The 72,089-nt window shown below is 40.9% G+C and overlaps 1 protein-coding gene across 2 annotated transcripts; it reads left to right on the plus strand.

Moving 5' to 3' along the window:
• Positions 1-30,027: 30,027 nt before the first annotated feature.
• SF1 (splicing factor 1) lies at positions 30,028-44,486 on the plus strand. Of its 2 annotated transcripts, XM_075188770.1 has the most exons (12): positions 30,028-30,136; positions 31,759-31,884; positions 35,137-35,212; positions 39,397-39,549; positions 40,178-40,267; positions 40,349-40,532; positions 40,719-40,834; positions 40,918-41,025; positions 41,328-41,520; positions 42,939-43,122; positions 43,208-43,345; positions 43,526-44,486. In XM_075188770.1, exons 1-12 carry the CDS (start codon positions 30,133-30,135, stop codon positions 43,852-43,854), a joined length of 1,701 nt encoding a protein of 566 aa, XP_075044871.1. In that variant the 5' UTR covers positions 30,028-30,132; the 3' UTR covers positions 43,855-44,486. The 2 variants fall into 2 exon arrangements, with proteins under 2 accessions (XP_075044871.1, XP_075044872.1); XM_075188771.1 differs by lacking the exons at positions 30,028-30,136; positions 35,137-35,212 and having other exon boundaries at positions 31,758-31,884.
• Positions 44,487-72,089: the final 27,603 nt, after the last annotated feature.

The raw sequence follows: 72,089 nt of genomic DNA on the forward strand, positions 1-72,089 counted from the left end.
ACCGGCAGCACTCTGGACCTTCCTGATACCTGGACCAAAAGAAGCAAGCCACACCATCTGCATTGTTTTCACTGTAACACTGAGTGTATATAATACAGCTCTAACTGGCACTGGCCTCAGTCTTCTCTGACCACAGTATACTGGAGTGAAGTACTTTTCGCTGGTACCAGTGGGAGCGCAGCTTAGCAAGCGCATGCGGGTGCGGTATGTATATTTCTTTTTGGTATTGGCTGTACTGTATTATAATTAGTATTGTACTGCTAAATTTTACATCTGCTAAAATAAATTACTTTGTGCTTTGGAAACACAATACAATGTGCTTGGGCAATGCTTATTTGAAAACGATAGAATTACTTTAACAACACTGAGCTCCCTGGGATCAGCTAAGACAGTCATCACTGACCAAAGTCTTCTGCGCTGAAGGACTGTTCTAGCTGGATCCAGCAGAGAGCGCAGCATATGTATGTATTTATTTGGTATTGGCTGTACTGTATTATAATTGTGTATTGAACTGCTAAAACTTTTACTTTTGCTAAATAAATTGTGCGTTGGAACCACAAGAAATCTCTTAGACAATGCTTATTGGAAAACGATGAAACTACTTTAATAATTTGGGGGCTCGCAGCTGGAAGTTAAGCTACCGGATGATACGCAAAGCATATGGATTTTGGTTCCTCAACAAAGGGTGGATTGACGCGTCATATACGGGTAAGAACGCAATGTGTTTAAAACCTGTTCATCATTCTGTGTTGTGAAACCGAATGTCCGTTTTTGCATAATCTAAAGGAGTGCTAACTTGAATGTAGGGACAAGAAAGAAAACTGTTTCTTTGTATTGTCGTTTTGCATTTTAAATGTATTGCATTGCATAGCATATGTGTACTTCCTGGCCGGTTGTTGCGGCAAGGTATATTATGCATAATAAATATGGTGCGTACGCAGCGGCGTACTGTGACAAATGGGTCAGGATGACCCGGGAGTGTGTGAAACCTTTCCCAAACATCAGTAGTTTAGAGTCAGAGGTGTTAAATAATGTTAGAGATAAAGTGCGGTTGATTAAATCAACAAAAACGAGAATTGAACATGATGACTGCTTAAAATTGTGGTAACAAGAAGGGTACACGTGGCAAGGGAATGCATGCTCAGCGGAAGTAGGCGTGGCGCAAAGCGTGCACACAACGAAAGTGAGCGTTGCAAAGCGTGGAGAACTGAGCGCACGCATGCCCTCACTGAAAAATGCGGTTGGGGTGTTAAGTACAGCCGATACCAAAAATATTAAAAATGTAATGAGTAATTTGTATGATGTATTAAGCTATGATAAGAGTAATGTTTTAGAGGAAGAAAATGTACCCACCGTCATTTCAGCCATTGCCCATGCCAGTAACATGTAAGAAGCATCAAGGAAAGCAACAAGGAACGGTTCCACCAGCAGGGGCAGCGGCTGAAATTGGTGAGAATAATGTAGAGATTAATAGAAGGGGGGACATTCATTATACTGCAAAAGCAATTCCAGCAACTAGTTCAAAATATAGTGATTTGGTAGGTTTGCATCCTGTCCGCACAATAGCAGTTCCCAATGGGAAGGCAGACAGAGATGGTGTAGTTCCCATAAAACATGTAGCAATGCATTTTCCATGGACTAGGACGGAACTGTTTTCAATTATGTCTGATTTCCCTGATCCTAGAAAAGATTTGGCCAAGTGTCAGAAATTTATTGATATTTAGGTAATGCACATGAGCCTACTAATAAAGATTGGCGAGTGGTGTTTAGGGCCTGTCTTCCTCTCTATACTGATATACAAAAGTTCATTAAGGATTGTATCTTGGAGGAGGATATATCCTTAACTGAGGATGATAATCAGGAAAATATTAGACGTATAATCTCAGTTGGCCATATATTTTCCAGTGATAGTGGCCTGGAGAAAAATTTTCACTATCAAACAAAAAGGTAGCGAGATTACAGCTGACTATTTTGCTAGGGCTCTGGCAGCCATGACTAAGTACACAGGGATACCAGATATAAAGGAAAATGTGGAAGACAGGGAAGTAGCTGTTGCAGTACTAATGGATGGTATCAGGGAGGATCTAAAGACCAGGGCACAAACCTCTTTTCCTAATTGGAGAGGTCTCACGGTAAATTAAATTAGAGATTCTGCCGTGGAACATGATAAAAACATATGTAAAAGGGAAAAGGCGCAGAGTGATAGGCTAATGATGGTGAGTATCCAGGCTTTATAAAGATTACATTCACAATCTCAGATTTATAAAAACCACTATAAGGGACGAAAGAAACAGAAATCTTTGAAGTGTTTTAACTGCCATAAGAAGGGACACATGAGGAAAGATTGTAAAGAAAATAATAGAACGAAAGCTAGAAAATTAGGACCAGGCAAGGCAAATGCTAATCAATGGTAAGTATCAGTGTGCGGGTTTAGAAAGAAATTGATTTAAAAGTATACTTTGTTGTTATTGCTTGTTTGTTTTATGTTGTCTTGTGTTTACTTTCCTGATCGCTGGCCGATGGTAAGGAATGAAAATGTTTGTTTCCTTTGTTGTTTAAGAATAACTATCTTGTTTTGTTCTTTTCTTATAGATAAGGACTAAACAAAAGAAATATAGGCTTAGTGATTAAGGAGTTGGATAGAGGAGTGGAAAACTAACAATGGGTCATTGTAACACTCCTCGTTTTGGGTAGCAGTGGCTCATGATAATTTAAATGGCTGAGAGTCAGTATTCAAAATAAAGTATGAGTTAATTTTGCATTTCTCTATTATAAGTCAGGAAGTCTGTTGCAAAGGTAAATAGTGATGGTGATACTGAGTTCCATATGAGCTAGCGACGGACGACACTAGGTTGGACGGGTGCCACGTAAGACCCCCCAGTTAAGTATGGGGAGGGGTCATAGTTTAGCGAATAGCTAAGGGGAATAGTGGAATAAATAGAGCCATTTTCGCATAGTGTCCAATCCAGCTGTCATGTTTGCTGTAAAATCTCCTTTTCTGCTTTTCTGTTTCTTTTCAAATCCTTGTACTCTTATTATTTCTTTGCTTTCCTATTTCATAATATTTACTTCCCTTATCAGTATCTCACTCTTTTCTTGTAAAGAAGATACGAAAACACGTAGACATGGTCTCATTCATGAGGCTAAGACGTTTGTGACATCAGACGGAGTCAGGGATACACACACTAGATTGACATAAATCACAGAAGCAGCTAGGGGTTTGTTTTTATGTGTATAGAAGCTGCTGATTTTAAGCAGAGAGGTTTTGTTGTGGAAATATGATTCATGTTTTATAGATTGTATGTGGTATCTGCCTTTTTGTCTCCTGTGTAAAATGTGCCTCTATATGCACAAAGGAAGGAAGGAAGGAGACAAGAGACTCGCTGGAGGTTAAACATACAGATTTGCATCTCTGGGTAGAATATTGGAGTAGGATTTTTGCCACAAGACCTGACATAATTGAAACCCTAGAAAATTTAAAATGTTCATGTTTTTATATTTTTCACTGTTAGACAGACATGTACTGGATACTGTTATATTTGAAAAAAGTGTTATAGAGATAGACCCCTTTGCCCTTCTCACTCAGCCAAGTAGCTGAACATGTGGGATTGAAAATGGCATGTGAGTTGGCAGAGGGAAAATCAATTGATATACATTGGTCTTCAGCATTTTTGTAGTCTAGGGGATGACGTTGAGGCGACTGAAGAACTTTTTATAGCAATGCCAGCACATGAGTATGACATTTTACATAGAGGACTTAAGACAGCGACACAGTTACCAACTGAAGTATCTGTGTCACTCACCGGACCGTGAGTGGCTCTGCGCTGGTGCGTGGCTCCCTAGCCTTCCTGCCGGCACCTATCCTGAACCGCGGCCGTCCGCCATCCTGATGGACTGCGCATGTGCAGCTCCCAAGAACTCTTGTGACTGTTGCTTTTAATCCAAATTGGTTGATCAGGCAACTCCCTATTTAAGGCACCTGTGTGCATTACCTCATTGCCTGATCTTGGAGTCTCATTCCCTGTGAGTCTCTGAAGGTGTTCCCTGTGTTCTACTAGTGTCTTCAGTTTCCTGCTGATTCCTGATCTACTCCTCGCTGGTTTCCATACCCGCTACTATCTCCTGTGTACTACTAGTGTCTTCAGTTCCTGTGGATTCCCTGTGCTACTCATCGCTGGTTTCCATACCTGCTACAGTCTCCTGTTTCCTGCCTGTGTCCTCAGCTGGACTCTGATTACCGGATCTACTCACCTGTGGTTCCTACACTCGTCTCTGCCGTCCAGCGTCTCTGCAGTTCCTGCATCTCCCTGTGAACAGACTGTTCTATTGAATAGCGGTATGCCTATCTGTTATTGACTTTCTACGTTTACTCTGCATATCCGCTAGGACAAGTTTCCACGCTCAGCAGCAGTATCCATACCCGCTATAGACTGTTATTGTTACGCTGCATACCTGTTTGGAATTAACCGTACTACTCAGTCGTTATATGCATAACTGTGATTGACTATCCATTATTGGCCTGCATATCTGTGCTGAGCAAGTCTCTACCAAGCAGCGCCACACATACCATTATATAGACTTTGTTGGATACGCTGCATACCTATTGGGATCAAGTTCCTCTGTGCTCTCAGTGTCTGCATCCTATTATCTTTGTATGCTTCCACTCATCAACACTTGTACACATCCTCACCTATTAAGCAGTGGTACAACTTGCTATACGCAGACCACTGACTTCCCTGCTACCTACCTACCTGCACCTGGACAAGTCTTCTCACCATAAGCAGTGGTACAACTTGCTATACGCAGACCACTGACTTCCCCGCTACCTACCTGCACAAGTCTCTTCACCATAAGCAGTGGTACAACTTGCTGTACGCAGACCACTGACTTCCCTGCTACCTCCCTGCATCTACTCACGTCCATCCTGATCTCCATGTTCAAATCTACCTTTCCACTATATCAGCTAGTCGCTGATTCATTGACCAAAGATTGCTGCAAGTCACTGACTTTCCTATTATTTATTGGCATTCTCTCTCCATCTGCTGTGATATTTGTTCCGCTAGTCACACCGCTACCAGAGGACCGTTGTGTGAACTTCACGACTCTGGTAAGCCCAGTCATCTAGTGAAATCCTGGGCAAGACTCCTAGTGCCCGTGACAATCTGTTAGTAAAGTCCACACTTACACACAAGACTGTACATGACTGTCACACCAGGGCAGACATGGCTGTCAAATAGACAGCAGGGTTTATGTAACAGCTGACAAATCTATGTTTTGTTTTTCGTTGTATTATTATAAACTGTGTACACACACGCACCCACACACAAATAATACATGAGATTTGTGTTACCTGAAGAATAAACAGTCTGGAAGGTGAAGGGATGTGGTCAGGAGTCTTCTGGTCCCTGGAAAGATGGACAAGGTAGACCAGTAGCTTCCAGAGTGTATCTTCCAGACCTAGTGGAGGTAGCACATGGTCTGGCTCAGCTGGGTACAGAAGGTATGTGTTAGGTGGTAAGAGTATATTGGGGTGCACCAGACGTTTCTCCTCAAGCTAGCAGGAAGGCAATGTCCTGTCTTGATTGAGAGAGTGTCAAGAAGAGGATACCAATAGAGCCATCCCATACCCCTCCTACAGGTGAACTTTCTCCAGGTAAAACTAATCCACGTCATCCAATTACCACCTTGGAGGATCCTCAAGTATGCACTGGTGTACCAATGAAATATATCTGGCTAAAGGTGTATTGAAATGTTTCTAATGTATTGCTGTGTCATAATCAGGGCTTTTGTTATTCAATGTGATAGCCCTAGAGTTATAAAAGGTGATAGGGTATTCATGTTATTGGTAATAAATGTATAATGTATGAGCAGTGATAACAAATTACATACTTTTGATTAGCCACAAACCAGTGTGAAAATAAAGTAACAGTACTAGCTAGAACTAATTGAATAGAATGAGGGTTGAAACTTGATTAAAGTGGCTGGTAGCTTTGGCCACTAGTCCTTCCCACTATCAAAATCACTCCTAGACTGCCTCTTAACCTGTTGTCCTTTGAAATGTTTTTGACTTTTTCTTGTGATGAGTTTGTAACGGAGAGACTGTTCTAGATCTTGAGAGCAAAAGCAAATAGTGAGATATCAACTGAGAACGTTCAAAACACTGTCTCCTGAGGTGTTACACTAACTGTCAGGATATTGGACTGGGAGAGTAAGTTGTGGAACTGTAATTTCCTATGCTCAGGTTGTTTGACAGACGGGTACCAAGTGTTGACGACCAGGATCACGTCCATAGGGGTAACAGAGAGACGCTGGTACCCATTCCATCCACTGCAGAGGAGCCAACACCCGGAGAAGGTTCCAATTATACTTGTGAATCTGTTCTGGGAGGCCCTGATTGCATTTAGCAACACCTGAGCCAAGGACCTTGCAAAGACAGTTGTCCAGCAAGAAGAAGTAGTTTTTCCTGTATTTCCTGTTCTGTGTTTCTCTCATTCTCTTTTCAGGACAGTCAATTCTTTCAATTGTGGACTGGTGACACAGGCTGGTTCAGGTAGTGATATTGAGGAGTTGGGGATGAAGGAGAAGTTGGTAGCACAATTGGTCCAGCCAATTACTCTATTCAATTCAGGGGTCAAAAGAAAATTTGTAAACCTTGGAGCTTGGACAAAGTGCGAGGGGCTATTGTCTGAGGAGTATTACGTCCGTAAGTTCATAGACCCCATAGTTGAAGAAAGGTACATCCAGTGATGCCAGTCCAGTAATATTTAGACTTGAGCACGCATCCTTGAGAATGATTATCATTCTTGGGTGGGTAAGGTTGTAGACCAAACAGTGCTGGGTGTGCTCTCAAGTGCCTTTAGAGACTATATCAAGTAGAACTAGTTCTCTTACCACTAAATATTCCTGAGGTACCCGAATTATGGGGTGGGAGGTCACTAGGGGAAAGGTAAGACAGCTAGGTCCCTTAGTTTGTAGTCTCACAATATTTGGCAAGCCGATCACTGTTTCACGTACAAAGAAACTTGAGTATTGGAAGACTGGGAAGAACGAACAGACAATAGCCCGCCTCACAAGTGTTGAAGAAAGGAAATGTTGATATTATTGGAATGTATATTTTAACTTAAGCTGATGATGTTATTGGTGAACATGCAGTGTTTAAATGTTGTCTGAGCTTAAAGACATGCGTAGTACAGATGACCCTGTTAGAAAAAAAATAACTGTTGTAGGATATTCTATATTGTTGATACTTGTTCTATTGCACCCTTGAAGGGTATACAAAAGGTTATCTCCAAGCTCCAGAGGTATATGTTCTATAGTAAAGGTAAAATTGTTTCTAGGATTACGAATCTCTTATGGTAACCTGTCTGACAGACTACCACACTGTCTACAGACAGCATGGTCATACACCAAGGGGGACTTACATTACAGGGCATATGTGGTACTGAGATCATGCATATAAAATCTTTAAGGTGATAGTTTATTGTAATATCAAAGGGTGGAACTGTCGAAGTCGAATAATTGGATGAACGAAAGTATATTGGTTAATATTGTTTTACCGTGCAATTGCGATCAGTATGCCACTTAACACGTGGCATGGCGCGATCGCACGATAAAATACGCACACATACACTCGCACTCTCACATTCATTTATTTATATATTTCATATTTATAATGGTCCCATTCCACAGTCGTTTATGAGCAGATGATATTTGGTTTATAGTTATATATATTATAAGGTTATATGTACACTTTGGTTATATTTAAGGTTCAGGTTACAGGAAATATGTCATGTTTAGTATCATTTTAATCCCCTATTTATCTGCAGTTGTCCGTTTCATTCGCCGAAGGGATCGCACATTGCAAACTCTAGTTAGCAATGTTAGGGAATAAATGTTTAAAATGATACTGACTGTGTATTGTAAATAGACTAGCTTAAACTGGTTTCTGGGCGGGAGAATCACAGTCATCATCTGAAGAGCAGACCCCCACCCTTGGAATGTTGACCCACACCCTTGGAGGGGGTTGTTTGAACTGGCCTATGATCTGCATTACACTGGACCCTCCTGAAGCCTGGACCTATAGAAGCAAGCCACATCATCTGTATTGTTTTCTCTGTAACACTGAGTGTATATATACAAACTCCCTGGGACCAGCTAAGGCAGTCATCACTGACCACAGTCTTCTGCACTGAAGGACTGTTCTAGCTGGATCCAGCAGAGAGCGCAGTGTATGTATGTATTTATTTGGTATCGGCTGTACTGTATTATAATTATGTATTGAACTGCTGAAACTTTTACTTTTGCTAAATAAATTATGCGTTGGAACCACAAGAAATCATAGAGCAATGACTCAAACACACGGCAGTTCCTACCACATCTAGGACACATTGGCACACAGCAGTGACAGAAAAGAAAAGTGGGGCAAGATGGAATTTTCCATAGATGATGAAACCAGTTATGGTTCATTTGATCACTCCACCTGTTTCTTGGATAAGTGGGGTAATTCTACAGCTAATACATGGGAACGAGCGCTGACCCCGCCGGGATGCGTGCTTTTATCAGGCACACACATCAATCCAGGGTGGCAGACAATGCACTAAAAAGAGCCATTGTAATTCCCAGCAAAAAGCCAGTTCATCAGTGAGCTTCGAATCAGCCCCAATTCCCACAAAATAATAATCTAGTTAGGTACCTTTCATGTAAAGTGCAGATTACAAACACTTGATGAACAGCTGCAAAGTGGAAGGTAATATATATACACGTCTATTTAGACATCCATGCTTACACTACTTCTGCAAGCAACGTTGCATTTTGCTAATAAATGTGTTATCTTAATACCGTTCAAAACAAATTAAAATAATCCTCCACCATTCTTCGGATGTTGATAGTTGATAGTAGGATCAGGTGGAGTTACAGCAGAGGTGTCACTAATTCTGGTCAATACTTTTATAGTAGACAAGACCATATGTCAAAATGTTGTGCTGAGTCATCTGCATCATGAATGGCTGTCTAAGATTTTTGCTAAGCACACAACAATATATACCACATGTGGGTAACACTGGCACACAGCGGTAGCTGAAAGTAAAAATGGTGCAAGATGGAATTGTCCTTGGTCCCCCCCTCCCACCCTTATGTTGGATCTTAAAAAGGACATGCACACTTTAACAAACCAAGCACTTCAGCCACAAAAGTGCCACTCCTTGTGGCTGAAGTGCTTGGTTTGTTTGGGCCCCAACATAACAAGGCAATAATGGCCTTAAGCCAGCTAAGGTAACAGTGGTGTTAATGAACTCTACTGTGGCAAGATGTTGTCATCATCCTCAGCCTAATCCTCAGCCTCATCCTCACACTCATCAGTGTGTACATCATCCTCACACATTATTAATTAATCACCGCTGGAATACACTGTTACAGAAGTCTCAGTATTTTGAACTAATTGGCGTGAAAGGCCTTCCTCGTGGAACTTGAAGTACTTTTTTATGAACATCATGTTTTCCACATTTTGAGGAAGTAGCCTTCTACGCCGATCGCTGACAAGGCTGTGCTGAAAACTCTTTCCGAGTACACACTTGAGGGTGGGCAGCTTAGGTAGTGCAAAACGAGTTGGTACATGGGTCTCCAAATTCCCTTTTTTTCCTCCCATGAAAAAGGACTGTCTGATGTGTCTATTTCTATACCGTCGTGAAAATAATCTTCCACCATCCTTTGGATTTTGATAGTAGGATGTGGTGCAGTTACGGCAGAGGTTTCATGTTTTTTGGTCAATTCTTTTAGACCAGACCAGGGGGTAAATGTATTAATGTCCAGATTAAATTTAAAGCGGCGCTGCATTGTAAAGGGAAGTTTCTCTTTACAATGCAGTGCCGCTTTAAATTTAATCGCCGAAGACGCTGAACACGCCAGAGTTGAAGAATCCGGACATTAATACATTTACCCCCATATGTCAAAATTTGTTGCAGAGTCATCTACATCATCTCTGGGTCTCTTTTTTCCTAGCAGCAGTTGAGTGAGATACTGAAGGAGGAGACGTTGTCCTGTCACGTAAAACTTGAGCTGTCATCTTGCGCACCCGGAGCTCCTTGCATCTCTTCAGATCTGGGTCACATGGAAACAAAGAGAACACTTAGCTGTTAAACCGAGGATCAAGCACAGTCGCCAAAATGTAGTCATCCGATTTCAAGATTTTGATAACTCTTCGATCCTGGAGAAGCAAATAAAGTACTTGATCTACAAGTCCAACATACTTAGCGGAATTGCTGTTAGTGGTCGTGGCGGCCGAGGGCACTGCCGTTACTCTCTGGGCTCCCCTGCTTGCGTCCCGGCCGTCGCTATGACAACCGGGACGTCACTTCTGGTTTCTGCGCCCCTATTGCCTGGGCAACAACCGGGAAGCTCTAGGCTCCCTGTCGCCGCGCCCGGCCATCTGGTTAACAGGCGGGCACACGCGCACAGGGCTAGTTAGGATAAGAGTCAATCATGGCTTTCAGGTGATTGTAGGGGGCAGTCTATGTTGGGCTAGTTATTATGCAGCTGAGCTCCGCATTACTATTGGCCACCAGCACTATTATCAATTAGGCTACTGCTGTGGATACTTGTAAGACTCTATTCTGATTGGCTCCTTGTACTATGTAAGGCAGTGAGGACTGAGACTCACTGCCGGTTATAGCGTTCTGTTCCAGTACTGCTGCCTGCTCCTGTTCCTATCTTTGGTGTTGTAACCAGTGACTGATTACCTGTGTATGACCTTTGCCTGTTCCTGGATTCTGAACCTGTACTTCTGACCCTGATCTATTGCTTGTACCCGGATTCTGAACCTCTGCTAGTGACCCTGACCTATTGCCTGTCCCTGGGTCCTGAACCTGTGACCTTGACCCTTCTGCCTGTACTTGATATACCCTCTGCTGCCCTGTCCAGTCCACTGATCTCTGGCCTGCCGCTAATCTGTGTGCAACCTCCTGTATCTGTGCGCTGCCGTGTTAACATAAACTCATACTACTCTGAGCATAAGACCTGGGGGCATTTGAGTACCTGTGAGCATAACTAGTCTCTACGGGAAAGGCGGCTTCTAAAGGTAAAGACCTCTTCTACCTGTTCTATGAGTTTATGTCGCACTGGTGGCCATAACAATTGCTTTGTTTAATCTCCTCCTTCAGTTTCTCAAGCTGCTTTTCCAAAAGTCTAATTAAGGGAATAACTTGATTCAAGCTCACAGTGTCTGAACTCACTTCACAGGTGACTACCAGCACCTTGCACAACACGGAAAGTATTCTCCACTGCGCTTGACTAAAATACATCCCCATCCTTTCCCAATGTCATGGCTTGTGGAGTATGTGTGGATGGCTTTTCGCTGCTCCTCCATCCTCAGAAGCATATACAGGGTGGACTTCCACCTTGTCACCACCTCTTGCTTCAGTTGGTGGCAAGGAAAATTAAATTGCTCTAGCAGGTGCTGCAATCTCCTATACGCTGTTGCCGAATGCCGGAAATGTTTAGATATTGTACGGGCTACAGACAGCATTTACTGCACGTCCCTGTTATTTTTTAAAAAAGCTCTGCACCACCAAGTTTATTGTGTGAGCAAAACAGGTAATGTGATGGAATTCACCCAGCTGTAATGCTCTGACAATATTGGTGGCATTATTAGAAATTACATATCCTGAGGAGAGTCCAAGCGGGATAAGCCATGTTGCAATGACATTCCTTAGTTTTTTTAACAGATTGTCAGCTCTATGCCTCTTAGTAAAGCTGGTGATACACAAAGTAGCCTGCCTCTGACAAATGTGACGTACTTGGGTACATGCTGCTGCTGTTCCTGCTGGTGAAGGCAAATCACCAACCCAGTGGTCTGTCACAGTCATATAATCTTTAGTTTGCCCAGTTCCACTTGTCCACATATCTGTGGTTAAGTGTATACTGGGTAGAATGGCATTTTGCAGCCAAATAATAGCATTTTTACGAACCTTCTGGTAGAGGTGAGCAATAGCTTTTCTACTGAAATGGTGTCGTGATGGAATTTGGTAACGGGGACACAGGACCTCAAGTAACTGTCTAAAACCAGCTGCATTAATAGTGGATATTGGACGCAGATCTAATACGAGCATAGTCGCCATGGCGTCTGTGATCCGCTTTGCAACTGGGTAACAGCTTTCATACTTGCTTCCTCATGCAAAGGATTGTTTAACAGTTAATTCTTGTAAACTACTAGTAGTCTTCTTCTTGGTCTGCTTCTGGGATGAAGATTCACCCCCAGTAGCAGCAACAGCAGCAGCAGTGAGACTAACGCTCGAGAATTCTTCAGAGGAATCAATGATAGTGCAGGAGTCATCTAGCCTTAGCATCTTTGATGCAGGACTAAATCCGATCGCTACTGAGGATATTGATGAGGACGGTGTTGTGGGTGTAGATTGCAAGCGTCGGGATGTAGGTGAGAGAAGGGTTTTAGCTGCTGATGGACTGCTTGTTGTTATTTTTTTTACCATAACTTTCTGATTTTTCCAACACCTTGTCATGAACTCGCGTCAAATGGCTTAACATGGATGAGGTTCCTAGGTGGTTAAGGTCCCTCCCTCGACTGACTGTGGCTTTACATACACTACAAATGGCTAGACAACTGTTGTCAGGATTTGGGTAGAAATAATCCAACACATAAGAAGTGGATTTTTTGGTCTTATATCCAGGCATGACAATGGCCTTCTACTTATCACGTGCCAGAACTGCTTCCACTGGTGCAGGACTTACACAAACAAAATCATTCTCATCAACATCCTTTTAGCGCCCTTTTCGGCTACACAAATATCCCCCACATCCTGTTCCAATTCTAAAGTGGCATCCGCAATTGGTGTATCACCGGCTACACTCGGGCTGTTTAGGCACAGATCAGCAAAAATGCTAAAAAGGGCCCTTCTTTATGGATACACTATCTGAATAGTCACGATTACACATAGCACTAGTGCATGGACTCTCCTCAGAGATTGGTGTAATTTCTGAATCTGAGCATACATTATCCTCTAATGCCTTACTGTTTTCTTCCAGCTCGGCTTTTACACGTAACAGTATTTGTGCACCACTTTTGGAGTCCGAATTACTTGGTCTTGCTTGGTCACGAGTGACCTTACAAGAAGATGCCTCAGTAACAATTTTAGATCTCGCACTCATAGAGAAAGGTGAAGGCCTCATTCTTTCTTTGCCACTGCGTGTGTAGAATGGCATGTTGGCAATTTTTTTTTTTCCGGCAGATAACTTTTCATGGATAACAGCTCTTTTTTTCTTCATCACGGTAAAAGGTGTTTTTTTTTATGTTTTTTTCCCTGACTTAAAAAGACTATGTACTTTTACATAGGCTTTACCAGATGACGTACAGGGATTACTATGATCAGGACTGGTGGCAGCAGCTGCTTGCTGCTCCTGCTCTTCTGTGTAGTGCTTTCATTCCATTTGGATAACTCCCTACACTTTTTGGTGCAAATTCAGAAAAAAAGCCTGCAAGGACTAGTATATCAACATCATCATCTCTATTTATTTATATAGCGCCACTAATTCCGCAGCGCTGTACAGAGAACTCATTCACATCATCATCATCATCATTTATTTATATAGTGCCAACATATTCCATAGCGCTTTACAATTGGGGACAAACATAGTAAACTAATAAACAAACTGAGTAAAACAGACAAAGAGGTGAAAAGGCCCTGCTCGCAAGCTTACAATCTATGGGACAATGGGAGTTTGACACATGAGGCTAAGGCTAAGTCTACATTTTGCATTTCGGCCCAGCCAGGCTGCAAAGGTAAAAGTGACCCATAGGCTAAATGATCCTGTCACACAACAATGTTGGTCACGGGGTAGTTGTCTTGTGTGAAATTGTGTAACGGATGGTAATAGGGTAAGGTAGTGAGGTTAAGAGAGTGGTTGAGGAATATTATAAGCATGTCTGAAGAGGTAGGTTTTCAGAGAACGCTTGAAAATTTGTAGACCAGAGGAGAGTCTTATTGTGCGAGGGAGAGAATTCCATAGATTGGGTGCATCCCGAAAAAAATCCTGTAACCGGGAATGGGAGGATGTAATGAGGGTGGATGAGAGACTCAGATCTTGTGCAGAACGGAGTTGCAGAGTTGGGAGATATTTTGAGACAAGAGAGGAGATGTATGTTGGTGCAGTTTTGTTGATGGCCTTTTAGGTTAGTAAAAGTATTTTATATTGGATTCGGTAGAAAACAGGCAGACAGTGTAGAGACATACAGAGTGATTCAACAGAGGAATAACGATTTGCACATCAGCAATTATTGTATTTCAGCAATGACAAATTGAGCAATGGAGCTCTTGTCTTTGGGTGTATATAACACCCTACAGTTTTTGGTGCAAATTCAGAAAAAAAGCCTGCAAGGAATAGCATATAATCATCATAATTTATTTATATAGCGCCACTAATTCCGCAGCGCTGTACAGAGAACTCATTCACATCAGCAATATTTGTATTTCAGCAATGACAAATTGAGCAATGGAGCTCTTGTCTTTGGGTGTATATAACACCCTACACTTTTTGGTGAAAATTCAGAAAAAAGCCTGCAAGGACTTGTATATTTGTATTTCAGCAATGACAATTAGCAATGGAGCTTTCTTTAACACTGCCACCACCATCCTTTCACTTCTGTAAGTTTGCCTGCCCAACTGCTCTACACTCTATCCTACCCCTTCTGTATTCCTCTCTCAAATGGCGCTAGATCGCCGTGGAGGGCGGTATTTATAGATTACAAAACTTGCGAGATCCGACGATGTCACAATGACATTTTGCCTCGTTTTGGATTCCTAAAAAGCGTGAAAGTACCAAGCCGAATCAGCTCGGTACTCGGATCCCCTAAGTTCGTGTGTTTGGTCTCCGAGGAACAGAGCCTGAACATCTCTAATATATATATATATATATATATATATATATATATATATATATATATATGCCCTTTTTTCCACATTGTCTTATTTGCTGGAAAATTTGGAGGAACAGCCCGTGAGGAGGATCCTCCATCTTTGAATTGACGACCTATTATTATTCCACGGTACGCAGCATATTACATTTGTTTATATTATACATCTGATAATACACATTGAGGCGCCCTGCCTGTCTCTTGTTGCAGTGCATATATATATATATATATATATATATATATATATATATATATATATATATATATATATGGAACATGATATACTTTTATACAAAGAAAAAAAGGAGATTGAGGGGAGGAGGGGCCTGGTCTCTAATTTCATCTTATATACAATTATTAGGTTTATTTGTTGTGCTCAATTACTTATTTTCTATACCCCACATTAATGACCATTTTGTTCCTTCATTTTTAATAGTTATTTGATAAATAAAGATTCTATATACAACTCCCATTTAGTAAAAAAAAACACTTTACACACTTTTCTATATCTAAAAGAGTTGCTCTTCTGTCGAAATAAAGTATATCCAATACCTCTGAGTTAACTGCATTAAGTAAAGAAGAGGAGACCGAAATCCAATTTCTCAATATAATTTTTTGCTATGGTCACTATAATTGTTAGTTCTGGTTTGATGTCTGTTTCCTGAAGATCTATTAAAATCTGCAAAAAGGAGAGCTTTTTAGTCTTTTCGTACATTGAAACTAGAATTTATAAACATCATTACCTTATCCCAAAATCTAGTTATCTTTCGACATGACCACAGATTATTTTTTAAAGTGGCATCATCATGTTTACACTTAGGACAAAGGCCCGTCTCTGTGGATACCATATATTTCCATTTCTGTTGTGTAATAGACGCTCTACTAAGAATCCTATAATGTACCTCCTGCAAATACGTTGCAATCAATATTTTCATTGTTCGATCTAAAATAATTATGGAGACGTTCCTAATCGGAAAGTTCAGGTAAATTTTTTTGCCAAGCTGATAAGGTCTTCGGCCATAGACTATTTAGATCTCTTGTTATTAAGTTCCCATAGATATATCGTATCCTGTATTTCTTACTAGCTAACGCTTATAACAGAGCTTTAAAGGATTCAGATACTAAAAAAAATTGATATTCTGTCCACGGACTCGACCTTACTAAATTGGATGAGGGTATAGCTAAGAATGCTAGTAATATATTTCATGTGATAGACTTGCTATATATGTTTAATGATGGATGGAAGAGGAGGCGGATTTGGATTTTTCCAAAAAAGGGCGAATTGGCATCTAATGGCACTGAGTATGTATAATGAGTTTCTGGGTAAGTTGTTTCGATATCTTATAAATTGAGTGAGGAAGAAGTGAATAGGAGAGAGATGGAGGGAGAGAAATTTGAGTGATGTTGAAAATTAAATGGTGAATGGTTTCCCAGAAGAGAGGTAGTTTTGGGCAGTGCCACCAGATGTGGGACAGGGTACCCTCGTGTCCAGACAGGCGCAATTTTATACATTTTTGAATATACTCCTTGTACCATGTCGACCGTAAACAGGGAATTGTAGCTGTGATGCTAACTGCCAGAACTAGAAATTCGTAAGAGCAACTCATACAATTACTTTGACCGGGTTCTACATCGCCCAAGTATTACATGTCAAATAGCCCACCAGTATGTGTAAATCGCTAAATAAATACCAATCTATCATCTGTTTCACTATACTGGATTATCAATCTAAACAAACCATTCTTTCTCACAGTCATCTAAACATACAGACACAAGGTACAAAATAGTTTACTTCGAGATAATATACACGAGTACATACATGCTTACATACAATACAGATAATACATTATAGTTTTAACAGACATAGTGTTATTATATATGTAACCCCCTGTCCCAGTGGGTAATGTGAGGTGCACAGTTTAGGCAGTGCCCCTCCTTCTCTAGCCCTGGCTAGCTCATGGGCATGGGTGCAATTTACCAGGGGGTATTTTATTACAAGTCTTATTGTAGTTGGTGAGACACAGATGATGTAACTTGGTGCAGTGCAATTAGATGTCTCAATAATTTGGGTGTCAGACCATCTCTATATTGCAAAATATAACATCTTTATTTATACTCCTTCACTCCAGCACATTCTTTAACTGTTGCAGTGATAAGTAAATATATTCAGTTCCTATATACACCTGCTGTCTCCTCCTGCAGAGTGCTTAATCATTATATGAACAGCATATTAATTGGGAGGTCATATTTAAATTGGTGGCTTTTTAGGTCACATTTCTCACTCACAGCAATGTTCACTCACTATGTAAATCTCAACTACAGCTCACTGCTTCTTGCAGTGCTTCCCTCTCCAGAGGATCTCTATCTCTTACATGCTCTGCACTTGTCACACACTGCTCTCCCGGTATCTCCACACGAGCCTCAAAACACTGACTCACTTTAATTCTCTTCATTGTGCAGGCTGTCAGCAACGGTTTGCACCTGTGCTTGCTTCACCTATGTTTGGCCTGTTTAGCCATTGGTCAGTCCTCTTTTATAAGGCTCCTCCCTTCACCTTTTCATTGCTGGTTCTTCAAATCTACACTTGTCCTGTTTCAGCTTCCTCTCTCTGCTATGATCAATGTCGCTACCTACTCTGTATGCACCGCTGACTACTGCTGATTCATTCCACATCCCTGTGGTAAGCTGTGGCTCACCGTCTGCTGTATACCTGGATATCGCTGATCTCTGCTTACCTTGTCCGCTCGTTAGTGGCAATCGCTATGATAAACACCCGCTACTTACTCTGCATGCAACGCTGACCTCCGCTGATCGTTTGCACATCTCCGTGGTAATAGCTGTGGCTCATCGTCTTCTGCATACCTGGTTACCGCTGATCTCTGCTCACCTGTACCACTCGTTAGTATTAATCGTTGTGATCAACACCCGCTACTTACTCTGCACGCACCGCTGACTACTGCTGATTCGTTCCACATCCCTGTGGTAAGCTGTGGCTCACCGTCTGCTGCATACTTGGATATCGCTGATCTCTGCTCACCTTGTCCACTCGTTAGTGGAAATCGTTGTGATCAACAACCGCTACTTACTCTGCATGCACCGCTGATCGTTTCCACATCTCCGTGGTAATAGCTGTGGCTCATCGTCTGCTGCATACCTGGTCCACTCGTTACTCGTAACTGCTGTGATCATCTCCCACTATCCACTCTGCCTACATCACTGACCTCCGCTATTCCTTCCACAGCCATGTGGTAATAGCTGTGGCTCATCCTCTGCTGTTTGCCTTGTACTCCATTGAACGCTGCAAAGATGTTCCACTCCTTAGTGGTATTTGCTGTGATCAACGTTCTCTATGTATTCTGCATGTACCGCTGAACTCCACTGATTGTTTCCACTCTCCAGTAATACAGCCGTGGTCCATCGTCTGCAGTATACCCTGTACTCCATTGAACTTGGCATATATATTCTATTCCTTAGTGGCATAGCCTTAGGCCATCCTTTGCTGCACACTCTCTGTTCCATTGAACTTGGCATATATATTCTATTCCTTAGTGGCATAGCCTTAGGCCATCCTTTGCTGCACACTCTCTGTTCCATTGAACTTTGCATTTATGTTCCACTCTTTAGTGGTAATTGCTATGATCATCTACTATTAGAACTGTATTTCTCTGAATGCTGCCTAAACTATTTCTCTAATCTGTCTCACTGGGAACTTCCCTGGAGGGCCGCGACCTGCATAGTGGAAGCTGCTGAAGCCCAAATTCCCTTGCGGGAATCCCTGGTGAATACCTTCCATTCTGTTAGACTCCTCGCCTCTAGGGAAGTCTAGCCAATACCAGTTGAGACAGCGGGATCTCACTCATTCTTCATGTACAAACCTGAGAGCACTGCTAAGCACCTATCCTGGGGTCTTTCACAGGACTCTTTCTGGTCCTTATTCAGAGGTCTTTCTTTCCCTGAAGATCTGGTGCTCCAACTAAAACATTCAGCCATTACCCCCTTCAAAGACCCAGGACCTCCTGGGTCCTGGCTTGCCAGATGTCTTTCACCAGCTGTCAACTGTCACACTCCCAACTGACATACAGGTTCTAATCCTCCCATATCAGCCTTGTTGCTAAGTAACCCACTTGATGTGTCTCCTCTGGGTTCCAGTGCCACACCCCACACTCACACACTGGGAGGCATCGACAACAACACCAGAGGGGGTGTTACATATATGTATTAATATGCCACTTCAGAACTGAGTTTCTAGTTCAAATCTATTAATGTGTTACCCTATTCTGTTACTATGATAATTATGGGTATAAATAATCCTCTCATTTGTGTATTTAATTTCCAGGGATTCTTTCTATGTATGCCATATACATGTGTGGATGTGTGTATGCGGAATGATAGAAATAATATAAATTAGTGTATTACCAGTCCTTGCTCTTTGTGTTAGTATGTATATGTAGAGAAATAGAGAGAGTGTGCAATGGTGCACATGAACAAAAAGAAAGAGCGGAAAAGTTACACAAAGAGAGCAGGAAAAGTCATATAAAGAGAGAGAGCGATAAAGTATCAGAGAGTATAAGCAAGCGTGAATTAGAAAGATAGGAGCGAGAGAGAGAGAGTATGCAAGGGTGAATTAGAGAGATAGGAGGAAGAGAGAAATATAGATAGCAAGATCATACCCTGATCTGAAAGAAGAACTGATCCTCTTCACTGCTTCACATGTTCCCAAACAGAAGCATAGGAATTATAATCCCTAAAATTAGAGAAATTTTAGTTACTCCTAGATTTAGCACAAATAGGGAAATCATAACAAGGGAATCATTCAAAAGATGGATAAAAGATGTAGGGTAAAAACAGGAGCGAATCTCAAAAACTTTGCTGGCAAACTGAAGCATTAAAAACAGAAAGAACAATGTCTAATGATTCCATAGGATTTTTAGAGCTGATTTTTAGCATAGAAGAGCTGATAAAATCACCAACCCTGAGAATAACAATACAAAAAAATCAAAAAGGACCAATCAAGGTACTAGAGCAGGGAGGAGAACAAAGAGCAGGAAAAATATAAGTAAACATTTAAGTATTTTTAGCCTCAGTAATACCAACTAGATCTACTTAGTAAGGGATTGGAATTTTACCACAATCGACTGTAAATAAATTCAACACCTAAATAGATCTGCATAAGTTTGTATGAATAATATGTCTAAAGAAATATTTCTTTAAAAGTCCCATTCTGGAAAACTTTCAGAGAACTCCAAAATTACTTTTATGGAAGTTTTCAAGAAGTTGGTGCAAAGAGATATAGAAAAGATTAAAATCAAAATCATCTAGCTGAAGGTTTAGATTTAGGTATTCTCATAATACCCCAAGGAAAAAATATGTCCTACGCATAAATAAACCAAGCATACCTGTATTCTACCACCTGCCTATGCTACATAATTATGTGAATAACTATCCAGGTCGATCCATAGTTTCAGGTAGTTTGGGGATTCCAGACCCCATTTGAGAGCTGCAGTAGAAAGACATTTTGCTTATTTTTCTATTGGTTGATAACTTTATTGATTTTACAGGCATACACTTCAGCACCATTAAGGTTAATTATTTTTAATATGCCCAGAAAAGCAGTGGTAGTTAGCATATCCATGTCACTGGCGACCGCAACACTGTTATCGGTGCTGTTAAGGGGGTAATGTACGTATGTATGCGGGCATGGACAATATACATCGATTCACAAAGTACACTGTCCATGCCTGCATAGTACATTATCCCCTTAACAGCACCGATAACAGTGTCGCGGTCGCCAGTGACGTCATCAAGTCTCGCCGGCTTCTTCATTTGTTGTGATGCCTTGCAGTCAGTTGTCACATTAGTCGTCCTGGAGCCTGGTCAGGAAGGAGCTGTTCGGTGTGAAGATGTCGGGGTAAGTCTTATCGGAATAATCACCATCATTATACCCCACCCCCAGAAAAGTTCTTCAGAGTTCTATTCCACATTTTACAATTATTGGGTGAAGTTGAGTGGAGAGATTTACTTTAAGAACCTGCAATGTCAAATCACTTTATACTTGTATTGACCACATAGATGGATGTTAACATACATATCATTTATGCAATCAGTCACAGATGAAAACCGAACAGATCAATTTCATTATGGATAGTATAGAGTTAATTTCACAAAATATTATTTTTTTTTGCATGAAGGGCAATAAAAATAGAGGGTACAACGATGGGCACATAATTTGTGCCCAGTTATACCAATTTGTTAGTATCAATGTGGGAAGATGACCAAATTGAAGTCTTAACTGTTATCTAAAGAACATAATCTATTGACGGCTTTACATTGATGACATCTTATTTATTTTTGATGAACTAGAAGAAAAACTTAATAAGATACTTGCATACATCAATTCCTATACCAAAAATCTAGAATGCATTTCTATCAGGAAATAAATAGTAATCTTTCTAGACTTTCGTACATTTATTCACAACAGATAAAATTTAAACTAAAGTAGACAGTAAATATACAGTAAAAACTTTCTACTTGCAACTAGTAAAAATTAAAGTGGATACATAATATCCTGGGGGGTCTCAATTTGAAAGATTAAAATGCAACTGCACATGTCTAACTACATTTGAAACACAAGGAAAAAGAACTTGTAGAAAAACTTGCTGATACAAACAATAATAAAAAAACACTGGCATGTCCTCAACATGGATGAAGATTTAAAGGAAATCCTTCCCAAACAACCAAAATGATCTATAGAAAAGCAAAAAAGTTTAAGAAACTTACAGACTTCAAGATTTATCCCTATCAAAAGAGATGATTAATCCCTCACAAAAGGATACCATTACTGTATCCAATGTACATGATGCAAGTGTGCTTCTATAATCACCACAATACCAGTACAAGAAATTACATTCAATTCAAAACAAAAGGCATATAAGATCAAGGACGACATAAGTTGCAACACTGAGGGAGTCAGCTACCTGTTGGAATGTCTCTGTGAGCTACAGTATGTTGGACGCAAATAAGAAAAATAAAAGTGAGGATTTCAGAAAATATTAGAGAAACCTTGGTCACCCAGTGTTTTCTTAGTTCACACAACAAATACTGAATAGGCTTGAAATTTGTTGGCATCCATCATATTAGGAAGAACTTTAGAGGAAGAGACTTTATGTCCACAATATCCAGATCTGATTCAAAATGGATTTGTCAATTGAGGACACTGGCACCAGTAGGTTTGTATAGAGGAATTTGGCTTCGGACCAGGTTGTGGACTATCTTCACTGGTCACAATAAGAATTTATGTGTCCAGTTATGAGGGGGTGCTTCTTTTCAACATAAACAAGTACATAGATAAACAAATAAAAAGGTTGAATGGGGAAGCACTCCAGTCCTTAGTCCAATAATTTTATGCAGATTAAAAGCAATCTTTATTTGTTTCTTATTAAAAAAGCACTCAAATAACATTTATAGTAGGCAAAATACTTCAATTTTTTTTGGAGGTAAATGGATATAGAAAATATTTTCATGAATGAGTTATTTATAAATAGGGTGTTTCTGAATACACATAAATTTATTTATTACTCCCCCCTCCTGTTCTTTATAATTAAGAGAGGGATATAGCAATTAGCTAACGAAGAGACTTTTGTTAAGAGCTGCAAGCAACATACGAATGTTATATGATAGTTTATAAGTGTTAATGGATTATTCTATGGTATTAATTACTATTTTTTATTTGTTCAAAATTAAGTTAGATGTTATTGTACTTATTTAACCATACTATTTGAATTGGTATATGTTATTTGATTTTAATTGATTGGATGAGTATTAACGTATCTATATAGATATTCTTACGTGAATGAATTAATGCACACCACGATAGGGTTAAAGGCAAATTAATCAAGAATGAGAAAAAAAACATTTGATGCTCATAGTATTTAAGAAAGAGCTATAGTGATGCCTGACTATGCTTTGAAAAAGTTCATGTCTCAACAAAACCTGTCAGTAGTGGCAAGTCTATATTTTTTGGATATCTCACTATCAGATACACTTCTTGTTACAGATGTCTCTACAGGCTTTTATTTAAGATCTTGGAAAATGCGACTTGCTTACAGTGGACTCTGGAGTTTGGAATAAGATTTATTGTGCTTTGGGCAGCCACCCAAATAGTCTTCCTACGTCTCTACTCTGCTGAGTCATGTGATCAGTCACACTCTATTGCAAATCCCAGAGGCTGGGCATTTGTATTGCGGGACTGAAAAATTATCAAGTACGGAGACTAAGTATCTTCTTTATGTGCTTGATATTGCTTTGATTTGGTGATTTTGTCTCATCCCAATACATTTCCCAAGTATTGGGTAAAAGGATTTATTTCACTGGCTGGATTGAGAGACCTAATATCACCGGTATTCATTGACTGAATTATAACCTGCTGAGACAGGTGATTCGTTTTATATTCATTGCAGTTCATAAACATAGTCTCACGAATCGCTGTCTTAATCCTGTTTACACCACTCGGCGGTACCATATCTCTACCTTTTGGTCGAAGGCAGCATTATATCCAGGGACAAGCATGACTTCTGTCTGCAGTACTGGAGGCTGCAATCTTGGGTGAGACATTTGCTAAACATCCTGCTGAGTCTTAACACCTGATTTCATCCACCAATTAGCTTACTCTGCAGACTATAAGAGTCTCCTCCTACACTCAGCAAATTGACAGTGCAACACGTTCCTGGTTCCAGACTATCACACTTGCTGTTTGTTTGCTGCTTCATCCTGCCTGCTGTATACAGATCTCAACCATCAACCCTTCGTGTGAATTCAGCTTTATTCTATTTGCTGCTTCATTCCGCCTGCTGTATACAGATTTCAACCTTTCACCCTTTGAGTGAATTCACCTCATCCTGTTTCTAATACATGGGCTTTAACCATTTACTCTCTGAGTGAGTTCATACTGTTTGCTGTTGTATGGATTTCAAACCATTAACCCTTTGTGTGAATTCAGCTTCATCCTGTTGCTGTTATATGGACTTCAAACCATTAACCCTTTGTGAAAATTCAGCTTCACTGTGCTTGCTGTGATACAAACTTTAAACCATTAACCCTTTGTGTGAATTTAGTTTCGCTCTGTTTGCTGAAATAAAGACGTTGGCTATTTATTCCTCGTGTGGATTCACATTCATTCTATTTGCTCGTGTAGTTTCCAGCTGTTACCTTCTGTGTGGATTCTCCTCTCACAAATATATTCCTGTCTCTCCTACTGGTTATCAGAGGTAGTAGGTTGTTTTTCTGAGTCATCCACTTTCTGGGGCCATCTCTGTTTCTCGGGGTACCGACTTCCAGGCCTACCTCATGTTCTGAGTTGTCCAGGGCCAGCTCCAGGCTTATTCTGTTCAGGAGGTTGCCACTCCTTGTATAGTCTCTACCTGAGTTCTGAGTCCTCCCAATCCCAGTTGTGGTACTATATTCCTCTGAGTTCTTGGCAGTATTTGAGTCTCTAGTCGTGGGGTCAGGTCCTGCCTGTTCCCTTGTCCAGGTTCCAGTCCATCAGACCCAGATTCCAGTCGTTTATTCCAGTAGAGTCCAGTCCAGCATTCCTCCTCCTAATGTCTGGTATACAGGAATAGAGGTACCCCTATGAGCAAGACACTCATCCGGCCTCCCACTTTCCACTACATCCCTGCCACAGCTAACGCCAAGTGCCCCGAGACGGATCCCAGGAACTCTATTGACGTGACTTATAGAGCTTATACATGGACTGAGAAATCATCAAAAGCCTTCATTTTGAGTCTGCATTACCGATACGACTTTGTATGGAGAGTCCCTTGTATTGGTGCAGGTTTCAGGCTTCTTAAATCATCAGATGTGGGTCTTCTAAGTTATATTTGAGTCTCTTATTTAGACTGGGTATATTTTGTAGATTACTATATACTTGATTATATGTATTTGATTTGAGTGTATTTTATGTATTGGTATGGGGATTTTTTTATCAATATATTTTTATTAAAATTATATATATAGTTTATTGAGTATGTGTATGCTTGCAGCTCAGTATTCTGCCATTTGAGATTCTGTATTTATATATAATCATATGAAGAGCTTTTAGAGCGCTGTATTTGTTTCTGTTTGGAGTTTATACTTCCTTCTAGAAGAGGCACGGAAAACATTCTCGATTTTGAAAATTTTATATTTTTATTGAAGCATAATGCTGTTATGTATCTGTTATGTATCATAACAGCATCATGAAAGGCCATAAAAAGAGGTTTAAAATGGGAGCTTGCCCAACTCTCTAGCTCAATAAGGCGAGCTACAAATGCAATTTAAAAAGACGTCAAAAGCAAGTTTTTCCTTAAAAAAGTGAAACTTTAAAAGCATATAACATCAAAACTAGTGCACATATCAGCCTAAGATTTAGGGTTTTTCTTTACACCCATGGCAGCATTTATTATACCAAATTTAAATTAGAGAATGTAAGGTAGAATTTTTTCTAAAATTGTGATTTGATGTGGAATGACCCTTAGACAGTCCAGCCGCTGCATGATCATGTTCTTCTCCAATTGATGTCATGGACTTCAGGCACCTGAGACCAACAATTTTTTTTGTCTATGGGACATTTTTATTAGAACTTGATGGGGGAACTGACTTGGGGGTTAATATAGTGACATGATATTGGCTTTGTCAACTTGTATCCCGCTACTTGACATGCTGAAACTTGTAGTTACACAACATTTGCAGACTTAAGGAGAAATCTATATGTTGCCTACCTCTGGGCTTGTTTTTTTTTATAAAGTGCATTTTCATTGCTTTTTTTTTTAATGTGTTACTTGTTTAGTGTCTGCCATCCTCTATGAAAACATACTTAACAGAAAGCTAAGGCATACCAACTGATCCCTCATCAACTCCATATGTACAGAATATTATATAATTATTCTCCTTTAACCAATGACCTACCCATATTGTAGGCTGCTGTCCATTTACTGATCAGTCTCATTCATCAATTACATTGTTTGTAGCACTTTGATTTAATTTAGTATATTTCTTTGTATTTGTTTTTTTTCATTTATACTGCAGAAATTTAAGAAAAACTTTCAACATGAGTGAGAAACTTTACTATGAATATGGAGTCCAATGTGTTTGAAAAGGACAATTAATTGCTATAGCGGGTGAGTGGAAAACCGGATGCAGGGACAGAGCAGAGCAGGTGGAAAGGGAGAGAGAAGGGACACATGGAAGAACACAATAAAAGAAAATAGAAGTACAGAAAGCAGGCTTAAGAGAAATGTAGGGATATGGGAGACTTTAGGGAAAGGTGAGGTAAAACGGTAGGAATGGAGGTACACGGAAAAAAAGAGGGAGAGGTGAAAGGACATACAGCATATAGCCCTGCATCATTTAATGTTTTATATTATAGTACAGGGGTCGGTAACCCCCGGCACGCGTGCCAGATGTGGCACGCTGACCACTTTTGTCTGGCACGCCGACGCTGAAGCTGCTTCAGCAAAGCAGCCGATGATGGCCGAAACGGAGCTTCTGCGCAAGCTCCATTGCGCAGAAGCTCAGTTTTGGCCATCATCGGCTGCTTTGCTGAAGCAGCTCCCAGGTTTCTCCAGAAAGACGAGTCTACAAAGGTAAGTAAGGGCAGCAAATTGAGGGGCATATATACTTGGCATACTTTGCATTTGTGGGGGCAACTGTGGCATACTATATATTTATGGGGGCAACTGTGGCATGCTATATATTTATGGGGGCAACTGTGGCATGCTATATATTTTTTGGGGGCAACTGTGGCATGCTATATATTTATGGGGCAACTGTGGCATACTATGTATTTGTGGGGGCAACTGTGGCATGCTATATATTTATGGGGGCAACTGTGGCATGCTATATATTTATGGGGGCAACTGTGACATGCTATATATTTATGGGGGCAACTGTGGCATACTATGTATTTGTGGGGGTAACTGTGGCATACTATGTATTTGTGGGGGTAACTGTGGCATGCTATATATTTATGGGGGCAACTGTGGCATGCTATATATTTATGGGGGCAACTGTGGCATGCTATATATTTATAGGGGGCAACTGTGGCATGCTATATATTTATGGGGGCAACTGTGACATGCTATATATTTATAGGGGGCAACTGTGGCATGCTATATATTTATGGGGGCAACTGTGGCATACTATGTGTTTCTGGGGGCAACTGTGGCATACTATATATTTATGGGGCAACTGTGGCATACTATGTGTTTCTGGGGGCAACTGTGGCATGCTATGTGTTTCTGGGGGCAACTGTGGCATGCTAAGTGTTTCTGGGGGCAACTGTGGCATGCTATATATTTATGGGGGCAACTGTGGCATACTATATATTTATGGGGGCAACTGTGGCATACTATGTGTTTCTGGGGGCAACTGTGGCATACTATATATTTATGGGGCAACTGTGGCATACTATGTGTTTCTGGGGGCAACTGTGGCATGCTATGTGTTTCTGGGGGCAACTGTGGCATACTATGTGTTTTTGGGGGCAACTGTGGCATGCTGTGTTTCTGGGGGCAACTGTGGCATGCTATATATTTATGGGGGCAACTGTGGCATACTATATATTTATGGGGCAACTGTGGCATGCTATGTGTTTCTGGGGGCAACTGTGGCATGCTATGTGTTTCTGGGGGCAACTGTGGCATGCTATGTGTTTCTGGGGGCAACTGTGGCATACTATGTATTTGTGGGGGCAACTGTGGCATGCTTTGTGTTTCTGGGGGCAACTGTGGCATGCTATATATTTATGGGGGCAACTGTGGCATACTATATATTTATGGGGCAACTGTGGCATACTGTGTTTCTGGGGGCAACTGTGGCATGCTATGTGTTTCTGGGGGCAACTGTGGCATGCTATGTGTTTCTGGGGGCAACTGTGGCATACTATGTATTTGTGGGGGCAACTGTGGCAAAGTATGAATTGTGGGCACAACTATGAGGCATAAGATGAATTGGGGACACAATTATGAGGTATGATGTGAACTGGGGCACTACTGTGCGGCGTAACGTTATTTTGCTGGTCCCTTACTGTTAATATGATATTAGCCTCATAAAATTATATATATATATATATATATATATATATAGCCGAGAGGGAAGGGGGCGGCTACAAATTGCCCGGGCCTGCTTGGTGGCCCGAGTCCCCACTGGAGACCTATCTTTGAAAATAATTTTTTTATTTTAAAAGTATTTTTTTTTTTTTTTTTTTTTTATTGAGTGCAGGGGGGATCGGTAATAGCTAAATCCCCTTCAGCTCAGGTATCTTCAGACGCCAGGTCATGTGACTGCAGTGGTCACATGGTACTCGGCGAGCAGCTGGATATCTTCCCATGCTGTGCAGTGGAGAATAAGGTAAGAAGGTGTGCTGGAGAGGGGGCATGTGTGACTAAAGGTGCTGGGCAGAGGGGGGCAAGTGTGATTAAAGCATGTGGGCAAAGGGGACATATGTGAGCAAAGCTGCTGAGCAAGGGGGCATGTGTGAGTAATGCATTTTTCTGTAAGAGGGTGGCCTGGTGCTTTTCACCTGCTAGACAAGCCCCCAATGATGCACTGCACGCCCCCAATTGTACGACCACTTGCATGGCAAAAAAAAATGTTGCGCCGCCGCACATTTTTTTTATCATGCTTGGCTATAAAGGGGGACACATGAAGTTGCTATACTGGGGCCATGAATTTCTCTAGGCAGCCCTGTATGTATGTATATATCAGTGGCGCACGCAGGGGGGGTTTCTGAGTCTCTAGAAACCCCCCCCTGCGCTAACTAAGTGGCCACTGTCCTATAGAGCAGCTGCGGCGCTGTCAAAGAAGCGTCCGCGGCGGTGCTGTATTGTATACAGCACCGCCGCGCGCCCCTATATGTATATATCTCACACCCAACTGGCACACCTGGGCTTCACTAGATTTTAGGTGGCACTCCGATAGAAAAAGGTTGCCAACCCCTGTTATAGTATATACATATAGTTTTAAAAAGTGCATCTCAAATTATTTTCACACTATTAAAATCCATGGTACTTCTGGGGTCCTCTAGCCACCAGTCCCCCTGCTATTCAGTTAAATTTTCCATACCAGCACTTCTAAATTCCCACTTCAACCACTGAATATATATCAATAAAAAATATATTTTATATAAAGAAGGCTGGAGTGCCCTCTATATGAATACACATTTTTCCTTTCACTCTTGGCAATATATAATTTTAACTATTACCAGAAGTTAAAGTTTTCAGCCTATGCTGGCTGTTAATTTTCTTCATGGGCACACATTACATTAACTGTGGAAGAATTTATCTTTGTGGTGTTATTCAAGTAATGGTGGTGATGCACACCTTTTTGTTCATTTTAGAGGTTATGTTTTCAACACACATTAACAGCAGATTTTACTAAACGATCCACTTCACTCATTGTTTGTACTGCGGGAGGGAAGTCATTGCTACGAACAAAAACGCCGTTTACATTACTTCTGCACGATACTGCAAGAAAATATTACGAACAGTAGAGGCGACCAGTAATCAAAAACGCAATTACATACGAACATAATTTCTATGTCGCTTTCTTTAATTAAACCGCAGACACATCGTTCTTAATTTGCCGCCATTTTCCCACTTAATAACTAACCAGTTACCAGACTTACAAAGGGCAGCCTACAAGATGGAGGCTGTGGGCGTGTCCGCAAAGACACGTGTGATTAGAAAAAAAATGGAACCAATGAGTAGGTAGGAATGGGTACGTGCCTAAAGCGACCGTTTTGCAAGAGAGCGTTGTCGGGATGATGTAACTGGTTTTTAAGTAAGTCTCAACCCGGAATTTAGAGACATATTTGACTACCTTTTTCCCGCTTTATATACGTCAATCCTGGAAACAGATTCTTCCAACCATCCCCTAACACGTCTGAAACCACATATTTCAGAAACCGGTAACTATGGGCGTTATCCGGCTCTGATTGGCATATTTGTTGTCAAATAACCACATGCTCCTTCGTGGCACCTTGCCTTTTCTGTGATTACAAGGCCAATCATTCTATCCAATTCATAAAATCCTATTATGAGCCAATGAACACTGCTGTTTCTTTCTAGTGGGCGGAGCAACAAAGGTTATAAAAGGTTAAAGTCAGCGCGTCAACGCGTAAGCGCTCAGTCATCGTGGATTGAGGAGGGTGAGGGATCGTTGTGAGAGAACCAGGCCACGTGATGGGTAAGTAATAGGCCTCCTTTCACCAACGTATTATATTTCGTCACTGTCCTGCCGGGTTTCGGAACATGTTTCTTTATGGCTACAACTGGTTAGGGTATATAATAAGCTATGGCATTTGGTTGTAGTCAGTTGCGAGGCCTATACATAATTTCAATCACAAATAATACATAGTAACAGTATATGTGTATGACTGAACTGCGAGTAACGGCTGCATGGTATGTATACACTGTGTTATTATTATGCTTTAGTGAAGAGATTCAAATGCAAGATGTGTTGTATCTTTAACACAGTGTGGTAAAAGTTTTTTGTACAGTATAGTCACTGCATTAGTACAGTATTGAAAGTATTTAGTCCATTCCGCATAAAACACTTTTGCCTTGTTTACAAAGCGTGAATGTTTTGCAAAATATTTTTATTGTGTGCTAGACTGTACACAGGTGGTTTTGTCTAAAAAATGCTTGTGTAACTATGTATATAGCAGTGCTCCAGATGTGAGGACTTTTTTTTTTTTAAATCCTGCTAAAAAGGTGTATGGCTGGCCAACTTTTTACGTGCAAAGCTTAAGCTATATTCACAGGTTGCCATTATATTAAGACTATTTGAGACCCACTGCTTAATTTAGGCAAGCCTTATTTTTTTTTCTAAAGCTTACTGGTGCTATAGCAAAAGTGGGTGCTTGCAAGCTTTTTTTCTGTTTGGTCAATAAAGCCCAGTAATTTCAAGCCAGTGTTGTGGATTCTTGCAGGGAGGCTTAAACTGCTCATTGTGTTTTAGCTTTATAATGATGGCAGCTAGTGTGTTTGGTTTTAATATATTATAGATCAGTTCTCTTCTCCCTAGGTTCCCCTATTACCACCCTCTAAACAAAACACCTAACACAAGACAACAACCCTCTGACCAACATAGTTGTGTAACTAAACATACAGCCCACTAAATACTTTGTAACCTTTTCATTCTAGCCAGACAAATATTCAATATGATGTAGCACTTACCCTTGTCTTTAAAACCATTGTCCCATAGATTGTAAGCTTGCGAGCAGGCTCCTCTTACCTCTGTCTGTATGAATTACCCAGTATTGTTTTATTACTGTTTGTTCCTAATTGTAAAGCATACAGAATTTGCTCGCGCTATATAAATAAATGATGTTTTCAGGAGTTCTTGAACAGCCACTTCCTATAGAGCCCTGGGAGCTGGTTTTCATGTCAAACAGCTCATTTTGTTGTTACCAATAAATAGTGTAGATGCCCAGTTTGCTGTGCTTGAGTGCTATATCCTACCTACGTGGTCAGATCAAGTTTTGATTATGCAATGTGAAGTTATACATGGTACAGTAGATTGGTTAAAAATGACTCCAGCTCAGTGTGTGGCTAGTATTAGTTGACCAACTTATACCTGTAGTCGGCCGTGTTTATTTTATGTATGCCACTGGGAAGATTTTTTTTTACTCCCAATATCAAAAGCAACAAAACTTTCTGCTTTGAGTTTCTAAACTCAAAGTTTAGATGTGAATTATTTTATATCTGACATTAGGTTCATCCAACAGCACTCATTTGGGCTGTCACTTGTTGTAAATTATGTATTTTTATTTAGGACTGTTATGAAATATGTTATGTTTTCCCCAGACTTTTCCCGAAAACGTAAGCGCAGTCGCTGGAATGATGAAACGCCAGATCAAAAGACCATCATTCCTGGGATGCCAACCGTAATACCTCCAGGACTCAGCCGTGAGCAGGAGAGAGCTTATATAGGTAATGCCATGTTACCTCTTTCACTTATATATGTCAGTTATGGTATCAACTTAAAAATGTTACATTTTAAATTGTATTTGAATGTTTAATTTGTGAACTGTACACAAGTATTTAATTTGCTCTAAACCAATATAACCATCTCCAAGTACAAGTTTTGAAATACTTTTTCTTTATGTGAGGGAACAGACTTATGATTTTAGTGACTAAACGTTTTGGCACTGCTTTTGACAAATCAGTCTGTTTCTTTAATCTTCGGCAACATGCAAACTTAATTTTCTTGCACTGAAGCAAATTCAGATGCTTTGTGGTATAGGGTATACATGTTATGCACATGAGTCATTTTAAAGGGAACCCAGCACCAGAAAATCCTACCATATTACTGTAATTTTATGAAGAATCCATAGTACTTGGATGAGTAAAAAACACAATGTTGACTACAGACAATCATGAAGTGGGTGATTTATTTGTATGATGTCTAGGGTGTTTACTGGCTATAAATTAACTTACAATAGTCTTTAGTGATGATGGAGTAAGGGATTATGGGGCTTATTTATGAAGCCTTAAACCATGCAGAAACCTGCTCTTTCCGCACAGTTTAGAAATTTTTAAGTGAAGTGGCTGGTTTTAAGAAAAGCGTAACAGATATTGCTTGCATTAGTCAAAGTACAGCACAATCCAGCAGTCCCCAATTTTATCAAGCTGCTCCCAAAAAACCTTCGCTTTTCGGAGCTTGAAGCCACCTGAAGTTGATGGTAGACATTCAGTCCTGTGGGGAGAGCTTCGCTGAAGATTGGTCTTCGGAGGTCAGAACAGAGTTTTCATTAGTAGAGCCATTGTCAGGACAGCACAACCGAACTGAATTACTTTTTTGAGGCAATTTACTATGTCATCTGTCATCGTTGCGGTGACAGATGATAATTAAAGGGGCGAAAATGCGAACATTCTTAAATGGGTTCCTAGAGGAGATGTTTAAAGCATTGATCTAGATTATCTTGTACATAAACCGGATACTGCAGGCAACAAAAGATCAGTTTTTGTATTCGTTCTGTGGCATGTTGTTAAATCTTAGGTTCTTGGTTTAATTGTGAATGTTCTTATTTGGTCAGTGTTTTTTCTGCTTTATTACACATTAATAATAGACATCGGGGATAGCTACAGCAGTTAAGTTTGTACTTCATTTACAATATTTACACGCGGTGTGATGTATCCCAGGTTATAGATTTTAAGGCTGTCATGTATTTTCTATATTGATCATTTAAAGGCTGTTTCCAACAAAATTGGCTGTATTTACGTTTGGTTTGGAATGAGATGATATTTAACCATCTAAAATTGTTTATCGATAAATTAATATTAGATGTAATAGTGGTAATAAATATTCATAACAAGCCTTCTATTTTATTAGGTTACTATTTGACAGCAATATGTTACAATATAATCTTCGGGTTATAAACCCCAATTTAGTCACTGAAGCCAGTTAGGGAATTTAATATATTCAATCCATGTGGTGAGAGCTGCTCACACAAGCGGGTAGTCTCCTTTAGGAACAAAATGCCCCACTAATTTTATAGAAATATTATAAGTTGTATGTACCGTAGTTATAGTCCATGACACATGATGAGCTCAGATTTGGAAATGTTTACTCATTAGCATTCCATCCTGAAACTTAACAAGTACTTGAATAGCCTGGATATCACCAGGCTCTGTAGGCCTGTGGCCAGACTACCACTCATGCTATGCATATAGCCTGTCTGCACATAAGGCTTGTTCCATAACAAATATCAAAGCAAAAAACTTTCTGCTACCCTGGCAATGACTAGAACAGTCTGAGGTGGGACATAATATAAGAATATTGTACTGAATAAGTTGTTTGGAGACACACAGGGATGATTATGCGCATATTTAGTGGACTATTCTGTAGTTTTTACAATCATGGATGAGTCTAGTAATAAAACACGACTAGACAGCCATTGATTAGGTAAGTGGCACTTCCTACAGAAATACTCAAACACTGCTTAAAAGTAGGTTATGCTAAAGTGCATAGCAAATTATGCAGTTGTATGTGAATTTAAAAATAGTATATACAGTTACAGGTCCAAGTAATTTAGTCCATAGGTCAGCAATATTTACAATGTTATGCATGATTCAAAGACATGCCCATCTGTTCATGTTGCCTTTGCAGAAAGTATGATCGTATATATTTATTTTTTGGTTTAAGATAGTTTTCTGGCGTTGGTATCCCTAAAAGCACAAGTTTCACATGTGCTAGTCTTTCGATTTAAGTACTTTGCAGACTAAAAGCATTTTCAAACTTGCAAAAAAAACATTTGGTTTATGTGAAATGTTTAATTGTGTGAATACTGTGATTTTCTGTAGTTAATGTACAATATTTACTTTGTAAGTTTATATTTCTACATATTCAATTTAAATTGCAGTATTTGCAATGACCGATTGACAGCTATCGTAGATCATAACGATTGCTATGTTTATACCTTTAAGAAGAGAATGGGAACAAATCTATATGGCAGTTGTACATTTTAAAAAAAATGGCAATTGCTATTCCCAGAGTTGGTGGTTTTAGGTCACTGTTTAGAAAATGGCTTTCTTGCCTTGCAGATCATTGCCAATATAAATCCTAACATGAAAATAGTTGCTGACCTTCTGGTGCATGAATTTAAATTGCCTTTTAATGAGTTCTAAAGATACATTTACAATTAAAGCCGAGGAAGTCCTTAAGTAGTGTATGCTGAGTAGTGCTAAGGTTACATGTTAGTTGCTAGTTGGTCAGCATTTACATAGTACTTGTTTTGCAAGTCTTGGAAAGCATTTGCCATCGCCTTCCATCACCACCACCTTCTTAAATGTGCCCTGCACTTGATAAATAAATGAGGATGTCACATTACATAGTTATAAAAGTGGTTTTGGCTATTGACACTAAGCAATGTAGATTCCACAAAGTCTTTGTGCTACCGCAAAGCCTTTGTTCTGTGTGGAATGTTAATATTTTTACCCCCCAATTAACTTGTTTTAGGCCGTACTCTATATTGGTCACCACTGCCCTGTCCCATTAAAGGTGTGAAACAGGTAAAAAATAACCCTAACCCATTGACATCCTTTTATGAATTCTACCGTTTTTCTCTCCTCAACTGAACTATTATTAAATCAAAATGTTATGGGTTTAAGATTCCTCTTTTTTGGGTGTGTAACAAATTTCTCCCGTTCCTTTTTTTTGTTTTCTAACCTGCTTTCTTCCAGTTCAACTTCAAATTGAGGATCTGACTCGAAAGCTTCGCACGGGAGACCTGGGAATACCCCCTAACCCAGAAGACAGGTTGGGAAAACCCCTCCACTCGCTTGTAACGCCTGACAGTAACCGTTTCTTCTTCTCTTGGGCTTGTTAATTGTATATTCTGTAAAATATGAAATTTAGGCAGGGCTTAACTATAGAAAATGTATTTCAATTTAGTGGGATTATCTTGCTCTCCAAAGTGCTAGCATTTGTATGCACACCAGCTAAGAAGCTTATTAAATATTTCTAAAATAGGATTCTAATTGTAGGGAACTGTATCGGTGTGTATGTAAATCATTTTTTTCCCCTCATTCAAGAGCATGATTAGTTTATCTGTAGGAAGTGCAATTATTAGAGTGACAATTATTTCATGGTCTGGCTGTAACTGAATGCTGCTAAAAAGCTGAAGTATTTTTGGTCTAGCTATGTTATTACATGAAACAAATATCAATGTGTAGTACCAGTGTACTTCCATAGAGGTCAATGATTTCCTTGATCAGATATGTACATGTTTTCACACTATTAACAAAGCTGACCACTAGCATGTGTCACAAGGACGTTGTATTTGTAGACATTTATAATTCGTTAAAATCTGTAGTGGGTGCGTATCACTAGGGCTCATACACTCATGCCTTTAAAAAAAATTTTAGGGGCTTTTCTGTGCTTCTCAAATGCTAGAAAACAGCACATAAATGACTCCACTTAGAATTTATATGGTTTAATTTTTTTTAAATTCCTATAGATGCTTGTATTAAATATTTCCAGTGTAAAAAAAGTGCATCTTACATGATTGAATGCTGTCAAAATGCTTAATCATTAGTAGCATTAAAAATCTACAGTTTAATAGCCAAAGAAAACTGCCTTTTGGGGTAACCCCTACAAGTGGTCTGGAATGTCCTCCCCTTGCCCACATTTCATTTAATTATTAAATTTATCTAAATATTATGGCTACATCCTGATTTTCCATAGAAGTCTTTGAATAACACTTTGAAAAAACTTTTTAGGAATACTGAGAAGCATGATTTATTAACCCACCTACTGTATTTAGTTTTTTACATTGTGAGCACCTAAACCTTTGTTTGGAGAGCAAGCTGATTTCCACTAGTTTTTCCTGATTGCTAAAATTGTTAAAAAATAACGGAAATATTTTACGCAAGAACCAATTTGTTGCTTTGATCTGTGGACAACTTTGATATGTCTCTTTGGACATTACGGTCTTATAAATTTTAGCTTGGCTTTTGTTAAAGCTATCATGGCCTTTGTGGTCTTGCAATGTCCAAGCAAAGAGGGCTTCTGTTTTCATAAAATTACAAGATTGGAAAGGAAGTGCTAATATGGAGGATATTGAAATTGTTAATACTTAATAGTTTGTGTATTGAACAAATCTAGATGTAGATGAAATACAAATTTTTATTACATGTTTCATTTTAAGAATTTGATCGGTGGAATACTACTGTAATTTGGTTAGTTACCGTTTATTATGTCTACAAATTAATAATCTATACTTAATTCAAGACCTATTTACAATATATGCAATTGTATTATCGGGTTGATGCAATAGGTAGTTTCATTTTAGATTTTCATATATCAACTTATCTTACTCATTCTGAGCCTTGTAATTTTACTGCTTATGGAAACCCACCTTAATAGAGGTTGGGGATGTCTGTCTTGGGACTCCAGATGTTACATCCAGGTAAAGGTTCTATTCTCCAGGTATTGTGCAGGAATGTGTTCTAAAAGGACTAGGCTGCAGCATTGGCTTATATGGTTATCAGAGCTATCAAATCTGGTTCTGCAGTACTGCCCCATTATAAAATACTCCAGGCTTGGAATAAATCTTCAGTAGACTTACTAATGGTGTAAGGGAATATTGACCCTTTTATCGGGGGGCTCAAGTCAGACTGATGCTTTACATTAACCATGAATAACTCAGGGGTGTATATATAGAGGCTAGGGATGTTATGATGCGTATATTCTACCATCATGAGCCAGTTTACTTTCATGCCACATCATCTTAAATGTTTCCAGCGCTCACTGTTAAAGCTAGTAAAACTGATATCCATGCCTCTGACACATTAATGTTTTCAGTCATATTACTATACAATAATACAAAATATTAATGTAAAAAAGTTACATAATTTGTGCTTCTTGAAAGAATTACCATGACATGTTTAATATAATGTAGATCTAGGCAGTATAATTACTGGGTTCAGCATTAGTAACAGTCCAAGCAATTAGTGATGTTGCTTAAATTCTGATGTATTCATATATTTAGTGTTCAGTTATGTTAATTATTTCAAAAACTTTGGTAATTTGCCTCAATAAAATGGATAGTTTATAGCAAGATATATGCTGTACACTAAAGGAGAATCCACATTTTTTATTACATTAGAAAATGAAGAATACATTTTATTGCAGTTTTTGCATGTCATTAGCATTGGCCCTATGATTTAATGCAGTAACAAGATTACATTTGGTTTTAAAAATACTTGGGATGATATCGTAAGATCAGTTTATTTGTGAAATATTTATCAGTAGTTTACAGTGTCAGAGACCTATGGATTCGGTTTCTTAACCAATAACCATTTTCTTTTTTATTTTTTAACAATCCAGTTTCTCTCAAATGTCTTCAACAGCCTTTTCTTTTGATTTCATACTATTGCAGTGTCAATAGGTGCACTCTATGGGGTGAATTATCCAAATTCAACTTTATTTTATATAACTTTAACCATACCCTATTCTCTCTGCTCCTACTGCATTCTTAATTGCTTTTGCTGAAAGCAGGTTTTAGAGAGGTTAACTTTTTCATTTTTAATAGATAACAGCCTTTGCACCTTTCTTAAACAGGTTTTAAAACTATTGTGCCCCACTTAATAAGGTTTGTGAGCAGAATTGTTTCAATAACTAATGTTTTTGTTTTCTTCCTCAAAGCAGCCCTCTAATAATTTGAATTTTCGACCGAATATTCAACCTCATTTTACATAATTAACCTGCTGACTTTCTCTCTAGTAGTTAGAGATTTTCCTTTTGCCCAAGCCTACCTTTTTTGTCATTGTGCAACACTGTTTCAGCATGTGCTACATGAGTTTAGTGTATAGTCATAGGATTATCTTCCTATAATGGTTTCCAGTAACTTAAATCATGTGATTTGGTTGAAGTTACTCTAAAGCAATTATAAAATTAGTCTCCATTATGAAAGACCAACGAAACGTCAGAAATAAAATCCTACTAGTTTTCTTGCACTTTCTAATTTTTACTTTAATTCAAAAACAAGCTGGTGAAAAAAATAAACATTTTACTACATGCTTGTGTAAATTTAAAACTAAGAGGTAACTGCAGTGAGATATTACCCTAAATATTTTAAGGCTTAAATTATTTTAACTTGCACCTATTACAGTTTAACGTGTTAACATCAATTGAGTGTTCTTCAGGAATAGAATGCAAACGTTTGTATAAAAGTTTATTGAATATACTTGTGAAAGGAATAAATCTTGTTACAGATAAATTGTATAAATTGATACCCCGTTATATTGTGTTCACTTAATGAACTGGGCACTGAAATCTGTAGCATGGTGTAAATAAGATGTAAATTGGCACAAACATTTAACCTAATCTAGTGTAAATTTTCAATATCCTCTGCCAATTGCTTTTCCAACCCTATTTAGGTTTGTTTCTACATTAAAAAAAAAGAATATTCTTCCCAACTTGCATCTGACCTCTTGTGGTTTAATTGTATCTGGCCTTAAGTAGGTCACAGTAGCTAAGACTTGTTAGGCTTGAAATAATGTAAAATAAACTGTTTTACAGAGCCCATTTGTAAGTAATGCATTAAAATGGTTAGTTTGTTCTGGAAATGAAGAATGTAAGTAACATTTTACATTTGGCAATTTCAGTCTCTATATAGTTCAAGTTGCAACATATTTAGCTTGATCTATATATATCATGTATTGCTAATATTCAACTTGCAACAAGTATTGAGTATAAACAGTGGATTTAGGGCATAGTGATTAGAACTACTCCAAACCTTCCATGTTCAACAGGTAGAGTATAACCATGAAAATACCAGCCATGTGCAGTGCTCTAAATGTGTTTTTATCTACCAATGAGGATGTTTTAAAAATACAAGTTGCAAAGATAAGGAAGTTTCCCTCAAGTTGAAACTGACTCTTCAGTGTTATTTTGTGCATTTACCTTGTTCTGATGACATTTACTCTCCCTCCATACAGATCACCATCTCCTGAGCCCATCTATAATAGTGAAGGGAAACGTCTTAACACGCGGGAATTCAGGACTCGTAAAAAACTGGAAGAGGAGCGTCACAATCTAATCACAGAGATGGTGGGATTGAACCCAGACTTCAAACCACCTGCGGACTACAAGTGAGTACAATACCGTTAGTTTTGTGTGATCTACATTTAGAGGTCTCATTTTAAAGCTTTTTATTTGTACTTATTGATATCCCAGCTCTATGTTCACAGGGCCTAATTATCCAATAGGATGACAAGGTTTCAGGTCTGTGGGGGGAAAGGGAGGACAGCTGCAAAAGCTTTGTGGGGTACAAACTTGTGATGGAGAGGTACAAACCGTAGTTAATGTTAAAATACAAGAGAATAGCTCTTCGGGCGCCTGAGGGGAAGCGAGTAAGGTACACAAAGGATAGCAGCAACAGACCAGGTTTAACAGCCACCTTCGCATATCTACCCTCATTCATGCCTCCTATACAGTTCTGATTATAATAAGAGTGCAAAGATTGCTGTGAACCTTTCAAGAAGCCAAGTGGAGCGGAGCTTCGGTAACGCAGGAACATAAACAGTGTTTAACGCGTTTTAGCCCGGCGTCAAAGGCAGAATGGCGTGCACTATGAGCGTATTGGACTAGGGTGTCCCTGAACCCTTAATCCCTGTATGTTCTGCTTTTCATTTTTGGCTGTTGCTCATTATACTTGCTCTCTCTAATCTGCTTAAAAAGTATCTATGCACACAATTCTCACACGCCTTTGTTTTCTAGGCCACCTGCTACGCGTGTCAGTGATAAGGTCATGATTCCTCAGGATGAATACCCAGAGATCAACTTTGTTGGTCTACTTATTGGTCCCAGGTATGAAACGCCCACAATAGGTAGAATGTCGCCATATTAGTGTAACATTTCTTTATTTTAGTTTCTTTATTTTTATTTAAGGGGCAATACACTGAAAAACATTGAGAAGGAGTGCAATGCTAAAATAATGATCCGGGGCAAAGGTTCAGTGAAGGAAGGAAAAGTGGGACGCAAGGATGGGCAGATGCTTCCAGGGGAGGATGAACCACTCCATGCCTTGGTAACCGCCAATACCATGGAAAATGTCAAGAAAGCAGTAGATCAGGTAAACTTTATTAAAAGGGTTTTTTGCTGCAGTAAGTACTGCTATGTGAAAATATCACCTGTCTACCAAGTGGGTTAAATCTACTTGCCAATTGCCTCTAAGATGGCTAGGTAAAATGTCACATTAATACTGTTGTCTGATATCTTTTTAATGTTAATTTCATTTGTCACTTGCTCCTCGCTCCAGATTCGGAATATTCTCAAACAGGGTATAGAAACTCCAGAGGATCAGAATGACCTTCGGAAAATGCAGTTGCGTGAGTTAGCACGACTTAATGGCACATTGCGTGAAGATGATAACAGGTTAATTTTTTTGCCTTCATTATCTTAACTGCTAATGCAACATGTTTTTAAGCATTAAAATGAAGCAAATAATTTTTTCATAGGATCCTGCGACCCTGGCAAAGCACAGAAACACGGAGCATCACTAATACCACCCTGTGTACAAAGTGTGGAGGAGCTGGGCATATTGCTTCTGACTGCAAGTTTATAAGGTGATTGCCAGAACATGGCAATTTTGGAATAAAACATTCGCTTGTGCTCAGTTTATGTATATTGTGCTAGTTTAAGTAGTGTATTTAACAGTTTCTACCCTGATTAAATTGGAAAGCTGTCCATGATGTACTGGTAGAATTCACTTTAGATGGTTTGGTATAATTTTCAAAAGAATTGAAACCATATTATACTTCCATGGAAGTTTAGTAGTAATGGTAAAAAGTGGAATGGTCCATAGAAATATAAGATAATAAAACCTGGGTATTTAAGTTTTGTCATGTAACCTTTTGCTTTTCTGTAGTGTGCCAGTGCGTCCTGGAGAGCCACAGTCTGCTCAAGACAAGGCAAGGATGGATAAAGAATACCTTTCACTTATGGCAGAGTTGGGAGAAGCCCCTGTACCTTCCTCTATTGGAGCCACATCTGTCCAATCACATAATCCCATTCAGGGGAGCCTGAGACCTACTGGCATGGCTGGAAGCCAGCCACCTCTGGTATGTAGCCATGTACAGAAGCAACCCCTTGTTCTACACAAGTTTTCAAAAGTCCGAAATGTACATAGTGATTTGTTGTTTTGAAAGTATTTTGTTGTGCTTGAATGTTTGCAAAGGCTCATTTATTTGAGACCATGTTCATGCAAATCATACGTGTATTAAAAATCATAATTTGCAGTGGTCTTGTAGAGTAAAACTTGGATATTACAGTATCTTTGGGGAGATCAAGCCTTGTTGCTTGGCAAAGCATGTTTTCATTCACCGTTATAAAACACTTTTCTATTGCATTCTTAAGATGGGAATTTTTAAATTCGAACTAGTATGCATACACATACTGCACAATTCTAAACTGGCTTATTATCACATGCCTTCTGAGTAGATACTTGCTATATATCTTAAATCTGATTTGCATGTTTTGTATAAAGATAACACTTTCCCAAAAGAGTATATTAAACAAATCATTCTGGGGCACTACATAAGCAGCTTGCTTTTTAGCCTAATATCTTTAATTTATGGGCATTATATTTGTATAAAAAGGAAAAAATGGACATGTACTTTTCATAATGTTGTCCTCCACTACATTCACTCAGCCTATCAAATATGCTGGTTTTTTTTTTGGAGACTTCTAAAGTTTAGAGTAATACAAAATATATGCACTTTAGTGGAGTCAACTGTATTTGTGCCATATGTAAAACATCCAAGGTTAACACATGCTTTAATACTAGCTTTAATACTAGCGGTGCTATTTTATTAGACCTAGATCACCTCTTTCATGCAGAAAGCACCATTGGTCTTGTCACCAGTGGTTTCAGCTAGTTGCCAGTGACTCATTTTGGCACATGGACTTAGCATTGTTTGAGATTGGTTTCCTAAATTGTGTAAGACTCCTGTATGTGGGCTGTCTTCCTGCTTATGTAAGCTCTAACACTGGCCTTTGGCCGCATCTTAGGCTTCAATGTAAATCTTTATAATGCTATGGTAGTTTGAGAACAGTACATGGTGCCAGGGAAAGTTAAAGAACCATTCAACTTTTCTTTTTTTTTTAAGCTGTTGCGATCTGTCTTCATTTGTAAACTGAAAACACACCTATATTGCTAGCACTGGAGCCATGCCAATACATTAGTGTTTAGCACTTTACTGTCCATATGTTTGCTTATGCTGTTACTAAGCCCTGTATGGTAGAACCAACTTTACTACTGAATATGTATGTCTGACCATGCTAGAAGTTGTAATTTGTGGCTCTACGTGCAAACATGCAGAATTATGGCCATGGTATAGATAAGATGCCCTGCTGTTCTGATATTCCATTTTGCGGAATTTTTTTTTTTTTCATTGCATGCCTGAAGAATGTATAATTGTGACAATTGATAAATCCTAGCTAATATGTCTTATCTGTCAAATGTTTTCTTAAAACACAGACCCGGCCACCCTGGATGGCTACTGATCGTCCATTCCCATCTCTTCATGGTGCTCCTCATTCCTTCCATCATCCAATGGGAGGAGCTGGCAATGGTCCACCCCTCCAGCCTAATCCAGCTGCCCCCCACCATCACTGGATGCAACCACATCATGGTGCACATCCACCAAGTCATCATCCTATGGGTAAGTATTTTAAAATATATATATTTTTTTAACTCCATTCTTCTTTTCAGTTACCACTCCAAAATTTGTTAAATTTTTTTTACAGGTCTCTTACATTCACACCCCATGAGCCTGATGCCTCCGCCTCCTCCACCTCCTACTGGACCAGCACCTCCACCACCGCCATCTGCCCCCTCTTTGCCTCCTTGGCAACAGCAAGCCACCCCCCAACCTTGGCAGCAGAGTACGTATGCATGTTCATTGATTTAAAATACATGGATGGGATATTTGTTGTCCAATAGACAATTAACTAAGATGCTAAGATGCCTAAACGTTTTTAAAATTCCTAAAAAAAATAAATATATCCTGATTAGTTTTCTATTCTACCCTACTTAATTCTAATTTGTTATATTTTTCTTTCTAGATTCACAAACCACCACCTCTGGCTCAGCCTCTCTCCCTCCATGGCAACAGCAACAAGGAGGGGCTGGTGCTTCACCTAGCACTGCCATTCAGTCAAGTGCCTCATTAGTGCCCCCTCCCCCTGGTGTCCAACCACCACTGCCCCCCAGTGCTCCACCGCCTCCGCCACCACCACCTCCTGGAACCTCTGGCCTTCTATATGCTCCACCACCCCCTCCCCCACCTCCTATAGATCATTCCAACTTTGTCACTATGATGGGTATGGGTGTTCCAGGAATACCCCCATTCTCCATGCCCCCTGCTCCTCCCCCGCCCCCTCCCCAAAACTGAGCCATGTGTTTCTACTTTAAATCATAGTTAAGAAGGCGCTTTGCCTTTCACATCAGAACTCCATATTTTTCACAGTGGATAAATGCATCCTCCCAATTAAAAATGAGGATCAACATACTCATCTTACCTTCATACTTGATGAATTTGTGCTTACTACTAATTTCAACAATCCAATTCTCCAGACTTGTACTTTGAATTCATTGGGACTTTGGTTGACATCCTTCAGGATATTGGACTCCCCCCCCCCCCCCTCCCCTAAGGCCTTTTTCTTTTTGGAGAATATATATATTTTTTTTTTTAATACAGGCATTAAATGCTAGTTAAAAGTAAACAAAGCCTTGTCTTTAATTCTAACTTTTAACAGCATGTTAGTGTCAAGTTACCTGCATAATGTACCATGTACTTGAGTGTTAGCTTCTGAACACTGCAGGCAACGTCAAAATTAATGCAAAATGTGTGTACAGGTACATTTGCTTTCATTTTCATACAATCCACAATCCGTGTGTTCAATGGAATTTGAGAACGCATGTTAACCACTCTAACACCTATGTAGAGAGGCCTTAATGTTTTAACTTTTCCTTTTAATCTTATAGCGGTTACATTTTTTCAAAACCTTAAAGCATTCTGATTTACCCTGTCGAGTCACATTTTTGTTTTGAATTTAATGACATGGATGTTCCTTTAATCCTTAATTTAAAATGCACAATCTATTAACTTGGGGGGAGACATACAACTTTTTTGTGTTCAATCCTCCTTCCACCTACTAGTTACATGATTTCTGTCTCAACCAGATACCTCCTCTATTGAAAGCAACACTTCTCCCATTGTCAAACTTATTTTTACATTAAATCCATTTACCTATTGTCAAAGAAACTCTTACTGCTACCACTGCCATCTTATTTTAGCTTCTTATTTTTCAAGGCGCGTATGGTGTCCTTTGCCATGCACTTAACTAATTGTCTAGTAACTGCATACATTTTATGATGCTTTGTTTATTTTTGCCACATTAATTTAGTGTCTTGTGTGTTTGGGGTTAAAATCGTCAGTCCTAATTCCCTGATATCAATGTGATTTGTGTTTGGAACTCAAGAGTTCTGTGTCAAAGAAACAGCCGGTGTAGCATTTTGTCTGATATTTCTCATCTTTATGCTTGCTTGTTTTGTCAGCTGCTGCAAAAAGCCTGTCTTGCAAGTGTTTGTTTTTTTTTGTTTTGCAGATTAACCTAGTAGGTAATTATGGTACATGGGATTAGATCAGTAATTTTGTAATTGAAACGCATCTGAATTTGTCCATTTCCCTTGTAAACTAGTTGGGCTACATTTATACTAGCTGATTTCTAATTACCTCACACAGAGGATTAATCAGGGATATCAAAAATATTCTGCTTGTTACCTGCAGAAATGCAGTCTTTTAGGTGGTCTCAGTTCAACCAGTTAAAGGTCCTGCAAAATTTGAAAAAAACTCTTGTTTTATTTTAAGCATTGTAGTGCGTATGATTAGTTTATTCTGGAGAGCTCATCTTATAGATTTAATGACTTGACTCAAAGTATGTATTACATTTCTAACAGTACTCAAATAACAGTTTCCAAGGTGGATATTTTATTGAATGATTGTCATACTTCTTACCCAGTTGTCACACTTGGTTATGCTTATGTGAATAAAGTTATTTTTTTCCTGTCTTCTCAGATATGGCCAATTTTACATGGATATCGCCTCAGTGACAACTAAACATTTAAGTGGTGGCTGAACTTAAAGTATAGTCTGCTCATGTATGGGATATTTGAAGAGATGTGTATATAGCAACATACCTAAACATTGATATCTAGTAACATTTCAAGTGTTGGGTACCCATGTAATATGTTTTGTGTGTATTGGGTTTTGTTTTTATAGACTTTTTACAATCTTGTTCAGTACTTAAACTATAGCTGTACAGTAAAAGTCCAACATTTTGCAAGTGCTGATTAAAAAGCAGCAGCTAAATAGTGTAAATGCTTCTGTAAGACCTATTATCTTTGGATCCTTTTTATGCAACATATACATTTATTCAACAAAATCTCTAGGGTTAGGGTAAACTGGAAACGTATAAATTTGACATGCGGTATGTTTTACTTACAAGTGCAACGTTAATACTAAGCCGGGTTTCAGCTCGCAGCTCCCTGAGCAGTGCAGTAATAACGGTATTTACGCTCACTATTACCGTAATAACGGTAATAGTGCGCACGCTACGTTACTTTTACATTCAATATGCCCCTTATTATTTGTAGCAAAATTTAGCAGGTACAAAAATATACATGAGACAAAGTATACATCCAATATTATTACACGTAAGGTTTATGCACCTAAATTATAGTTCAAAAAGAACCATCTTGCTCTGACACAGTGGTGGAACTATAATTGGTGGTGCGGCAGGTGCGTTGCTCTGACATTTATTAGGTTTTAGAAGAAAGAAATCAAGATATACAAGGAAGAAACGGCTCATTCAAAGAGCAGATAGAAAAAGGAGCAATGCCAAAATATTTTTCATGTCTGGTTACATTGTAGTTGGAAAGTCATGGAGGGGAAATTAGACTGTTTAGCTCTTGGTGCCTATAGGCAAGTCAAACTACCAATGTAACCAAACCAGAACAATTACCTCTGTTCAGTCTGCGGGCAGCTGTCTCATTATTGAAAACCCTATATTTGGGAGATTTATGAAATTCCATTCAGGGCCTTCAGGCCAAGTAATATTTAAGGTAGGCAATTTCCAAAGTATGCTATTCTAGATGTTTAGATTTCCTAACTGCTCTAGTCATTATGAACTGGGTAGGAGGATGCTCTGGATGCAATCTATTAGCTCTATTTAAATGTACATTAATAGACATTTTGGTATAATGTTAGTCAAAACTAGCAAGTTCCAAAAATATTTGCCTGATTGTATGGTTTATAAACCAGTAGGACTGAATTACTGTAAAGTGATACCAAATGTAAGTTGGAGTGCTTTTTTCTTTGACAGCTCCAGCATAATAGTGAAACACAGCATTCAGATGTACACAGATGGCAACAAGTTAGGAGTCTGGTGTTGAAACTTTAAAATTTGTGAACAAAGTGTATATAATTGAAAATAGTCTCCCATTGTCCTTTTGTAATCCTACTCCTCCTCCTTAATTGAAAAAACCATAGCTGTAAATTAATTTTCTGATGGTTTCATCTTATGCCCCTATTTTTAGCTCTTATTTTAATTAGATTCTCTATTGGACTTTTGTGCATCCCAGATAAAACTAGGCCCAGCTTCAAGTGTATTCTCTAGAACAAAGTGATATTTCTTTAATGAGAACTATACTGGTAAATCTCTCAATACTAATATATTCAAATATCACATCCATCCCCCTTTTAGAAGTGGCTAGAGGTAAGTCTACTTGTGGGTCATCTGACTGAAGCAGTCATGCAGATCTAAATGCAAGTGATTTGCCAAAATGTAATAGATGCTCTCCAACTGTCAATGAGATGGGGAGTGTAAATAGGTTTTTAAGCTGTACCACAGACGACCTACTCCTGTAAGTATGAATGGAGTTTACATGGAGATATTCAAAAACTTGCTCAAGAGCTGGGTGCCTTCCTACCATCTTCTGTAAAATTGGAAACGGACCTGTATATTGGGTAAGTAAAAAGACTTGTAAATAAGAGATTAGGCATAGCCTGTAGGCTACATCCTTCAGCTACTACTGGAAAGGAACCTGAGCTGCAAGCCTGCCCCCCCCCCCTCCTTCAGTCATTCTTGCTTTCAATTGTGCAGTGTCATTTTGGTGTGGGCTTAGTTGGCTCTAAAATGTTTACTGATTATCAGTAATTTGGCTTTGTTATATTTGAAGCAACTTGGACTTTATTCTCTTAAAAGTTCAAGATCTTCACAAATGGAAAGTGAATCAGAATCAGACATGTCCTGTCAACTATCGCAGGAAAAAATACCTCCTGTGATTTGTATAACCTGTGCAACAGCAGTCATGTGGAAAACTTGTTAATGTTTTGACAAAGTTACGTTCCTCACTGCCTAGCTCCGTAATGTAATGTAATAAAAGCATGGTTAGAAATGAAATACTAATAGCAAAATATAGATAATAGTGATAGCTGTGGATCACTGATAGCCATTACAACATTAAAGTATAAAATACACAATTATTTCTTAGTCTCCAAAGAATTAATAAGAAAATGGTAAGTTCCTGAACGACCTTTAAAGTATTATGCTTTCAGCTGATTAAACACACGACTTTCATGAAATATGCAGCATAATGCATGTTGCATTGGATGTGTGAATACATTATGCTGGAGATTGTATTTGTTAAATTGCTTATACCCTACCTTCTGATCAGTATCAAAATATTAAGAGCATAAGGTCATTTTTCTTGTATTTTTTCCTGGTTTAAGGATTCAACATGGTCAGATTAAGGTAGCTGCAGCAATGAGATATTTACTGTGAGGTGAAGATGGATATACGGTGGTGAGAATGTAAACATCAAGCTAATCACGCAAAATAAATAGTCCTTCACTGATGAAGCTTGTTGCCAATTAATTGCTTGGCACAGTGAGTCAGGAGGATTTGGGTTGTTTAGGTAAAGCCATGGCACCACTTTAAGGTTAACACATCCAAGGCCTCCATGCCATCTTTCTCTTTTGCCTGGTCAGCCTTTCTGGTTTCTACCAGTCTGCTGCCCCATGAGCTGGGATGAGAAGGTCAGAAACCCACTTTGGGAGGGGTACTTCTGGTAGCTGCAATTGAGAGAAAAGACAAATCTGCCAGAGTGTAGGCCAGTGATGTGTAACTTGATACACTTCTGGAGCCATATTTGTGGTACAGTAGATCACACAACTGTATGATTTGCTGTTCCTTATGAGGACAAAGATCTTCACATATACATTGGTTGGACAATGAATTAGGAATTTTTTATTTTCTTGTAAAATTGCATGAATGTTCCATCATTTCCTGGAAAACACTCTTATCAGGATAAGATTACTTAAGTACAATATACTGAACCTTTCTAATTGTGACTTAATGTACAATCCTTGAGGTACAAACCTTAAAAATACACAAGTTTTAAAAATTCCCAATTTCTTGTCCAACAACTGTATATGTGATTTTGCTTTTTTCTTTGTAAGATTGTTGGGGTGGCAAAACATGCTTCTCTGGCTGAGGGTCTGTAGTCATGGGCAGATTAAGTTTTGTTCCACTTCTGCTTTAGCCAACTAGGAAATTACTGTTGGTGTGTAAATGTTTCTATCCTTTGTGCTAGATTGGGAATTCCCCCCTTCATAGGAAAGTAGTACCTATTTATTTCTGTACTTGGTTCATCTCTTCAGTTTCAAACTGTTTTTGTTCTGGTGCGAACACCACGTTTAAAGTACCATAGTCTGATTTTAGTTTAAGATGATCAGCATTTTCATGGTTGGTGCAACACATTATGACAGCCTGTAGATGGTGACCTGTGCTATACTACATTTGGCTTTCAGTCCAACAAGAATTGGCAACACTTGGAAGATTTGTTCTACTGAATATCAAAGCTACATATTTTTTTTTCTCCTTAAAAGACACAGCTTTTATGTTCTACTACACACATTGAACAAAACCTGAAACTCCTTTATAAATGGATCCTTTGTGGACATAGTGGCACTTGTCACTGTTCATTTTAAAGACAAGCTTCTTGGAATAAAATAAATGCCAGTGTGACATAGCTCTTAATATCGATGTGCTATGAGCATTTATTTATTAAGACAATTGAAAGCTTTCTACTGGTCAAATAAAGTATTTAAATGTTTTAGTGTAAGGACACAGAAAGCTCATATGCTTCACTATATTAATCATGTTAGGTGATGGAAGCTAAATTCATTTGGACTTGAGCCACAGCAGAGTTCATCCTATGAAGAACACAAACTACCTAGGTCTTTTGCTTGTTATGTGCCTAATCTACAGCTATAATTCAAAAGGTTTTGAAATTGTAGTTCTACTAAATGAAGAAAAGTGTTCAAATGCTTGACTATTACACCAGCAGGGACTAATGACATTGTATTCAAATACATATAATTTAATATGGAGTTGGTTCCCCTTTTGCAGCGATAACAGCGTCCATTCTTCTTGGAAGGTTTTCCACAAGATACTGGAGTTTCTTTGGGAATTTGTGCCTATTTCTTTAGAGCATTTGAGGTCAGGCATTGATGTTGGGCGAGAAGGCCTGACTCGCAATTTCCATTCCAGTTCATCCCAGGTTGATGGGGTTGAGATCAGGCCTCTGTGTAGGCCCGACAACTTCTTTCACATTAAACTCATCACACCATTCTTTGTAGTCCTTGCTGTGTGAACTGGGACACAGTGTTGCCCCAATGTTGGAAGTATAGCATTGTCCTAAATGACTTTAGTATGCTTTAAGATTATTCTTCAATGGGAATAAGTGGGCCTAGCCCAAACCCTGAAAAACGGCCCCATACCCGTATTTCTACGCCACCAAACTTCACAGTTGACATAATGCAGTCAGACAGGTAACGTTCTGACATCTGCCAAACCCATACTCTGCTATCTAACTGCCAAACAGAAGTGTGATTTGTCACTCCACAAAACGCATTTCCAGTGTCTGTGCTTTACACCACTCCATCAGACACTTGGCATTGCATGTGAGACTTGCATGCAGTTGCTCTGCCATGGAAACAATTCAATTTAGCTGCCAAACAGTTTTTGTGCTTACATTAATGCCAGTGGAAGTTCGGAACTCTTAAGCTATCGAATCAGCTGAGTGTTGGCGAATTCTATCATCAATAATTATTATTAAACAAAACTGCAAGTTATTGGGGTACAGGAAAAAGAAAAGGGTACAATTCAGAGGGAGACTTGGGAGGGGTGACCTCTTGCAAAGAGTGGGAGGGGGATTTGCTCAATGAGTCTTACCACATATGGAAAGCTAATACAAGATATGATCATCATTTATTTATATAGCGCCACCAATTCTGCAGCGCTGTATAATAGACTATGAATAGGTTACTACATTTAGTATAGCTGAACCAGTTACAGTTAACATTACTAGCATTAGATACATTAGGTCTCTTGGGAGGATTCATGTAGGGGTGAGGGTGAAGGGGAGGCTGAACCCCCAGTTGCTCTGGCACCCTCAGTTGTATATTCATGCCACTTAAACTTTCATAATGGGAGCTGAGGCTGAGGTGGAATACGGCATATTAATCATCTCCATCTCAAAGCTGTGCTGGATATGATCCAAGATAGGGCAGGAGGGTCAGGAGCTTTCCAATTTTGGGCTATGGCAACTTTGGTTGCTATCAGAATGTGGCCCAGGAGGTATCGATCTTGCTTAGGAACCGATGTCTGATAAAGACGGAGCAATGCCACAGCCGGGTCTGGGTATATGGACAGCCTCAGTACCACCGATATGAAGTCGAACACTTCCTTCCAGAGAGGTTGGATGCGTGGGCACGCCCAGAAGACATGGAAAATGTTGGCAATATGGGTGTACTGATGCTAGCAAAATTTGGATTGAGAGAGCCAATTGACATGAAGCCTGGCGAGTGTGAGATAAACTCTTGATTATTTTAATGTGCATCTCCTTATGATTAACACACCTAGACATGCGATGGGAAGTGGTATATATAGCTTCCCATTGATGCGGGGAGAAAGATTAAGATCTGACTCTCGGTGTCTTTGGGGATAAGAAGTAGTTCTTATAGTTGCTGATACCAGAAAGTTATCCCGCCTCTATTAGAGCCTTTTGTCAGTCTAACAACTGGGCCGGGAGCAAGGATAGAGAGTGGGGGGGGGGTTTGGAGACCGCCCTTACCCAGTGATGAATTTGGGCATATTTATGTCTTTATTTCAGGAACGCTTTGATATACCAGCTAGATAGAAGGAAAGAAAAATATATTGGGCGTACAGGTCTTTAAGAGCTGACAATCCTTTAGAATGCCAGGAAGCAAGGTTAACGTCTGGGATAAGTTTAGATAGGGCTTGAAGGGACGTATTACGAGTAGGAAGTGAAAAATCCTTATGATGGGCCATAAGTCAGTCCCATGTCAGCAGAGCACCTGAGATGGAGAGGAGTTGGTGGATAGGTACAGGGCGAGCACTCTTAGGGGTCCACAACAAATCTGGCAGGAGATAGGCTGAGGAGGAGGCCAGTTCCAGGTCCACCCATGGCTTAGTGTTGGGGGGGGGGGGGTAGGAATTAGTCCCTAATGTGTGATAATAAACATGCTTCCTGATAAAAAGTCAAATTGGGAAGTTTTAGACCTGACTTCTTGGAAGGGTCATATGATGATAAGCGATTAATGGGCGCTTCCGCTTCCAGACATATGCTATTATTAGTTTGTATAATTGATCCATGCATTTCTTAGGAACAACATAAGGTATGGTACCAAAAACATACATTATAAAGGTGGCAATGCGACCCAGTCAGGAGACCTCGTAATTGATCCAACTCTCAGTGTAGTACGATGTGTAATTAGCAGGGTAAAGTTAGTCTCAAATATTTCAGCAGTGGTGGTCGGAATACGGATGCCCAAATAAGGCAAATATTTTTGTACCCATATAAAAGGGTACAAGAGTTGATAAGGGGATATTAATGGTGAGCGCCTCCGATTTAGTGATGTCGAGTTTATAAAAGGAGGCAGCACTATATCTAAAATGAGCTGGAGGGCTGCCAACGAGGTCCCTGGGCTGGTGACAAGCAAGAACACATCGTTCGCAAACAGACATAGTTTATGAGGGTAAAGAGTGATCCCTGGGCACTGATCTAATTGTTTGGGCCAGAGGTTCAATAGCAAGTGCAAACATCAGAGTAGATAGAGGACAGGCTTGTCTAGTACCATTTGAGATGGAAAAGGGGAAGTCTGTGTTGAGTAAGGCAATGGGTCTATAGTTTTTACAATCTGTGATCTTTGCCTGGCTTCGGGATCGTAATGACCTGTGCCTCCATCATTTCTTCTGGGAAGCTATCACTGTTCATCACCTTATTATACAGAACAGTAAGAAGTGGAGCCAAGATCTCTCTAAATGTGGTATAAAAGGAGTTGAAGTATCCATCAGGACTAGGGGCCCTATCCTTCCGCAGTGTCTTAATGACTACTTTGATTTTCTGTTGTGAGAAGGGAAGGTTAAGGGATGCCAAGTTGTCAGCATCAAGGGTTGGAAGGTGTTGATGTTGCGGAAAAGCGTCTGTCGAGGTTGGTATAATATTTAGCAAACGGGTTCGCTATGACAGACTGGTTGTACGATTGATTCCCAAGGGAATCATGGAGCATTTTAATTTTATTACGAGCCTACCTCTCTCTAAGCGCTAACAGGCTACTGGCCCTATTACCTAAAGCATAGAATTTCTGGCGTAGTTTAGTTAAGGCAGATTTCATGCGTTAGACCAGGGATCAGGGAACTTTTTTACCTTTTACCCCCAAATATATTTAGATACGCCGACGTTACCCCCTTGATTTGAAAGGAAGGAAATCATATATTATTAATTATTGAAATTCAAAATTTTATTGAATCTTCAAAATTTCTGTGAAAGCTTCAACTTCAAAACTTCAGGTTTTGGAGAAATGATGTTGCTTCATTTTTGATACGAGAGCATCAATATTGGGGCATTTTGGTGTCGGAGCAATTTGGATACAAGCTTCAGCGTTCAATTGATATCTCTGCTTTGTTTTTATGTTCTTTAGAGTGGAAAATCCTTGTTCGCAAAGGCAGCTTGTTGCAAAAGGCAGCAACTTTTTGACTGTCTCCTCATATGCAATTTTAAATGCATTTGCAGCTGTTGACATCCAAAACTATGACAGATCTGCTTTGTTTTCAAATGCAAAACGTGCTTCATTATTGCATCGAAGCTCAAGAAGTGCCTCTGCCAACCCTTGAGGCTCTTCTGGTACAACAACAATTTCACATTTAAAGGGGTCTACAATCCAACTGACAGCATGTGAATCGACAGCATTACCCCCAGGAATTTCATTTTTACCCCATTTGGGGTAATTTACCCCTGTTCCCTGACCACTGCGTTAGACAAACAAGGTGTTAAGTTGCTTCCTAATACCACTCAATTCTTTTTGGAGTGATCGAGAAGGATTATTCTGATTTTGGTGCTCAAGGTGAGCCAGCTGGGATTCAAGATTTTTTTGTTGGTGGAGGTATTGGTTTGTTGTTTTTTTTTTAAAACGGGCACCTATTTGAATAGCTTTACCCCTTCAAAGCACACCAATGCATAGAGTTTGATGTATCGCCTGTACTATTAGTTTGTAGGTAGAGCTCCAGGGATTCTGAGAGGGCAGCTCTGGATTCCAGGGACGAAAGAAGGTAGGATGGCATTCTCCAGGGGAACCCTGATTTGTTGAATGTTCCAAGACCACTCTACTGATGCGTGATCTGACCATGAAATGGGAGAAATTTTCACCAAACCTTTATGTTGTAGGGTCCATTTGTCAGTCAAGATCAAGTCAATCCTTGAATATGAATTATGTACTGTTGAATGATAGGTATATTCCCTAGCACGTGTAGAATTAACCTGCCACAGATCATAGAGATCATACTCTGACTAGCTTACAAAAGGCAAGGGAAGGCCCGACTGTGGTTCTTGCATTAAGTGAACTGGAAGTCAGAGCTTTATCTATTTTAGGATCTAATGTTAAGTTGAAGTCTCCCAATATAATTAGATGACCCTGTCTTATTCTCGACATTCAAGCACTGTTTTAATAAAGAGTACCTGGTGAGTATTAGGAGCATATAAAGAAACTATGGTCAGCTGCCTCTCGTCTAGGAGTCCTACTAGTATAAGGTAGCTGCCCAATTTGTCTGCAACTTTTATATGGAGAGTAAATTGTACTCGAGAACTGAATAGTATAGATACCCCTTTCCTTTTAAATGGACCGTTATTGAAGTAGGAGATCAAAAATCGGTGGTCTCGAAACGTGTGTGAGGGATGGGGGGACGGGGAGGAATTGGAAGAAAAATGGGTCTCCTGCATGGACATAGCATCTGTTCTACGTTTATGGAAAGTGGTGAAGGCTAGTCTGCATTTATTAGGGGAGTTGAGGCCCCTAACGTTCAAAGAGAAAAATGTAACCATTGACGATATAACAAAGGGAAAGGTTTTACTACCGTAACCAGTCGAGGGATGGCGTTATTTGAGCAAGAAAAGGGGAAAGGGAAGGGGGGAATAAAAACCGGTGAGGGGAAATAACAAAACTAGCCGGAAGATTGGGCTAGAGTATTTGCCACAGAGAAGAGGTAGCGGCAAAGTAGGTAACGGGGTGGTGGGGAGGCTAGTAGCCCCGCCCATGTGACAACCCAGTGTAGGGGGGAAGATATAGCAGATTGTCTAAAACATTACTTGGTAAGTTATAATGGAGTTGGGAACCAATAGAAACATAGTGAATACAGTTATGGAATATCAACAATTAATATAACCATGCGAAAGTATAACCTTTAAACAAGACCTAGGTGTGAGGAAGAAACAAATTTACACATATAGTGAACAAAAAACAACCAGAGAATATAATATAAAATCTCCTGCCCTTATCTGGAGGTGAGGACTTGGTACAGGAGTCCCAGCACCAAAACCAAGGGGACTGCAAGAGGCGGCACCCGGAAACACAGCCCTCACTGAGGAAGATTGTGTTCGAGCAACCAACATGTGAGAAATGTGCTATACTTACATGTACTAGGGATGTGCACCGGCGACTTTTGGTGTCTCGTGTTTTGGATTCGGATTTTCGTGATGTTTTGGGTTCGGATTTGTTTCGCAAAACACCTGCCGAAAGGTTTTGGTTCGGATTTAAGGTTTTGGATTCGGATTTTTTTTGAAAAAAAGCATAGAAAGTTCAAAAATCAAGTTTTTGGGCTTATTTTCACTCTTACGCTATTATTAACCTCAATAACAAGCATTTCCACTAATTTACAGTGTATTCTGAACACCTCACAATATAGTTATTAGTCCAAAACGTTGCAACGAGGTATCTTTCTGGACTGCGTAGTGGAGTTGTCCCTACAATATAATAAGAAAACCATCAACTGGTCTTAATCGCACCAAAAAATGTACCTGGACTGCATAGAGTGGTCACCACAATATATATAATACGAAAACCATCAACTGGTATGAATCGCACCGAATAATGTACCTGGACTGCGTAGAGGAGTGGGTCACCACAATATAAATTAAAAACCCTGAACTTGTATGAATCGCACCAATAAATGTATCTGGACTGCGTAGAGGAAGGGTCACCACAATATAATTTAAAAACCCTGAACTTGTATGATTCGCACCAATAAATGTATCTGGACTGCGTAGAGGAGTGGTCACCACAATATATATAATAAGAAAACCATCAACTGGTATGAATCGCACTGAATAATGTACCTGGACTGCGTAGAGGAGTGGGTCACCACAATATAAATTAAAAACCCTGAACTTGTATGAATCGCACCAATAAATGTATCTGGACTGCGTAGAGGAGTGGTCACCACAATATATATAATAAGAAAACCATCAACTGGTATGAATCGCACCGAATAATGTACCTGGACTGCGTAGAGGAGTGTGTCACCACAATATAATAAGAAAACCATCAACTGGTCTTAATCGCACCAAAAAATGGACCTGGACTGCGTAGAGGAGTGGTCCCTACAATATAATTAAAAAACCCTCCACGGGTCTGAATTCCAAAAAAAAAGGATCTGGACTGTGTAGTGGAGTGGCCCTGGTACCCAATTTGGTACCGGGGCCACAATACCTCCTCCAACCATGGTACAGAGCATTATTCATTGAGATCCCATCAAGTATGTTAAAGACTGACAGGGTCAAATTGTTATTGGTTGACTTTGTAAACCAAAAAACTGTCCCTGTTGCACATAGTTGTGCAATGAAGAGTGACTTTTTCATTTAAAGGCTCCATCTTTCAAGTGTAGTGTTTGTAAGTCATATTATACTTTTTGTAAAATTTGTTTAATTTGTTCCTCTTTATGGTAAATACTAATAGAATTAAAGTATTAAATAGAAGCGGCAGTTCCTCTTTATAGGAATTAGTAATAGAATTAAAGTATTAAATAGAGTGGTATAGAGTGGTAGTGTGGTATAGAGTGGTCCCCACAATATAATAATAAAACCCTCAACTGGTCAGAATTCCACCAAACAAGTATCTGGACTGCGTAGTGGGGTGGCCCTGGTACACAATTTGATACTGGGGCCACAATAAAATAAATACACTCTCAACTGGTCAGAATTTCACCAAACAAGTATCTGGACTGCGTAGTGGGGTGGCCCCGGTACACAATTTGATACCGGGGCCACAATAAAATAAATACACCCTCAACTGGTCTGAATTTCACCAAACAAGTATCTGGACTGCGTAGTGGGGTGGCCCCGGTACCCAATTTGATACCGGGGCCACAATACCTCCTCCAAGTGTAGTGTTTATAACATCTTAACACTACACTAATTCTAGCACGTCAAAACCTCTTGTTTTAAATAATGACGGTGTCACGAGCCGCGGCGGTACTCACAGCCGCCGCGGCTCGCTTCCTGCCTGCCCTAGTGTCCCGGCCGTCACTTCCTCCTAACTCCCGACCGTTGCTGAGGCGTGCGCAGGAGCAAACGTGCGCAGGAAGATCTAATAGCCTGCTGGCTATTAGACTGTGAATTTTTCATTAGTCAGCTCCTGAAAGTATTTTCAGAGCTAGACTCTGATTGGCTCATCTGTACATTTAAGGCAGTGCGGTCTGCAGCCTCACTGCCGGTTATAGCGTTCTGTCCTCAGTCCTGCTGCCTGCTTGTACTATCCGTTTAGGTTCCTGCTACCTTAGATTTGACCACCCGTGTTTGACCCCTGCTTGTTATTGGACCTGTGACCCTTCTCTTCTGACCATGACCTTTTGCCTGGAATTCGGATTTTGCTTCTCTGCCTGTGAGTTTGACCCTTCGCTTGCCCTTGGATATTGCATCTGTGCATGTGACCTTTGGACCTTGGATTCCTCTTATACTACAGTCCACCAATCACTCCACTTCTGGGAAACTCCTTTAAGTCAGTATACGCTACTCGACCCTCGGTCGGCCCGCAGCCCAGTCTGTCCCATCCACTAGGGGCTCCAGCGAACACCTTGCCTTCTGAGTAGTTCCTGAGTTTCACTGTACTGACTTGGGAGTTCCTAACACAGGGCATTTAACATTTGATTTAATTTATTGAATTTGTTGGCATTTTCTTTTACATTTTGAACATGGCAAACGACTGTTGAATAGTCACATAATGCCAAAAAAAATAGTTGCAAGATGGAATTGCCCTTGGGCCCTCCCACCCACCCATATGTTGTTGAAATAGGACATGCACACTTTAACAAACCAATCATTTCAGCGACAGGGCCTACCAAACAACTGTGGCTGAAATGATTGGTTTGTTTGGGCCCCCACACCAAAAAAACAATTAATCTCTCCCTGTACAAACTAAACAGGCTCTACTGAGGAAAGATGTCGTCCTCATCCTCAACCTCTGATTCCTCTCCCCCTACAGTGTGTACTTCCTCCTCCTCACACATTATCAATTCGTCCCCGCTGGACTCCACAACCACAGGTTCCTCTGTACTATCTGGAGGGCAGTGCTGTATTTCATTGAGGAATTGATTATTCATTTTTATAAACATCATTTTTTCAACGTTGTGAGGAAGCATCCTACTTCTCCGCTCACTGACCAGGTTCCCTGCTGAACTAAAAACTCTTTCCGAGTACACACCGGAGGGGGGACAACTCAGGTAAAATAGAGCCAGTTTGCACAGGGGCTTCCAAACTGCCTTTTGGAGTTCTACCACGTCACTGGCCTCTAGTTAATTTAGATTGCAAGGCTTGTAAATACTTTGAAGATAAAAAAAGCAGCCTGCACAGACTGTGGAGCTAGAAAGTGAAATTAAATGGACCACGTTACTTTGGTGGCTATCTATGCCCCCCCCCCCCCCCCCGCCCTACACTTGTAGTTGAATATAAAAAAAGCAGCCTGCATAGACTGTAGAACTAGAAATTCAAATATACAAAGAAATGGACAAAGGCAGTTTGGTATCTGTCTGCATCAGATCCCCTCTCCACTAGGAGTAAAATAGAAAACTATTCAGCCGTTATATAATCTGTAATATAAATAGAAATTGAGAAAGGCAATTTGGTATCTGTCTGCATCATAATCATCAACATCCTCAGCGCCAGCTACATCAATATCCTCCTCCCGGTGTACAACATTCACACACCTTCATTAGCCAAATCTTTAACTGGACTGTGGGTGATCCTTCCAGCATATGCAGAGGGCGTGCTGCAAATGCTGGATGGAGTCACCTCTTCCCGTACAGTGGTGGGAAGGTCAGGGTTCACAACCAACAACACCCTTGGACTCGCCTTGGGGATTTGTGATGTCATCTGTTTAGAAGGCAGAGTTCTTTGCTGTTTTGTTGTTGTTGCTGACAGCATAACTCTCTTTAATTTTTTGTAGGGGGAGAGGAGGAGGGCTTAGATCCTTGGGTGAAGCTGGACCACTAGTCATGAACATGGGCCAGGGCCTAAGCCGTTCCTTGCCACTCCTTGTCGTAAATGGCATATTGGCAACTTTACGTTTCTCCGCTGATGATTTTAAGTTTCTCTTTTTGCTACTTTTACTTAACTTGGGCTTTTTGGATTTTACATGCCCTGTACTAGGAGATTGGGCATCGGGCTTGGAAGACGACGTTGATGGCATTTCATCGTCTATGTCATGACTAGTGGCAGCAGCTTCAGCATTAGGAGGAAGTGGGTCTGGATCTTTCCCTACTTTATCCTCCAAATTTTTGGTCTCCATTATATGTAGCACAAGATACTGCAGAATGTGTGAACTTGGTAATATTGCAGACAGTACCAATGAACTTATACTGCTGGATTGGTTTTGCAAATTTAGTTATTATTATTTTTTTTAATTTATTTTTAGTGTGTTTTTATAACTTTTTTTTATTTTTTAAAAGCTTGGGAATAATGGGTAAATAACTATGTTCTTAGAAGCACAGAGCACAGGACACAGCACCACTGGACCCAGCAGCACCACTGAACTCAGCAGGACAGAGCACAGGACACAGCACCACTGGACTGGACTGATATAATGCAGAATGTGTGAACTTTGTAATATTGCAGTACCACTGGACTTTTACTGCTGAATGTGTGAACTTGGTAATATTGCAGTACCAATGGTCTTATACTGCAGGATTGGTTTTGCAAATTTTGTTATAATTAATTTTTTTTTAAATTATTTTTTTGTATTTCTTTTTATAACTTTTTTTTATTTTTTAAAACACTTGGGAATAATGGGGAAATAACTATGCCCTTAGAAGCACAGAGCACAGGACACAGCACAGGACCCAGCAGCACCACTGAACTCAAAATTGACAGAGCACAGCACACAGCACCACTGGACTGATACTGCAGAACACAGCACAGCACAGAACTAAACAGCACAGCACAGAACTAAACAGCACAGCACGAGATCTACCAGGACAGAGGACCACCTAACACACCCTCCCTCTACCCTGATCAATGCCCGAGTGAAGATGGCGGCGACTAGCGGGGAATTTATAGGATCCGAGTATCGCAAGATCCGACAGCGAGATTATGACTCAGAGCCTCGGTTTCAAGTTTTCATTTGGCGCCAATACCCGGATCTGTCTCGGATCGGAAAGGTTCGGGTGGGCTCGGATTCACAAAATCCGAGTGCGCTCATCTCTAACATGTACAGCATGAAATGTGACAACACAACCCATATTGTAAGGATAACACATAGGAGGTAAATATACTCATCTAGTCATAGATGTGGGCATGGACAGTTTTAAAGAGCTACTACTTTCAAGTCCTGAACTTGGGACCATTCCGTACGCAGAGGAGACTTGAGTGGAACTGGGCCTGATGAAGAGATTTGCCATTCCTCCAACAACTTTGTACCGGCTTCTAATGATTAAATAACATATGTAGATCCATGGCGGTGAATTAACAGTTTAACTGGAAAGCCCCAACAATAGGGGATGGCGTTGCCCCGTAAAGCTGTTGTAAGGAACATCTTTTGTTGATCGTGATCAGGGAAAGGTCCTGAAAAGTTGTAGATCGCCAAGTATGGTCACTTTGTCTTCATTCCCTACAGCTTGGAGGATAGCCACCTTGGTGGTAAAGAAGTGGATGCACAGAAGTGTCCCTTGGTTTGTTGCCTACCGCTGAATGAGGAAGGGCAAACGATGGATGCGATCAATCAGGAGGTCTATCTTCTGCTGAAGGCAGTAATTTCCGAAACAAAGTCATAACGTGATTCTGGAGGTCAGGATTCGAAACAGACTCTGGCATACCTGTTATTTTGATGTTATTCCTATGTGAGCGGTCCTCTAGGTCAGTTGCCTTGTCTTTCCAAATGGAAACTTCACTTGTAGTTGGTCATGGGATGTGCGCAGTTCATTATGTGAAGCAATCAATTCCTCCATTTTAGACTCGAGGTGGTCCGTGTGGCCCCCCCAGCTCCGCGACATTGGGTGGAATAAGAACAGACGTCGCCCGCAGTTCACCAGACAGATCCGTTCTCAGTGCAGACAACATCCGATGCAAGGTACGGACGGTGAGTGGAGAGTCCAGCCCAGCCTTTGAGTCTGCAGCAGATAGGAGCTTAGGAGATAAGAGTGCAACAGCCTCTGGCTTTTGAGGCCGATCCATATCGGATGGGGAAGATCCCGTCTTAGAGGGAGCTTTTGGGTGAAAACGAATTGGAGGCGCCAGAGTGTTAGGCTTATACTTCTTAGTAGGCATAGCATCAAGCGGTTCAGCTTGCACAGATGGACAGGGCAGAGGACTGTTCGGGCGGATGGACTGTAGACTTGAGCATAGTCACATGTAGTGCCACATAGTCATCGAATCCAGCATTACAAATGAAACATGCTCCATAAGGATTGGTACTAGAGCAGGTTGTGTGCAAGAAAGAGTTGGCAAATCAGTGGGTTGACGGGTCATATAATATGCCTCTGTTCTTCTCCGGCTAATAGGTGGGATCTATTGTACAGATTGAGTCACCGTTACAACAGTAGTAATTTACCACTAGGGTTCTCTGTTGGTAGATGGTAAAAGCAGCCCCTATGTAGAGATTAAATTATGGAGCTCCTCAGGGAAGAAGCAGCAGCTTTATTCCAGGGGTATGCAAAGGCGTCAGCGCTCCAACTGTATTGAGAGTGGGCCAGCTCTTGATGTATCACCCCACTAACCTAAGTGCAGGGCAGTAAAGTCCAGGTCTGGAGCGCCTTCAATGGGGCCACCGTCCTCCACCTGAACTCCCGGGCAAGGGCTACACTCCTGTTCTCTGGGGGGAGGAGAGCTCAGCACAGCGCCAACACCATGGTCTATTCTGACCTCGACCGGAAGTCACCCTCCCGAAACCGGAAGTTCTGCACTTGAGACCACAGCCGGATAATTGAAATCAGGCCGCAGACCGTAGGAGGTAGAAACAATCGTCGAACTCCAGATGCCTCCTAGCAAGGTGAGTCTGGGTGATGTTGGGAGTGTTTAAGTTTTAGAGGGAGGGCCTCCAAAGATAACGAGGGTACCCAATGCAGGAGCACCTCAGGTGGATACAGAATTGTGTCTGCTCGAAACTCGCTCCCCCCAGGGGCTGAATGCAGTGTGAGGAGATCCCGAGATGGTTAAGGGTTAATCCAAGCATACATGGAGTGCAGACCGCCATGCTGTCCAGGCATCAAGGTGGCAAGGCCAGGTTCAGCGCTGACTATGAAATAGCCGGTCACAAATAAAAATAGATGGCTCTACAGGTAGGGCACAGGTTTTTGGGCAATGTGCCACAGAAATATCGTTGGAGGACTCTGTTGTCTCTGCGATATAGACCTATTTGAGGGGCTAGTGAATAGAGCTTCACAGAAAGCAACCCGCCATCTTCAGCTTCCAAGCCATGGCACCTGAATGTTGGTGACTTATACGCACCATGCGCCTTAGCAGTCGTTGACCCCGCTCTGATTTTATGTAGTTTTCCACTTCGTGTCTGAGTTATTGTTGTTCCTAAACGCTTCCACTTTCAAATAATATCACAGCTGACCGTGAAATATCCAACGGGGATAAAATTTCAAAAACCGTCTTATTACAAAGGTGGTATCCTATCACAATACCACACAGCTCTTCAGAACAACCCATTTTGTATCACAAATGTTTACAAATGGAGACTGCACGGCTAGGTGCTTGATTTTTATACACCTCTGACAACGGGTCTGATTGAAACACCTCAATTCAATAATTAACAGGTGTGGCTAAATACTTTTGTCCATATAGTCTATATGTAGATAACACTGCACTGAGTTCAGCTGCCTCCAAAAAGTATTTAATATCGAATACAAATGAAATCCTATTTTAATATTCAATATAGTTCTGCAGAAACTAAGACTTAAAAATTACCAAGAATTCGTCATTTTCTTTCTTTTCTACACCACAATTTCTTATTTTAGTGTGCGCTGATAGTTGCTAGAGAATGTCTGTTTTAATTTATTTTAGCTGGAGTAGGGAAACCTGTTTGCATCGGGCATTCTACTGAAAACTGCTCACAGGACAAGAATATGGATGGCTTTGTATATAGCGTGTAAGTATGTCTATTTCTTCCAACAATGTATATGTATACATATTCTGCTCAGCAGAGGTGTCTATTCACATGGATAAGGTGGTCATAAACTTGGTAATGATGGTTACAGCAGTGAAAATTAATGTCAATTAAAACATAATAACTGATAATGGTGTTCTCTGGGGGCGGTGGACTAGGTATCCCCAGTTTAAACAATACTATCTCTGCACAGCTTGCTCAATGAATTCTATGGAGCAGCCTTGACTTCTAGAGCATGAGTTCATCTCAAGGCCGAAAGTCGGACTGCTGTCTCCTGCCTCTCTCTTCTGGCTACCATGGACTAGATGATTTAGTTCAGTCACCACCTATATATTTTGCCTCTGCTGCTTCATTATACTGTACTATATTATAGCACAGTCTCAAACTTGGTCTCCTCTTTAAGGTGCTCAGTGATAGGCAGAGCCTTGAAACTTAAATGTCATTGCTGTCCCTGGGTAATTATCATTATGGGTATATGGGTGGTGGTTCTGTGTTACAAATTCTTGTGTTGATCACACAATATTTCTGCATTAGTTTGTTTCAATCCTACCCCATTTTGTGTGTTTGTATAAAATATATTTGGTGCTCCAGTTGAATACAAGTGTTAATAAACAATTACAGCTGAGCATTTACTCCTGTTACCACTCTAGTTTGGAATAATTACATGTAGCAGGTCAGAACAGAGAACAGTTTGTCAGTAGAGATTTACAGAATTGCAGCCAGTAAAAATGATCCCTTTGTAAAGATGCTGCCCAAGAAGCGGGCGAAGATGCCCGGTGCTGCCGCGCCCCTGGAGGGGCTGAAGAGTTCCCTGATGGTGCCCAGCAGGAAGAAAGAAGAAAGAAGTGACTTACCCGTCCAGCGCTCCCGCGGCGGTAAGTATATCTTCTTCTTTGCAGGTTCTGGCTGCGGAGGAAGGATGAGCCAATCAGGGCTCATCTTTCCCCACTGGCCAATCAGCGGCTGGATACGCGAGCCAATTGCGGCTCGCGCCCGGCCGTTTAAAAGATTGGCGCCAACGCGAGCCAATTGGCGCTCGCGCCGGCTGATGACGTCGCGCCGGCGACTATATAAGTCGTCGGCCGGCACCATTTTGCCAGAAGACAGTCGGCGGCAGAGAGAGAAGGACGTCGTGGGACGTCCGGAGCAGACCAGGAACAGAGATCATCGGCGGGGAGCGGTTGTAAAGGCTGATAGCGCCCCCACCTCCGGAGCAGCAGCAGACCCAGCGCCGAAGAGGAGAAGAGGCGCCGCCGGCTGGAGGGTCTGGAAGACCCGAAGAAGGAAGACGGTGTGGCAAGCTGAGAGTCCTGCGCAGAGCAGGTAAGTAGCCTCAGCGTTGAGTCGGGCACTAGGCCCGTGGGGACATTGAATTAGGGGCACAAGGCCCAGGGAACTGGACACTAGGCCCCGATCAAGTAGTGGGCCAGTAGGCCATATTGTTGTTAAAGGGGACAAGCCCCTGTTAGCTAGAGAGGTGAGGGGAGGCTCAGAGCCCCCAGGTACAAGGGCACAAGGCCCTTAGGTAGGTAGTGGCCTAGAGGCCATAGGAAGGCCACAGGGCCTAAGTAGGGGGCTTAAAGCCCATAGACTGAAGGGCACAAGGCCCTAGTAGTTAGAGAGGGAGGCCTCAAGGCCTAAGTAGGCAGGGGCTAGTGTCCCTAGGTAGCAGGGCACAAGGCCCTAGTTAGTGGGCTCAGAGCCCTGAGTTAGAGAGGGGACTGAGGCCCAAACCCAGAGCGCAAGGCTCTGTAGGCAGCTGGGCAGAGAGGCCCATGGTGTGTAGGGCATAAGGCCCTGGTGGTGTGTTAGAGGCGTGAGAGCCTTGTGAGTGTAGGCGCGGTCCTGTGTGAGGTGAGCACACGGAGTTAGCAGGTACAGTAGAGCGGAGGCTCCTGTGGGTGCTGTAGCAACCGGCTGGTTGGCTAGCAGCTGTGTGCTCTGGTGAGTAGCATACAAAGTACTGTATACTGTGTTTATTCTGTCTGTGCGGCGAGTATTGTCTGTATTACTGTATCTTTGGGTGTGCTACATAATTGTGTCCAGGGGCAAGACGTCAGGCCCCCATTAAAGGTAGGCTCTTGTTTCCTGTGTTTTCCTGTGCTAACCCGTGCTGTGGGGACAAGTGTAGTTACCAGCTTACACATAGGGATGAACACGCGTAGTTTTCCCGTCCCTTAGGTCCCTGGGGTCACGCTGGTTCCCAGAGAGGGTGACTGAGTGAGTCGGTGGCAGTGCAGCACAGCTCGAGGCAGTTCCAGGGGCGGCCTGTGGTTCTGGTTGAGGGTCCCCAAGGCCGGGTCCGTGCAGGTTATCCTGGGGTTCCGGGTGTAAGGACACGTGTTCAATACCCGAGTACAGGCAGTCGGGCGTTTCAGTTTCGATTGGCTGTTCTGTGCGGCAGTCGGCCCATGGGTTAGTGTGTTGTTCCAGCAAGCCTGTCGGGCCTGGTGCAGCCGGTCCTTAGGGTCCGTGGGTGACCCCATAGTAAGGAGACAGTCTCCTTGGTTAGACCTGGGTGAGGGGGTTAGTAACCACCCTCCCGTATAGTCCGTGAACACCGGCTGGTGTTCCCCGTAGTGCTTAGTGAGTAGTTCCGTTAGTGCACCACACCTAGTTAGTCATAGTTGTTTGACTTCATTGCGTTGCCGACCATTAGAGCGTTGTTAGGGTCGGGTCGCTGTTGTAGCCAGTTTTGCGTTTGTGGGTGCACACCTTTAGTCTCACCGTTAGCGCAGAGGGAGGCTGTGTGTTCCTTGTCATCCGCAGGTGTCGTGGAGGTGCAGGCGAACCGGATCGGAAGTGGGAGTGTCCCAGGGAGTATCACGCTCGATTCCCCCTTTTGGTTGGGCCCTCACCGGGAGGTGTGCGAGGTACTTGAGGCGGGACTGTTCCTAGCCTCAAGTGCCTGTAGTCAGTGTCGGACTGGGGCATGAAGGGTCCACCGGGGGAATGCAACACTAGGGGCCCACCAGAGGGGGTGTGGTCAGCCATAATAGAGGCAGGACCAGACACTAGAGGGGCAGTGGTCAGTCCATGAAGGACAGCTAGCACCCTAGTGTAGTATATAAAGAATGCAGTGTGTGTATAAAGAATACACAGTCTTGACCTGCCCCTTAGATTGGGCAGAACAGTCACCAAAAATCAGGATTGTCCCACTAGACCAGGATTGGCTAACCTGTGGCACTCCAGGTGTTGTGAAACTACAAGTCCCAGCATGCTTTGCCAATATATAGCAGCTTTTTGCTGGTAGGGTATGCTGGGACTTATAGTTTCACAACACTTGGAGTACCACAGGTTAGCCAAGCCTGCACTAGACTCAGATCATTTGACAGACTGTCCTACCTGTTGTTGTCGACACTTTTACCTCCTGTGGCTGCTGGTTTCTTTAGTTGAGGCTTGTCTGGATCCTGGAATGTTGAGGGCCCTATTTGGAAAAAAGAATGGGTACATTTAGAAACGCCAACCATCCCTGCCATTAAATCAACAGCACCCACATTTAATAATTAGGCCTCTCTCCAGCCTCAACATTAAAGTAATAGTGCTCACATTTGATGAATAGATCTATTTCCCTCCAACTAACCCCAACATTAAAGTAATAATATTCCCATTTAATAAATAAACCTATTACCCTCCCTCCAAACAGCCCCAGCACTAAATTAATAGCATTTATGTTTAATACATCCATTTCCTACGACCATTCCTAGCATTAAATAATTAATTTTCACATTTAATAGATAGCCCTCCTTCCCACACTCAGCCCCACATTCAATTATAAACGGAATAGTCCACAGGGCGCTCAAGTACAATAGGGTGAGATGAAGTTGGTGGTAGCTCTTAGATGCAAAAACTTGTATATGCTCTCAGTGGGATATGTGTGGTGACTGGGATTAAGTAAACAAGTGTGAGGGAACAGATTATTGAATAAACAAAATACACATTAACAGTCACAAAAGAAAAGTGATAGATGCACAGAAATGCAATGGATGTTGGTAAACGTCCCAGAAGACTGGAATATGATGCCAATGTTTTGGATATCAGCTGGTGTGTGCCAGGGATGGCTGCGTAGCAGCGGTGCTGCTCTGATCCTCTGATCTTATGTGAGGTTACAATTACCTTATTAGAAAGGTGTGTGCGCGCGGTAGTGGATTCTGTCGTGCAGTCGGCTGCAGTCTGAACTCCGTGGTCTCCCTCTATAGTCTCCCTCTGTATGACTGTGGCTGCTAGGAGCAGGTCGTGGTGTAGGCGGTAAGAGGTGTCCGAAGGCGGCTGTGTGAAGTCGGCGATGTGCGCTCGATATGCCGGGGGATATACGCTGCAATTTCTGTGACTTCCTCTTGACCGGGTGTGCAGCTAATTACCGCGCTTGCGCAGAGCTGGGTGCTCGGGTGAGGCCTCCAGATAAGCTCCGCCCATAGGTTAAAGGGGGTGTGAATTTTCCGGTAGCCCGCTGGGCCAGTCCGACGCTGCCTGTAGTCCCCCGTGCCTTGGCGAGAGCAAAGTGAGGAGGCGGCAAGTGGGCTTGGACTGAGAGTGTCCTTGTTCATTGCCGTATTATCGGACAGCCCTTTCCTGGTAGGCACGGCCGTAATCTCTGTCTCTTTCTTACAGGGACGTAGTTGGAGGTGACAAGGGTTGCGGCTGTTGATCTGCTGGGATCGAATCGCAGCTGGGATATTGGAAGCGGATTGGAGGTGACCATCGTTTACAAAGTAAGTTCTTCTGTGTGCGTCTGTCCTGTTCACCGCAGCCGCTAGACCTTTACCAGTTCCAAATGTATGATTTAGACACATTTTATTATACACAAGTCAGCCAGCACCACATCAACAAGAATTTTTATTTTTAAAACAACACACCCCTCCCGAACAGCTTCACCTACCCTAGTGCTGCCAGCCAAGGCTGATAAAAACAAAATGAAGGGGTCAAAAAGCAGGCGGTCCCCTTATTTTTACTAGTATTAGCACTAAGTTTTGCCAGCCAGGGCTGATAGCACTATAGCAAAGGAACCCGCAACTTAACATAATGACTAACCAGCCCTAGGCTAGTCAGCACATAGCTAGATTCACTAGCCATTCTGTTTGTGAGCATTTTCATTGACACCATATGGTACCGAATGCATCTTCTACACTTAAATGTATATTATCAATGTATTTTAGAAAAGCAATTTTTAGGATATGTAAGAATATTTCTTTTGTTAAAATCTGATGCGCTCCACTTATAAATAAATATTCACTGCAGTGATCCCATTAAAACAAGCAGCAATTCTAATAAGATGTAGGGCTTGATAATTGTGGGTGGGAGCTTTAGATGGGAGATAAAACAATAGTGTTAAAGTTGTTTCAGTTGCTTTCTAAAAGCTTCTAAATTACTTCTTTTTTTTTTTTTCTTGATGTGTACTAAAGGGTCTCCTGCGGCAAACTTTTTTTACTTGTATTCTACAATTCCAAGGTCACTCTAGGATTTGGCTTTACATGTCCTAAACCCTGGCAGCCAATAAATGCTTAGGCATTTTGATTCTTGTGAAGCTGCAGCCACCAATATGCCATGGCTATTTGGACCGACGGGGGATGGGGGGTGTCCGTGATTTGAATATAAATGAAAGCTTGCCCATGCCCTCGTTTCTAACCTTATTTCTTGCATGAGTCCATAGTGATCTCCATTTCCTAATCTTTGATCTGATTGGTTAGCATGGGAGAGGTAATTTAATTGGTTACTTGTGTATTAACCCCCACATAGGTAATGAATGACCCATAGCTTCATTGATACACCCCATGTGGTCTATGAGAAAGTTGTGCACCGGTTATATGTTGAGAGGGGGGTTAACTAATTGATTACTGGAGAAGATGTAAAATGAAGGAATTAGGTAACCAATAAAGAACAAAGACAATGAGGGATTGTGTGAGTCTGTGCTTTAAATTAATTAATGTTATTATGGTGTTGATGTATTCATTTTTAGTATTTTGGTGCAATATGCAGTGGGCCTTGGATGCAGGGCCATCTTAACAACATTATTGGCCCCCGGGCAAAGCAGTGCACCGGGGCCCCTATATATATATATATATATATATATATATATATATATATATATATATATATAAATTAAGGATGAGCGCACTCGGATTCCCGGAATCCGAGCCCCCCCGAACATTGCGGATCCGAGTCAGATCCGAGCACTGTCCGGGTATTCCCGCCGATTCCGAAACTTAAAATGAGGCTCTGAGTCATAATCCCGCTGTCGGATCTCGTGATACTCGGAACCTTTAAATTCCCCGCTTGCCGCCGCCATCTTCACTCGGGCATTGATCAGGGAAGAGGGAGGGTTGTTAGGTGGTCCTCTGTCCTGCTATTTCTCGTGCTGTGCTGTGCTGTGCTCTGTCCTGCTGAGTCCAGTGGTGCTTTTGGCAGTGCTCTGTCCTGCTGAGTCCAGTGGTGCATCAGTCCAGTGCTCTGTCCTTGCTGAGTCCAGTGGTGCATCAGTCCAGTGCTCTGTCCTTGCTGAGTCCAGTGGTGCATCAGTCCAGTGCTCTGTCCTTGCTGAGTCCAGTGGTGCATCAGTCCAGTGCTCTGTTCTTGCTGAGTCCAGTGGTGCATCAGTCCAGTGCTCTGTCCTTGCTGAGTCCAGTGGTGCATCAGTCCAGTGCTCTGTCCTGTAATGGGCATTACATATGTGCAATTTCCTTTGTGGCTCCATTATCCCAATTAAAAGGATTTTTACCTGTTGGTGTAATGATGTTATAAACACTACACTTGAAAGCTTGAGCCTTTAAATGTAAAAGTCACTCTTCATTGCACGAAGATTTGCAACAGGGACAGTTTTTTTGTTTCCAAAGTCAACAAATAACACTTCGACCCTGTCTGTCTTTAACATACTTGATGGGATCTCAATGATGAATAGTCCGTACCATGGTTGGAGGAGGTATTGTGGCCCCGGTACCAAATTGGGTACCGGGCCCACTCCACTACGCAGTCCAGAAAGCTACCTCAGTGCAACGTTTTGGACTAAAAACAATATTGTGAGGTGTGAGGTGTTCAGAATAGACTGGAAATTAGTGGAAATGATTGTTATTGAATGTTATTGAGGTTAATAATAGCGTAGGAGTGAAAAACAAACAAAAAACTAGATTTTAGCACTTTTTATGCTTTTTTAAAAATAAATCAGAACCCAAAACCCAAAATCAGAACCAAAACCTTCCGTCAGGTGTTTTGGCAAAACAAATCAGAACCCAAAACCTCAAGCTAATCAGAACCCAAAACCCAAAACACTAAAAGTGCCCGGTGCACACCCTTAATATAAATAGATATAGATGTATAGAGATACAGATATAGATATAAATATATAGAGATAGAGATAGATAGATGTACTTGCTCAGTGACCCTTGAAGGTTTTTTTTGCAGGTTTTTTCTTTTGCAGGATTATTTATTCTAATTAAGAGCCCTGTCCATGGGGCCCCCTTGCCCGTGGGGCCCCTGGGCACCTGCCCATCGTGCCCAATGGAAAAGATGGCCCTGCTTGGATGCCAGGGCATGCTGGTGCAAACACCAGTATGTTTTGGCAGCCATGGGTATGCTCATGTTTTTAGTTCTACAAGTTCCAGCATCCCCAAGCAGATAATAGCTGCTAGGGCTGGAACTAGTAGTTTCACATTCTAAAATGCAATTGTTTAAATTTTTTCACATATTACCCCAACACCCACAATACCTAGGGTAGTGGGAGAGGGAGCAGAGGGAATGTAATATGCTCAGCATTTTTTTGGGTGGGTCCCCATACTTAACACAATGCAAGTTTTTCTGTTATAACTTGGAGCTGATTACAGGTTTTGGGGGAGGGTGGCATGCTTTTTGTTCCCTTGCATCAGCTGGTCATCAGGCCTAAGCTATGACCCCCAGTGCTCAGGATATGTGTGCACCCCTGAACTGCCTCTCCAGGCAACTTGCGTGGAACTCAGAATTTTATGTTTTACTGCACATGTGCAGAGAAAACTTTTTTTGTGCTTTAAAGTTGAACTGTAAATGAGACTCAGAGGTAAATGGCATTAGAATGTTAAAAGTCTCTGAAGGCTCAACTGGTCACATGCAAGTATTTTTAATTTATTAGGAGAAAGATGGTAAGCTTAAGCTCCTTGGTTGTCCACATTTTCTGGGAACAAATGTGAAAATGTTATGGGACCTTCTGAACCTCCTGTTTCATAGCTGGTGCCATATGTACTGTATATTGGCATCTTCTGTACCACCATTCATCTATAGTATGCAAAACATAATTTAGTCTGTGACCCAATTTGTAAAATACAGAAAGGTTTTTCACCATCCCTGGTTGTCAAAAATCAGAAAAGGGGGTCTAGAGCACTGTAGTTATGATTTACTTGCACTGAAATAGATGGATATAAAAAAGGTTTTCATTTTGATCACAATGAAGCAGTATCTTCAGCACCTGTCTGGTACAGTAGCAGAAATAGAAAAACAAAAATGTTTTTTTCATCTTTGGCCAATCAAATTGCGAAGACATACTTGGCAATGACAACGTCAAAGACTTGCTTTAAAATTCCATCCATTTACTTTGTGCGAATAATGGGATTATATATCTTTGTAGATCATATATAAAAACTCAAAAT

This window comes from Mixophyes fleayi, chromosome 10 (assembly GCF_038048845.1).
Source record: "Mixophyes fleayi isolate aMixFle1 chromosome 10, aMixFle1.hap1, whole genome shotgun sequence".
Lineage (NCBI taxonomy): Eukaryota > Metazoa > Chordata > Amphibia > Anura > Limnodynastidae > Mixophyes > Mixophyes fleayi.

Coding starts and splice junctions, on each gene's coding strand:
- SF1 (XM_075188770.1), top strand. Junction 41,026..41,327: donor TCTGACTGCAAGTTTATAAG/GTGATTGCCAGA, acceptor GCTTTTCTGTAG/TGTGCCAGTGCGTCCTGGAG. Junction 43,123..43,207: donor ACCAAGTCATCATCCTATGG/GTAAGTATTTTA, acceptor TTTTTTTTACAG/GTCTCTTACATTCACACCCC.